Genomic DNA, 72089 nt, shown 5'->3' on the forward strand with positions numbered 1-72089 from the left:
TCTTTGGTTAATGCATGACTAAATTCATCAAGATAATGCAAATCACTACCAATTATAATGATGTCATCTACATATACAAGTAAATATATTGTGCAAAATTTTTCTAACAAAAAAAGAAGGGTCAGCTATGCTATAATTAAAACCAATAGAGAGAAGAAAAAGGCTGAAATGATCAAACTAGGCATGAAGAGCTTGTCTGAGGCCATATAGAGCTTTCTTAAGCTTACAGACATAATTTGTCTTCGTGTAGTCTTGAAATCTAGGAGGTTGTTCAAGGTAGATAAGTTTTGAAAGATAATCATGGAGAAAGGCATTTTTCACATCCAACTACTTGACACTTCAATTACTAGTTAAGGCAATGATGAGTATGATATGAATCGTGGCAAGTTTGACAACTGAGGATAAGGTCTCTGCAAAGTCTAGGCCTTGTTCTTGAGAATATCCTATTAGTAACAAGTAGAGTTTTCAATCTTTTTTAAGAAACCATCTGCCTTGAGCTTAGTTTTGTAAACCCACTTGCAGCCAATAACATTCATGACTGTAGTTCTTGGAACAAGGTTTCAAGTGTCATTCTCATGAAGTGCAGTAAGTTTTTCCTTCATTGCTTGTAACCATCCTTGGTGTTGAAGAGTTGTTTTTAAGGTTTTAGGTTTTGTGAGTATTTGTTTTAAGAGTGCATAAGCTAGGGATGCATATTTAGGATTTGGTTTAACAATACCACTTTTACATCTTATGGCTATTGTGTTGGATTGAGATTGAGGTAGAGATAAAGGTGTAGAGCCTTGTATATGTTGAGTTAGGTGACTTTTTTTGCTTCTTGCAATTATGTGATGATTGTTAACTTAACATGTAGGTGAGGAAAGGGAATCAGTGTTTAGTGTAGTGATTCTTAATAGAGTTGGAGATTTAGGAGCTAGTAAATTAGATTAGATTCCTCTAAAGGTTTTACATAATCGGTAAGAAATATCATTATGTATTGTTGTGAATTTTTAGGAATTGAATCATTCTTAGGTCAAGGGCTTATGATTTCAAGAATGGTAGTAGGTAGAGGATTTAGACTTGGTGAGGGTTTTGATTCAGCAATACTTGAAAGAAGTTTTTGGAACCGTTTGAGACATGCAGTTGACAAAACTTTGGTTACACAAAATGATTGGTCATCAAAGATCACATGACAAGAGATATACATATGCCTTGATAGTGGATGATAGCATTTATATCCTTCATATACTTCACTATAACTAAGAAACACACAAGGTAGAGATCTTGGATCCAACTTTGTTTTGGCATAATGTCGGAGGTATGGAAAACATTTGCAGCCAAAAATTCTAAGATAAGAATAGTCAGGTTACTTTCCAAGCAACATTTGATAAGAACTCTTACATTATAGAACCTACAAAGGTTTTCTATTGATCAGCCACACAACTATTTCAAATGCTTCATTCCAAAACGGATTAGGAATACTGCCATTAAACATCATTGTAAGACTCAATTTAGTAATATTTCTATGCTTTCTTTCTACCATACCATTCGGTTCAGATGTATCTATGCAAGACATTTGATGCTTAATTCCATGATTAAATAAGAAGGCATTGAATTTTGTGGCTTTAAACTCTCCTCTACCATCTAAATGGAAAATTTTGATAGCCTTGTCAAACTAATTCTATATATATTTATGAAACTTAATAAAACATTGCAGAAAGTCAAATGCTTTAATGGAAAATACCAAGTAAATCTTGTGCATTCATTTATAAAAATAACATAATATTGAAAAGCTTGATAAGAAAAAATAGTTGCTTTGCCCCATAAATTAAAATGAATAATAGAAATTGGCTTTTTGTAGAAATCATCATTAATTAGAAAATAAAGTTTACATGATTTTTCCATTTGACAACTATTGCATGTATGTGTACTATTGCAATTATTCATATTAGAAACAAGATTTTGTTTCTTTAAAGTTTTAATTACAGGCATTTGAGGATGCCCTAATCATGCATGCCATGTTATATCTGAAGCAACATGGAATCTATTGAGAAGAAAGTTGTTGGATTTTTGAGTTGCAATATGTACAATCCACCATATCTAGATCCTATTGCTATGACTTGCTTTGTCTCCTTGTCCTTTTATCACAAAATCGTTAAATGAGAATTTAAAATATATGGATAATCAGTAGTTTGTTGGCTAACAAAAAGTAAATTTTTCTTTATCTTTATCACAAACAAAACATTATTTAATTTTACATTAGAAGGACTAGTATTAATAGATACAAAACCAATATGTGAGATATCTAAAGCATGTCCATTTACTACCATTATTTTGTCTGGTCCTCTATATGCAATAACATTATCTAGCTCATTAGGACGGACAATTATGTGGGAGGATGTGCCAATGTTTAGGTGCTAAGCTTCATCTTAAAAATCTAAAATAGTGAATGCTGCCAACGCATGTAAAGCTTGGGAAGACATGTCAGCTTAGTAAAATTGATTAAATCTCGGCCAATAATTCAATACAATGTGTCTTGGGTTGTGACAAATTTGGCAAACTACTTAACTATTTTGATTCTTTTTAAAGAAAAACTTGTTATCAGATGATATAATAGGCTTTGCACCTAAGATGCCATCTTTTATACCACTATGATTTGTCTGAGGAAAACCTCAACCTTGTGATGAAAGGCAAATTGTTTGAACTTGTTATTATAGTTCCTTTGGCCCCCTCTTGCTCGATAATGAAAGTGTTGACTGAAAAAAGCCATGTTTTAGTTCAATGAACTAAAACTTTCGGAATTATTGCTTACTTTCATTGTTTCATGTCCTTGTATTAAAGGTACAAGTTCTCCAAATGATGGAATTAGGACTTTCATCATCGTAGTAACAAAAGATTCATATCTAGAATCAAAACTGTTAGCTTTAAAATTATTATAGTTTTGATTATGATACAATGATCAAATTTGCTTAAACATTATTTGAGTGATCCTTGACAGGTTCTTGAAATAATTTAACAACTATACATTTATTCTTACATAGTTACAAGCTTGACTTTTGAAGTTATTAAACTATATCTATAAGCTTGTATGACTTAGGAGTATGAGTGTTTATGATTCTCATTCATTAAAATCTAATTTAAATATTAAAGGAAAATATATATGCACTAATAAGAGGGAGTTTTAAATATTTTTTTAATGATGATAAAAAAAGGGAGAAGGAAGACTTAGTTAAATAGAGCTTGATAAGTCTTTATGTTTAATTTATGTGTGATGTTTAGTTATGGTTTTGTAGAATATTATGTGCTAATTATTATGGATACTCAATATATCTTGCTTAGCTATTATGGATATTATAAGTATTTTATTGTAAATCTTTAAAGAAAACTAAATGCATTAACTAAGGAGGAGCAATCCTCATTATGCCTAAAGATTTCAAGCATTCACCTTAAACATAGACATTGAACTTTTAATCTAAGATTGTTTGTAATCATTAAAAATAAGAAAGAGAGAATGTTGACTCCATGTGTTTTTTATGATAACAAAACATTCACCTTCATTGGTGTTTAAGTATATTATTTAAGTGTGTTGGAGAAAATTTAAATTCATTAATATATTTGATTTTTAAAAGTAAGTCAAGATACTTGTTGAGTTATAAGATGGGTTAATTGGTTAAATAAGCAAAGAAGAAAAAGTTTTAACGAAAACAAGTTAGTCTTAATCGATTAACACATATCCTGTATCAATTAAATCAATTCTGAGTGCTACATTAGGACAAACAGAAAGGTCTTAACTAGTTAACACAAGGTTTAATCAATTAAGTAGTTGCTGAATGCAAAATAAAAGCCTTTTAATCAGTTAAAGAAAAAGAGTTAACTGGTTAAAAGTCCAAGTTAAAGTGTCAAGAAACTATAAAATTCAAATTCAAAATATTGATGACCGTCTAAGGCGCCAAACCAAGAGATTTAAAGTTGAAAAATTCTTAATTGGTTAGAGTCCATTTTAGTCAATTAAGGATGAATGGAGAGAAGCTTCAATTAGTGAAATAAAGCATTAATCGGTTGAAAGGAGGTTAGCTAAAAATAATGCTTGAAGGTATTTGAAAATAAAAAGTTATTAATCAGTTAAAGTTGCCATTAATAGGTTAACACAAAAAAATAGTGTGTAATTCAGAGAAGTCTTAATTGGTTAAAGCCTGCCTTTAATCGGTTAATAAAGCACTGTTTACATATTTGAATTTAAACACAAAAGGACAAAATAACGATAAAAAATGACTAGTTTCTATCTTCAACGGCCAAAAGTGATTATTCAAGTATTAAAAGCCTCTTCAACAATCAAAACTCATAGAAAAAAGCTATCCAAAGTGATTTTGAGTTTAAAAGACTAAAGACATTCTCTTTACACTTTTATTTCACTCTTATCTTTTGTAAAAGTGTTGAACTTAACTTTGTACATCTTAGATCAACTAGGTGATCAATTGTATTTCATTTTTTCTTCATTTCTTGATTGATTAGAGTGTGCAAGGTACTTTAAAAGGCTTACTAAGCTTAAGAAAGTTTAAGGATTGTTGTAAGAGTTTAAAACTTAAGTTAAAAGCTCACCTTATAAAAACTTGATAAAAGCTGTTAATTTTATTGATTTTAATGAAGTTAGATTGAAAATCTTTAATTAAGAAGATCAAGATAATACATGTAAGTTAAGTGAACCGAACCACTATAATTATTGTATTTTATCCACTTCTCTTAACCTTCCTTTTACTTGGTGTCTTTCAACCTTAACGAGTTTTAAACTTTTCATTTCAAAATTGTTTAATAGTTTTTCAAATTTAAGAGTTCCCTTTAAAATATTTTAGTATTATTCACCTTCCCTCTATCATTTTTTTTGAGACCAACAAAGGCCTCTAAGTAATTGAAAGGTTTTGATTTGCTCACTTACAGGTTTGCCAATGGCAGCAAGGTCATCGGAAATGCTCTTGAATTTCCTAATATATTCAGATATTGATAAGTTATCCTTTTGATGAGTCTGAAGAGTTTGTAAAAGATAAAACTTTCTCTCAAATGTATCATAATATGGAAGCAACATATATATGACATTAAATAAATTTGATCGAATGGAATAGAAAAAAAAACTTGTTACGTGTCATCACAAAATGTAGTGATAATAAAAATGAAAATACAAATTTCATACAGAATATTTTAAAAAAAATAAAAATACTAGTATGTTATAGAAAAGGCCATGTAAAGTGACATAATTTTTTTCATATACACTGTACATTGATTGTTAAGAAAATTGATGAAAGATAACAAGTATTTTTATCTTCCATAGATGATATGCGAGTAGTTTAGGAATGTTAGTCTCTTTCAGCACATGATGACTGATATCTACGTACTTGTTCAGCAAATAAAATTTGAGCATTGGGCATTCAAATTACTTGAGCTCAATGGTGTATAGCCAATCTCTGTTCTGTTTGTCCAAAATCAGTTTTTTGTGTTTTTGCAGTACAAATTCAACGCGCCCAAAAGGCGCGTTACGGCATGCGCATTGTCTTTCTTCTTCTGCTGCCCCCCATTTCCATTCATTTCCCGTGGAAATGCGGACCAAACAGCTCGTAGACCAAAGTATCATGTAGTTAATCTTCATACTCACCCAGACTGAAATTGGATAGCATAAATTTAAATAAGATGTGGATTCCTCCAGAGATTGACCTTTTCAATTTCATTCTATGGTAGGATATATTCTGAATTACGCTTCTAGGGGCGTGGACAAGGTCCTGATGTATGTATATCAAGGTATTGATAAGAATACTGAATCAGATTCTTTAACCACCTCCTCGTTATTATATGAGGATGCTATTGATTTGCAACTCCTTGACAGACCACTCTTTAGGGCATCATATTTTGGCAAGATCATCAAGAATTGATGACAAAAGGACTTGATGGTATCTTAATCTTAGACAATAAGACAGCGACTTTAGATTGCTAATTGACGAGCTTGAATGCTTAAATAATTACCGCCCAACCATTTTACAATGGATTTACAGATTTGGACGGCAGGTGGGGAATTGGAAACAGAGAAATGCCTGACGTTTACAGAGCAAACAGAAAAAAATTGCTCACATCATTGTGGACCTTGTGCATCTTGGAAATATTATGACAACAGATCGACTTATAGGGAGATGAGGGCCTAATTTTTGGAGAGAGGGTTTCCAATTCCATTGCGCTTGGTAGGGAATGAAACAAACAAAACGCTGCCAATGGCTCCAATGCTGGCGGGCAATACCGTTAGCAGCTCTTTGGTCTCCTCTGATGGCGTTGGATAAAAGCACTTGACAACATTTTGATCAAACAGAGCAAGCGATGCAAAAATCATTATGGACACCAAGGCATGGAAAAAATCAATGAACTTGAGCCTATACTTGTCTGCCTCCTCCGCTGAAAGTTTCACAGGACCATCCATCACCCATAACCCTTTGAATGTAGCCACCCCGTACCGAATCTTGCCTCTTTCATCTCTGAAACTATCCGTGAAAGAAAGAAAGAAACAAAAGACGGCGCAAAACGCCACAAGGCCTAGCGTCAAGTATTGGCTCACCTCGGTTTTGCATTGGCCTTGGTTTGTTAAAGCTGGGGACAGTAGCTGGAACGTGAGAGCTGAACCTGTAGGGAGAAGCTTGGACAAGACGGCTGTTCCTTTGAAGGTTTTCCTCATTACTTTTTGTTTTCTGGTTTTTGGTCGCTTCTGGGGTGCTGATGCTGATGTTGCATTTTCCGGAATGGTTGGCTGCTCTTCTTGGACCCTCTCTCCTGCTTCCTCATTTTCCAGAAGGGGTTGCTCGTTTTCTACTTTGATGTCCATTGACATGAAACTTGTAGCTATGGTTTCCACGATGTATTTTGCAGAGATATGTTCCATGAGATTGGCCCGTTACTAGTTGTGGGAAGACATAAGTCCTGAAAAAAAACAAAACAAAACTGAAAGCACCAAATGAAATGGTTATTCCATCTGTTTTGTTGGTGGAAAATAGGTTGCATCGGTTGCTTTTCAAATTCGGAAGCCTTTGGCAGGGAAACCAAAACCGTCTTTGAAAGTAAGTGCTTCGAAGCTGTTAACGACATGAGTAAATTTGGTGGATTTACTGTAATTAAGAGAGCTGGGGGTTACGACGTACAAACCATATTTGATAATTGACGAACCTCTCTTCTTTCTCATAAATGCATGCGGCTCCAAAGCAAGCATCCTATAACGTCTCTCCATCAATAATATTCTGTAACAATACCATTAACCAACTCAACTATAATAGTATAGGGTACGTCTAGAATATGGGACACACACTTCAAAACAAAAAATAATATTTTTTTTGTTACATATATATATATATATATATATATGAAAAGATTAAAATAGTAATTTCATATTTGTTATTATGATACCTAAATTTTAGATTAATTCTCAAACAGAGTTAGTGTCACACTATCCTTGACCAGTAATGCTAAATTTAGTAATTTTTTTTTAAATAATACCGTGTGGGTATGAAAAATTATTGGTAAAAGTAGGAGTTCCATGTGAGAAAATGAAATTTAAAAAACAAAATTAAATTGAAAATCTTATTTATAAACAAAATAAAATTATATTTGTATCTTTTATTATATATTTATTTTGAGATAATGAGATTTTTTGATAATCTTAGTAACTGAGTTGATGTTAGTTAATTAGTGGCATCAAATTCGATAAATAATAATAATTATTATTTTTTTAAATAAAGGTTCTAATTCTACCTTTTTAACACAGAACCATGTATGAACTCAATAATTGACTTCATCAGTACAGATGAGCATCGGAAAAGGGTTGCGTCCAATTTTTGGATGAAAAAGGGGAAAAATGGAAGAAAAAAACATGATTCTATGTTAAAAAAGTAGAATGAGAGTTGGGCTTTGCTGGCCTTGTGAGTTCATGGGTCAAGGAGAGTTTATAGCTCTTCTAAGACCTTTACGAGGGTTTGGACTATCAAGTTGGGGCCTGCGGGTCGAGCATAATAAGCTCCAAAAATAGAAAGAGAGATGTTGGGTAGGCTCATTGGGATGATATAGCCCTGACTCAAACCTGATTTACGGATTTTCCTTTGTGGATCTTGGAAAATAGCAAAAGTATCTCTCATAAGTCTTACTGCTGAAGTACAGAGAGTGGAAATTTGGTGCAAGTATTTGTGTTAGATCAAAGACCGTTAATATTACTGTCAAATGAATCTATTAACTCCCTTGTCTTGACAATGACATATTAATAATGTGGTTTTAAAAATTATTAAGCATAATATATAAAAATAAATTTTAACTTATTTAAAAATTTTAAAATAAATATTTATATTTTTATTTTGAGTTAAAAAAGCCATTGTACTTTTTATTTTAAGTCAAATAAATTCTTATGACTAATGATAGATTTAATTAAAATATCGTTTGACATATAATAATCCTAGTGGAATAGTATTTCTTAACTCTATAGATACTTCAGGTGTTATAAAAGATGCATACAAGTTGTTTGAGTTTCTTGACTCACTTGTAGAGGAAATTGGAGAAGAGAATGTAATTCAAGTGGTGATTAATAGTGCATCAGCTTATGTTTATGTTAGACAATTATTAATGGAGAAGAAAAAAAATTTGTTTTGGTCTCCAGCTCACTGCATTGACTTAATCTTATATGATGTTAGTGATTTGCCCATTTTCAAGGAAATAATACAAAAGGCCAAACAAGTGTGTGTTTTCATTTATATAGACATATTTGGGTTCTTAACATGTTTAGGAAGTATTCCAAAAAGAAAGAACTAAAAGGAGTCGGAGTTACTAGGTTGCTACATCTTTTCTTACTTTGAAGAGTTTTAAGGATAACAAGATTCCATTTCAAGCCATGTTTGCTTCACAAGAATGGGTCAAGAGTCATTTTTCTTCTATGGGGAAGCTAAGAAAGTAAAGGTTGTTTTCTTAAGTGATGATAAATTTTAAAAATCAATTAAATATTGCTTAAAATGTGTAACTCCTCTTGTTAAAATCTTAAGACTTGTGGATGGGGACGCCAAACCTGGCATGGGCTTTATATTTGAAGCAATGGATAGAGCTAAACAATAAATTGCTCAAAATTTCAATCATCGAAAGACGTGATATGATCACACTTGAAAAATCATTAACATAAGATGAGATTTGCAACTTCATAGACCATTCCATGCAGTTGGTTATTTTCTTAATCCTAAGTAAGCAATATTGATTCCTTTCAACTCTTAAGTGAAAATTTTATATAATTCTTTTATATTGAATTATTGATTAATCCCATTAATTCTTTGTAGGTTTCACTATGAAGAAGGCTTTCATTCAGACATTGAAGTTAAAATTGATCTTCATAGGACAATTGAAAGAATGTATCCGGATATTGAATCAAGGATCAAAATTGATCAACAATTAAAGAGGTTCAAGAAAGCTGAAGGAGTGTTCGGCATGAGTATGGCCATTTTGACAAGAGACACAAAGCAACTTGGTATTGTTTTTGATCTTTTTCTAATCTTTCTTTTTTTTTTCCTAAGTTTTTACCTTAAATAATGCATGAATAATGAATTTAAAAGCAATCTATTTTCTTTAATCATAGCTTTGTGATGGGAAAGTTATGGAGAGGATTGCAAAGAGCTTCAAAAACTTGCTATACAAGTTTAAGTCTCACTTGTAGTGCCATGGGCTATGAAAGAAATTGGAGCACCTTTGATCATATGCATTTCAAGGAAAGGAATCGTTTGGAGCAACAAAGACTAAATGCTCTTGTTTTTGTCAAGTATAATATTCAACTTGAACTAAGACAATCCAAGAGAATAAAAAAAGGTGAAGCATATGATCTAATTTATCTTTCCAACATGGAATCGGATGATGAATGCATAACTAAAATGGAAGATCCTTGTTTACCCTAAGAAAATTCATGAATGGATATCCATGAACGCTTTGAGGATGAAGGGATTGACCATAGCAAAAAAAGAAAGCATGTTAGGTATTCTAAAATCCAAATTAATATGTATGCAACTTTAATTTTTATATTACATTTTAGATTGAAAGTGGTTAACTTTGTACTTTTATTCAATTTTAAATGTAGGTCCAAGTAACTTGCCATTTGATGCCAAGAGAAAAATAAAATTATTTTATAAAATGAAGATATTCAACCAATTGTTGAAGAGGAAAACAACTTGTAAGATGAAAAGGAAGATGAGATGGTTGTTCTAAGACAAGATGAAGGCAATCATGATGATAATAACATGGAGCTTGAGGATGAGGATGATGATCTAGATCTTAGTGATGAATGATAATAATTAATAGCATTCATGAGTCAAGTGTTATGGAGCCTTTTGATTACTAATATTTCTAACTTTTGATATTTTTTGAAACTAGAAAATAGAGATTAACTTGATGGTACAATTTTAAGTATATAGTTGTACTTGAAAAAAATCCTCATACACCATGTTTTTGTATATTGTTACAAATACAATACAAGATCTAAAAATGTCAAATTCTCATTGATTTTTTGTTAGTAAATTAACATGGAAAATGTATGTCTCATTTAAAAATATATATTATTGAGGAGTATGTTGAAAGTTTATAATCATATTTTCAATTTATCCCATATAATATTTGATCTTATAAATAAATATAACATTTTTATTTTTTATTTTTTATTTTTTATATGTATACATATTATTTATAATTAATTTTAAAATTACATACCGTATCTTATGATACTATACAATACTTGATACTCGATACTTAAAAATAGAATTTTGATACATATACATATCTTGATTTAACAATTATGCCTCCAATACATTTTTTTATTTAAGGTCCATTTGGTAATTGTAACATAAGTTGCTAAAGGAAAATATTTTCTGTGTAAAATATTTCATAGGAAAATTTTAATGTTTTCTGCTGTTTGGATAAACTATCGAAAATATTTTTCGTTGTTTGGATAATCTTTTAGAATATATTTTCCTCATCACTAAAATTATAAAAATTTTATAAATACCAATTCTCTAATATCTTTAGATGTTTGAAAATATGAATATTTATTAATTGCATATAACATCTAAAACTTAATTTTCAACATTAAAAATATGATATAATAATAAAATAACTAAAAATCTATGCATCAATTAAAATTAATAATCCTACAAAATAGAAAACATTCTACATTAATAATAAAACATATAATTAATTATCCTACATATTTATGCTGCATTTATAACTAAACACATCCCACAAATATCCAACAAACATCTTACAAATATTATCCAAAATAATAAAACTTACTAAAAATATAATTAATCATTCTACATAAACTTACTAGCAATATCATTGTACTAGCAACTATCAAAACTCAAATTAAAATTTTAAAATTCCAAAAAGGATGGCTTATGAAGATAATAGGGAAATGAATCCTAGTAGAACAACAATTGCATTTTTGGCTGCCAAAGTAGTAGACACAGTAGCTTCATTAGACAAGGCAGAACCTCCACCAGCTAAATCAGACAAGGATCTAAATGCAATAAGAGGCATCTTTTGTTGGTGACAGATCAGAGCAATTCCAGTGGTCTCCATGTCGATTTGTAATGGAATTGAACTTGGAGTTCAAGAATTCTCGATAAGCTCTATTGTCCACAAAGGCATTAAAGTTGATCCCTCTTTGACCCTCACCGTCATTGGATTTCTTGGTAAGCAAGTTGCATCAACGCATCCACCAAGCCTCAAACCCTGTTTCGAGAAATTGAAATTAGAATCGACTGAAAGAATGTTATATTTTAACCAAACATGAAGTCAAAGATAAAAATATGATAGATCCTTTGGGATGCATTTACTTTACCTGAACTCTTTCTGCAATGGCAAAGTAATGCTTATTGACTAGAACTTAACGGTGCATCTAGTTTAGTGCAAGTGAAGAAAATTCTTTATAATTTAATTGGGTGTAATTATTTTATAATGTTTAGTTTAGGGAAAGTGGTTGAGAAAGTAATTCTATTGTAATATCATTACAGTGAGAGAAGTTAATGTCATTCCCTCCTCTCATGGAGGAAAAGTAACTTTTCCTTTGCAAAGGGAAAGTTACATATTTTTTTCCCTAAATTGTCTATCTCGATCTTCTTCTATTTGCTCCTCTTTTTCTTCTCCTTCTTCTCCTTCTTCTTCTTGTTGCTAATTGTAGAACCCTAGTTGCTCACCAGCAAGCCCCAATAGTTGAACTCTTTGGGAAGAGAGAGGGACGCCATTTGAATCTAGTGATGGGAGCAAGGAAGAAGGGGAAAAAAAGAAAAGACGAACAATCCATCAACAAAGAGCAAGGAAGAAGTAAGAAGAACAGTCCATTACCATAAAGCAATAAGGAAGGAGAGAAAAATGAAAATAAAAAGAAGAGCCATTTGAAGGACGATGGGTGCAGGAAGCAATAAAAGAAAGAAAGTGATCATTAATTAACTAATATTTTTATAAAATAATTTAAATTAATTAATTTAATTAATTATTATAAATAAATATGTAAGAAATTGAGAAGATTTGAAAGGAAAAGTTATTTGTTGTCGCGGTTATGACTTATGAGAGAAAGAAAGCATAAGTTAAAAATTGAATATCTATCGATAAATGAAAACATCTATCGATAGATTATGTTTAAATTTTTTGACAGTGGTTATTTATCTATTGATAGATAATTTATTAATAGATAGATTGGTTTTTAGATAATGTTTTTACTTTTAATTTTTATAAGTTTAAAGAGAAAATAAATATTTAGTAATTTTATATATTTAAATATTTAAATAATTAATATAAAAATATTATGTTATTTTTTAATGTTATTATTTATTATTTTAATTACTTAAGGTTGAAAAGTAAAATTTTATATTAAAAATTATAAATTTATTCAACTTATATGTTTTTAATACATAAGGGTAATTTTGTCAATTTACATTACATTCTCAATAAAATATTTATAAACCAAACACTACAGTATAATCCTCTCAGTAATCATATTTCTTACGATCATCACTTTTTCTTATTATACCAAATACTGTAAAATTATATTCTCAGCAATCACATATCTACCAATTACATTCTTAATAATCACATTCTCAACAATATACCAAACGTAATCTAAAAGGCATGCTGTCTCTGCTCAGAAATTCCATTTACAGGAAATATTTCTTCGGGCTGTTGCCAAACATTGTTGAGGAGGTTCTCTGAAGATTTTATTCAATTTTGTGCCATTATTGTAATTTGAAAACAAACCAATTTTTCTGGTGAAGTCTCCAGTGGATTCTAACGGTAGCTCATCCTCAGATCCATGTCCATACCTCTTTAAACATTAATTAATTGTAAAAGAAAATTATAAGGAACTGATCAATGTATAATTTTAAGAATAAAAAGGAAAGACAAGATTTCTGGCCTCGTAAGGCACCACAATAAAGAAGGTTTTACATGACTAGTTTCTCTTCTCAAACAAAATATCTTTTTGCTCTTTCTTATTGCAAACAAGTAACATGTCTGGAAGATCCATATACAAAGCATAACAGGATAAATATAATCATAGTGCAGAAATCAGATAAAGGGTTATTGTTGATAGATTTTTTATAAATAGAAGAAGGAACCAAGCACGGTATACCTGGCTATTAAAAGAGGAAAAATGTTGCCGGAGGGAGCTAATCTTGTTGCCGATGGAAGGAATCGAAGGTGAAGAAAAGAATGGTAAAGAAGGGACTTGGAGACTTAGGGCAGGAAGCTTCTTCAGCTGGGAGGAAATTATCTTGCGTCGCTCGACGGCCTTGGACAATTTACGGCGTCGACAAATCTTTTTTCCATTGATCTGTAAAACTTTTTACAAGTAAAACTATTTTTCAAATTACCAAACATCATTGAGCTCTGAAAATGTTTTCAAAAAAACATTTTCAATCAATACAAACGGACCCTTAGTTGCAATATTTTTCTTCTTATTATCAACAATCCATTTGCAGCTAGTAAATATTGTACGTTAGAACTCGGAATATGAGAATTAGCTTCTTATGTTTTCCACAAAGCTAACGTGCAAAGCTGCAGCTTGTAAGCAAAGACACCAATCACTTCAAATTACCGGGGCTAGCAACTAATTCCTTGGTGTGAGAAAAACACAAAAGCTTGACTTGTCAAATTTAACTTTCCTATATGATAGAATTATATTGTTATCATCCAAGTGAAGATTGAAGAAATTGCTCCTAATATAAAATTTCCAACTTGGTTGGCTTGATTAGACACACATTAGACATCCGTTGCTTCTATTTTTATTTTTTTTATAATTAAAAAAAAGAGAATTTAAATCTTATATTTAAAAAAAAAAAATCATACGATAACCAATGATAATGCGCCAACAATACTAACGCGTGTTTTGTAAATTTCCGAAGCTTTCCGCTTGGTACTTATTCTAAAGATGGGACTGGAAGAGTTGTTTGGGTGTGAAACATCAATCCAATCTTTGATTCACAGCTAGCATTTCCCTCTTGACAGCGAGGACATTTGATCAGGACAGCGTTAGATAAAGATTAAAGAATAGCAAACTAGCAGTCTACGATTCCCAGGAAGAGTCAGATATTACACATTTCTTCGCCGGCATGGGGCCATTAAACATCTATTTAGGTAGTGTGATTAAGCGTCCCCCCAAATTGAAATGTTCTGCCAATGAATTGACAGTTTGATGATTCTATTGCATGATGAGTGGCCTGATCTGTTAGTGAGACCAATAAACAACAAACGCAACCTTACCCCAAGAAAGGCCGATCACACTGTTCATCAGATATTTTGTACAGGAGGGCCTAATTGTTAACACCGAAAGTTCCGAGTTTGCACAGGGACTGTGCTGTTTGGAAAGTCTCTCTCTCAGTAGGCAACCAGTCTGGTGACAGAGTGGTCCACCTGAATTTACTACTACTTCATAATTAGATTGACGTCATCGTCCTTGGATGAGATTGCTCTGTTACCTGAGGGAAATGAAACCACGAATATCGCGGTATGGTCCTCTATGTCGTTTTGCCACTGTATGAAGACTTGATCAGGTATTATAAATTAATGAAACGGGGACCTTGGGACAAGGCCAAAATAAACCTAGTTAAGTTTGCTGTTTACATCAACATTCTCTTCTTCGTCTTCTTCTTCTGTCTGAAACAAAAAGGGTGAGGGCATCCATCTATAATTATTATTAATCTGCAATTATTTAACTGCTACTGTTTTGAAAAACTAATGTGAATTAATATGTACAGGTAAAACCCCCGGGATGCCAAAGTCAAACTCACACCACTATTTCTCCTGGAAAACTGAATTGAAAACTACAATATTTGGCCACTTAAATCCGAACCACCAAGACGACACTATTCCTCCGGGGCGGTTGACTGCTTGCGTCAAATGTTTTCAAGGCTTTGCGTAGCAATGATCAAGGGTGCATGGTTTGTATACTTCAAAAAAGTAAAATCTCCTTCTACACTCAACCTAACCAAGAGAAGCTGCCCACCTAGAGGTAGAAGTTAGAGATGACTAGATGAACTGATCCCAGCAAATGCATGCCTGATACTATAACAGTAGTGTAGCATAGTAGTAGGGCCGCTGATCAGAAATGCGGATGTGGTCATGTAAAGAAGACTGCATAATTTCCGCTGCCTTGCCTTTGTCCTTGTACTTGCATTTCTACGTAACATTGTCAACAAATGCAACTGGTTCATCATTGGTGCATTCTGATGTCTCGTCCACAGTGTTTATTTAATATGTAAAATCAGAATTCATTTGACAGGACAATGACTGAAATTGTTGTCTGAATTTCGACTTAGAACTTGATATTATCACCTCTGACATGATGTGATCAGCAAAATAAAACTTTTTGTAAAAAATCTTTTAAGTTTTGAGCTAATGTACCAAGAATTGCTAATTAGTCAGTGGGAGGATGATTGATGATGAATCTTACTCGGAATGCGCTTCGCGGAATCTTTTTCAGTCAAAAAAAGCAGTCGTGTTAGGAAAATGGGTGGTGTGGTATCGATTCCTATTTACCAAACAACCACAACCTTTTGAAATTTGAGAGAATGGTGAGGGGATTTATCAGTCTTAATCACAAACATGAGCATTGTTTTTCAACAAGTAGTTGCCCTTGGGACCCTTGCTTTAAGAGCAATTTGTCAAAACGCACGTGCTTGGAAATTCCTTGCTTGCGTAGCTGTACTTCCATTCCATAATTTATTCTGGTATTGTTCTTCGCTTAGAAGAATAATAAAGACCAATACGTATAAATTACCAGGAGATAATCACTCCCTAAAGATACTTAGGAATCAATTGTTACATCATGTGCAAGTGGGAAGAAATTCTAGAAGGCCAGAACAATGAAAAAAGAGAGGGGAAGAAAAGGAAAGCCCTTCAATCCATGGTTGTTTTTGCTTAATGCTTACTAAGTTGCTTTTTGAAGACAGTAGGTGTAGTAATGTCACCTGCATCAAAAGCAAATTTTCTCATGTATGGTGACAACTGACAGATGCAGAGATCCCACCTCCACATATCATTCAAACTTGCCTTTTTACATTTCAAACTTCAATGTTCAAACTCTCTGGATTCCAGACTCCAGATGCAGACAAAGACCCCTCCCCAGGAGTCTCTTTTCTGAAGGATTATGATCATAAAACAAAATCTATGGCTTTTTAGCCCCATATATCTCTTTCAATCAACCATAGAGTAGACCTTTGACACTGGGTTCTTCCCCTTTGTCATTATGCCTTTTCTTTTCCTGGTAGGATTTTATTGCAATAATGCTTCTGGTTCTATTATTCCTATTCGAGTGTAGCCAGCAACAAACATTTTATTTCCCATTTGTTTTTATATGGCAAGGATGGAAGCAGAAATTTCCTTCTTTCTTATTTGCTTAAAATGATGAGTTCACGAGAAGTGATGACAGAGGAAACCATCACATTTGTAATTACTAGATCTAGTATTTTGTTGTGATTACCAATATTTCACATTACAGAATATATTGGCTTTTAGGAAACCACTTAACCCATTCTAGCATTCTATCTAACTTTCAAAAAAAAGAAAAAGGTATTCTATCTTCCTCAAACATTCTCAAACTTCATCTTACCTGTAATAATCCAAGTCCCCACAATGTGACATTCCATCATTATACATCACGTGAATACTAATCATGTCCATCACAACTCAGGAGCTTTGAAGCCTTATTAATTAACTTTCAACTAATCCTTTTCTCTAATCTCTTCAATAATGTTTGGGCAAACATTATCCAATTTTCCACTTTCTCTTACAGTGAGGAGAATCCAGCTCATTGTCTGTGTTCTCTCTGACACTGATCACTTAACGCACTCTGTAATGTCAACAGTATGAGTAATAGTTATTGTTTCCAAAAGCACTGTCTTTACTGACTCAATTGACTGCAAAATTTCCCATCGTTGAATCATTTGTCAAAGTTTCAGACAACTTTTTAGACTAGAAAATGTGTCCACAATTTTAATTTGCACGATCCTAATCATAATATGTCTCATCCAATCCAAGAAAGGAGTCAAGGACCCACTTCCCCCCCACCCTAACCCCAGTCCCGGGGCTCTTCTCTCTTCAAAAATCCAACACTTGCAGCAACCTCAAACGTTACCCTCTCAAAACCCAGAAAACTACGAACCCAAGTGGACAGAAAGTGAGTTAAGTGAAAGCAAAAGTCTTAACTCCCCCTCTTGGCTCTTACTTGGCCTCAAGAACCCAAAACCCAACACCGTAATAAAAGAACCAAAGCAGAAATGAACCCAGAATTGCAGACAATGTTTCTGGTTTTCTTGCTTCTGTTTCTGAATCCTCTGCTTCATGCTTCTGCTCTAAACCAGGAAGGTCTGTACCTCCAGCGAGTCAAGCAAAGCCTTTCCGACCCAACCAATGCCCTCTCCTCCTGGAACGACCGAGACGACACGCCATGCAATTGGCGCGGCATTTCCTGCGACTCGGTAACGGGACGAGTCAATTCGGTGAACCTTTCTGATTTCCAACTAGCCGGACCTTTCCCAGTTTTCCTTTGCCGCCTTCCTTCTATTAGCTCCATATCTCTCGTCAACAACTTCATCAACTCATCCCTGCCCGCGGATCTCTCCACCTGTCAAAATCTAACGACCCTCAATCTCTCACAGAACCTCATTGTGGGGTCTCTCCCGAACTCCCTCGCGGAAATTCCGACACTGAAAAATCTAATTCTCTTCGGAAATAACTTCTCAGGTGAAATTCCCGCGAGTTTTGGACGATTCCAACGGCTCGAGCTGTTGAGTTTGGCGGGAAATCTCCTCAACGGAACGATTTCTCCTTTCCTGGGAAACATTTCGACTCTCAAAGAACTCGACCTCGCTTATAACCCGTTTTTGCCGAGTCATATACCAAGCGAACTCGGTAACCTAACGAATCTCGAGCAGCTCTTTCTCGCCGGTTGTAACCTCGTGGGTCAGATTCCGCCACGTTTCAGTCGTTTGAGTGGGCTTATAAAACTTGATTTGTCCTTCAACCGGCTCACTGGGTCAATCCCCAGTTCGATTTCCGAGTTGAAGAAAATTGAGCAACTTGAGTTATATAACAACTCTTTATCCGGTGAGTTGCCTTTAACTATGGGGAATTTAACTACATTGAAGCGATTCGATGCGTCCATGAACGAGTTAACAGGGACAATTCCGACCGGGTTATGCGGGTTACAGCTTGAGTCATTGAATCTTTTTGATAACAGGCTTGAAGGGACTTTACCAGAGAGCATAACTCGGTCAAAAGACTTGCGCGAGCTGAAATTGTTCAACAACAAACTCAGTGGGCGTTTGCCGAGTCAACTCGGTGCAAACTCGCCATTGCAAAGTCTGGATTTGTCTTACAATCAATTTTCTGGTGAAATCCCGGAGAATCTGTGTGCAAAGGGGCAATTAGAGGATCTGGTTTTGATTTACAACTCATTTTCGGGTAAAATCCCGGAAAGTCTAGGCAAATGCTGGAGCTTGGGCCGGGTTCGGTTCAAGCACAACCGTTTCTCGGGCCGGGTCCCAGACGGGTTCTGGGGACTACCCAGAGTATTCTTGCTTGAACTTGCTGAAAATTCCTTTAGTGGGCAAATTTCAAAGACGATCTCAAGTGCTCATAACCTCTCAATTCTCTCAATTTCCAACAACCCGTTTTCCGGGTCGTTAGCTGATGAAATCGGGTCATTGGTGACACTGGTAGAAATATCTGCTAGTGGAAACGGGTTCACGGGTCGGATTCCAGGATCTTTTGTGAAATTAAGGCAGTTGGTTAGGCTTGATCTTAGTGACAATGAGCTTGATGGAGGGATCCCGGAAGGAATTAAGGGATGGACGAATTTGAATGAGCTAAATTTGGGTAACAATAGACTATCTGGTAGTATTCCTAGTGATATTGGCAGCTTGCCTGTGCTTAATTATCTTGATCTTTCCAGTAACTCATTTTCTGGGAAAATCCCAATTGAGTTGCAGAATTTAAAGCTCAATGTGCTTAATTTGTCGAATAATCGACTTTCAGGAGAGCTCCCTCCTATTTATGCTAAGGACATGTACAGGAATAGCTTTGTGGGGAATCCCGGACTATGTGGTGATTTGGAGGGTCTTTGTCCAACGATTGGTAAATCTAAGAACCAGGGTTACATGTGGATCCTCAGATGCATCTTTGTACTTGCTGGCTTGGTTTTTGTTGTAGGAGTCGTTTGGTTCTACATGAAGTACCGGAGTTTCAAAAAGAACAAGAAAGGAGCTACCATATCGAAGTGGAGATCGTTTCATAAGCTTGGGTTTAGTGAATTTGAGATTGCTGATTGCCTCAAGGAAGAGAATGTGATAGGAAGTGGAGCTTCTGGCAAAGTTTACAAAGTTGTGCTTAGAAATGGTGAAGCAGTGGCAGTGAAGAAACTCAGTGGAGGTGTTAAGAAAGGGGATTCTTTGAGTGCTGATACAGAGAGAGATGAGTTTGAAAGTGAAGTTGAAACACTGGGAAAGATTAGACACAAGAATATTGTGAGACTGTGGTGTTGTTGCAATGCTGGAGATAGCAAACTTTTAGTTTACGAGTATATGCCGAATGGGAGCTTGGGGGATTTGTTGCACAGTAGCAAGGGGGGCTTGTTAGATTGGCCCACTAGGTATAAGATTGCTTTAGATGCAGCTGAGGGATTGTCCTATTTGCATCATGACTGTGTTCCTCCAATTGTTCATCGGGATGTGAAATCAAACAATATATTGTTAGATGGAGAATTTGGTGCCAGAGTTGCAGATTTTGGAGTTGCTAAGATCGTTAAAAGAGTTGGGAAAGGTGCAGAATCAATGTCTGCGATTGCGGGTTCGTATGGTTACATTGCACCAGGTTTGTTACTTCTTGATACTTGTTCATTAAATTACTTCCAAATTTAATTTCCCCTCTTCATTTTGCATGTTCAGTACTTCTGTTGTTTTATTTGATATCTTGTGATCTGTTCATCAAATCAGTGGTGCCAGCTACTCCTTTAAATCAGTGGCTTCAAGATTCTTTTCTAAATCTTAATTTTGGAGTTTAAATCCACTGCCTATGTGACTGTTGCTTCATCACAACTCTCCGTTTACGTTTAGATAAGTGATTGCATCGGCTTACTAACATGAACTTTGTTAGACATTATAATCCTCCTATAATTAAGAGTCACTAGGAATCCTTCCTGCAAAATCTTTTTTACCGCTTATTCTTCAATTTGTTCATTTTGTCTTCATTTCAATGCAGAATATGCCTATACCCTAAGAGTGAATGAGAAGAGTGATATCTACAGTTTTGGGGTTGTCATCTTAGAGCTGGTTACTGGGAAACCCCCAACTGATCCAGCGTTTGGGGAGAAAGATGTGGTAAAATGGGTCTGTGCTACCTGCGACCAAAAGGGTGTGGATCAAGTAATCGACCCGAGACTGGACTCTAAGTACAACGAAGAAATTTGCAGGGTACTCGATATTGGTCTCCTCTGCACTAACGCTCTTCCCATCAACCGCCCTTCAATGAGGAAGGTGGTGAAATTGTTGCAAGAGGCTGGAGGGGAGAACAAGGCCAAAGCTGGTAAGGATGGAAAGCTCTCCCCATATTTTTACAACGAGGAAGCCTCTGATCAAGGTAGTGTAGTATAATTCTATCAGTTGAAACTGGAGAATCCCTCTGAAATCCAACTTGCTCACGCGTGGTAGGTTTCCTGGGGGAAAGGAAATGGTACAGTAGCACGAGAGGGCAATAAAAATTGACAGTGCCCCACTGCGAGAAGTATACCAAGGAGTTAGAAGACCACAGAGTAAGACATTGGACAGTGTCGAGTGTCTGGAATTCTGATTGGTGTTTCTTCTCTGGTTAGGTAATGGTAACAAGGCAAAAATGAAGAATGCAAAACATTTATTTCCATAAGCAAGTAAGCAACCGCTGTAGCACAATTGTACAAATAGTTTGTCAAAATTTTGAAAAAGATCCCAATCTAGAGTGTGCTCATTCTCCTTTTTATTTATTTATAATTTTTATACCTATGCCATGAATTAAAAAAAAAATCAGAGTAAAGCTCTGGCTGCCACTTGAATGAAGATCGCTAGCTGTATTGCCGCCCTTCATAAGTGAATTGGGCCCTTTGTCTCTTCTTCATGGCAGCAAACATGTGGCTCACAAGAAAATGATAGGATGCCTTGTCAAATTGAATGTAGCTGTTTTTAATGAGCAATGGACCCAAGCTCCATCTTCAGTCTTGACTGCTTGGGGTAGTTTGCTCTGGGGTGGATAGCAACACTGCTTGAACTTCTGGTTTTTGTAGGTAGACTTCCAACTGTTGAAGCAAAATGAAAGAGCCCTGAAAGTCAATAGGACATTGATAAAATTCTATATTGTTGTATGGTTTAACAGCTCCTTACCTAATTCTCACCCTTCACCCACTTGACCTATTTTTTATTTTTCTTTGTTCGCTTTAATCGTTCACACACACAAAAAAAAAAAGCAAATTATATATGAACATCAAATTGATGAATATAAGGTTTTATTGAGTAATTAGTTAATAAAGAGTTGAAAAGTATTAATTTCTGGATGAAGGTTTACATTGGTGTTTTAACACTTATATTACCTACTTTGCACGATTGGTATTTGTATAATCAAAGATACTTATGAACGAGATATATACACATATATAGTAACTTTTCAATTTTCTCTTAATAGAACAACCTCCTCATATATAATTCCAATTCATTGGGATAAACTTTTAAAATAAAAACTATATTCTTTTATCAAATATCATCAACAAATTCAAAATAAAAATGATTTAATTATTTTTTCTAAATTTTATTTACAAATCATTAAGTAATAAAACATGAAAAGATTGGAACGAATATGATGGTTTTTGTTCCTACTAATTTAGCCAAATTTGGTGGTCAATAGAATATCAAAAGTATTTTCAGTATGGAATTAATTTGTTTTCTGTTCTTTTTTTTTTTAAGTTTATTTCTAAATCATTACTTATAGTATAAAAAATACTTGAAATCAATATGATAATATCTTATAGCTTTCTCTTTCCTATCATTTATGCAGACAAAAAGAAATTAATGAGCTATTCACAAAATCTTTTTATTTCAAATCAAATGATCGCATTTCCAAAATTCATCAGCAAAACCCCAAAATTAAACTATATGTTTATAAAGCTCACAATACATCATTTTCAACCTTTATTGTTGGCATTTAAAGTGCAGAAATTAAGCTTAGGAGTTCAACACGTAACACTTTTTTTATTCAAAAAATATAAATACTTAATCTATATTTCAAAATCCTAGCTTTTGTATAATTTCATACAAACTTTGCGTCGAAAATAAGATAAAAAAAAATTGGAGATAAATAACAATTTTATTGATTAGATGTGTTAGAAATTTTTAAAATAAATAAGATAATCCTTTGTTTTTTTCCTTAACATTCACTTTTAAGGGTTTTGATGACTTGACCTTGAATTAAAGTTCTTCCAAATTTCTTCACTTTTTCAGAATTTCTTCAAATTCATAATTTCCAACATTTATTGTTGGCATTTAATGTCTAGAAGTTAAGCTTAGGTGTTCAACATTTAACACTTTTTTATTTAAAAAATATTCATATTGAATTTATTGTTCAAAACCTAGTTTTTGTATAATTATACACCCAAATTTCGTATTGAAAATAAGACAAGAAAGTTTTGCGATAGATAACACTTTAATTGATTAGATGTGCAAGTACAATCTCTGAAAATTCATTAAAATAGAAGAATAATTTGTTGATTCGTTTCTTCAACACATATCCGCTTCACGAGTTTTGATTACTGATTTCTGAATAAGATCAAATGCATTTCTTGAATATAAACTTTTTTCAAGTTTAGTGAAGGGTTTTATATTTGATACAATCACAGTGTATAGCTTCTATACACTGTCAAGCTACAAAATATATCACTCATAATGGAGATAAATCAAATCATTTAAGAACTTAAAACTAATATTAAAAGTTTTTACCATTTATGAGGTACCATGTTTAAATTCTCATCTCCTTGCTAATCTCAAAAATTTTACAGATCTTCCGCTCCTTTCTCAAATCTTGAGGGCTCTTATTTTTCTTCTTTCGGTTTAAGGTGTCTTTTTTTTTTTTTTTTGGGTTTAAGTGTAAAGGAGAAGAGTAATTTCTCGTTAAACACTAATCCACCCTTTCCCTCTAACTTTCTCTTGTCCTTTTAAGATCGAAGATTTATTCAAGTTCAACTTTATTTATATATGTGATTGATTAAGATTTGAATCAATAGTGAAATTTCAATTTAGAGTGTAAGATTTGAGATGAGAGTCTTCATCTATATTCTTGTTATAATTCAATAGCTATTTCAGGATTATAATGGGCATTACTTTTTTATATGTTTTATAAATGAAAGAAATCTCATGGATTGATTTACAACATATTGATTCCTTAAAACATGAGACATGTAAGATTTTCATATTGATTAGTTCCTATTGTAGTGGGCATAGTTAGGCATATTAGAAAGGTGAAACTTTTAATTATTGTTGCTCTTGAAATTGCATAATTTTATCAAAATAATCTTAATGGAAGAAGAAGAGGAGAAGAGAAGTGAGTTGAGAGAGATTAAAAAAAAAACAAGAACAGTTGAGAGGAAGTTGGAGAGAGAGAAAAAAGATTTTTTAAAAAAAATTATTACATTTAGTTTTAAGTCTTGATGAAATTTAATTTTACCTCATTAATTAGGTGTCATATTTTGATGATATGATAATATATCATAGCATTAAATATAAATCTTTAATGAAATTTTGAATCTTCAAAATCTTCTTCCTCTGAATTTTTAATTTTCTTTTAGAACTTGACTTGTTAGGTGTGAAACTTCAGAGATTTTCTTTGGAAACTGTAGGTTAAACTTTGGAAGAGGTTTTTTGTTTTTCAAGTCTTCCTAATTTTCCTTCCTGAGTTATACTTTATTCTTCAGGATGTTCTTCTTTTCCAGTTGTGTCAAATGACCCGAAGGAGTACTGCACTTGTAGTGTCATGAGATAAGAGAATTCAATGAGAATTTAGTCTCTTATCTCTAAATAATTTTGATTTAATTAAAAATAAAGTATGATGACACATAGATGAATTTCAAAAACTTTATAAATATTACTTAAAGAAAATCTTTACAGAAATTTTTAATACGATGACAATTCATTGTATCAATTATTGGACCTAAATGCAACCATAATTAATAATAATAATAAAAACAGGCTAGCCCGTCGTGTAAAGATAATATAATGTAATAATGTTAGTAGGTTTTAGACAAGACATCTCATCAAAAAATAATAATAATTATAAAGATGTTCCTTTGGTATGAAAATAGAGAGAGATGAGCAACGCTCTTATGTTTTCTTCAACTTATGGTTAATCGAATAGCAATACCACCTACAATGTTCACTTTTGATGTCAACACAACCATCATATCTTAACAATGTGTCTTTTTTTTCTTCACTTGAAATGGTTTCCTCTCGTTAAAATAATTTTGATAGTAATACTAATATTAAAAATTTTTTATAGTGGTGCACTTAGTTAACTGTACGTATGCAGTTAATTTATACTTAGATATATATATTTGATCTAATAATAAAGTGTATGTATTTTTTATTTGTAAAATTAAAATTCCGACTTTTTTGGGAAATAATTGTATTTAAGATCCCCACCCCTCTCAAAGGAGAAGAAGAAGAACAAGAAGAGAAGGACTGCAGCTAGCATAAATAAACTATAAGCAAAGAGTTCTTATTAAGTATGCAAGGGTCCTCAAGATATAATTAAAAATATCTAGCTACAGCAGGTGAAGCTCATCTCAGAATGCTTGTGGGACTACAACATGATGTTAATTGAAGAGAAAAAGTCATCCCCACCAGCTTCTTTAAATGTATCAAGGATGGGGTATGTATATGTGGGTTGTCTCGTTCTCAAAGTTCAATTAATTATTAGTTTAATGGACACTCTCCACTCCTTATTTAGCTATACTACTTGATTAGTTGTACAGTATAGTTTGGTCTTACACTTGAATCTGATGTCTCCAGAAATTAAGCTTGGGGGAGTCGGCAATGGCATGCTTCATTAATCACAAAAAGGAGTCCTGCTGCAGGGGTCTGGCTATATATGCCTGGAAAGCTAAGCTATGGGACTGCCTTGCCCTTGTAGGCTGGTGTGGTTGTGAATGAAACGGATCCAAAAAGAAAACAGTATCTTTCTTTTGAATGTAAGATGATCATCTTTTATTAAGAAGGAAAGAAAAAAAAAATTGTGAGGGGAATAATTAAAAACATTGGCCATGGGTCCTACTGATATTCTCTAACTGGTTTCATGTCATGATCCACGTTTTGGTGAAGTGTACGGACTTGGATTAAATCCTGTATTCCTCGTTTGTAATCATCACACTCTTCATATTGCACGTAAGTCTCTTTTCTTTTTGTTTAATTATGGTGAAGACTGACGATGAGTAATTCATTTAATTTCAAGGTGAAAGAGAGTTTTAAAGGTTCGGATATTCCTACTCTGGAGGAAGCAAGCAACCTTTGAGAGCTGAGAGAGATTGGCTGCAATTTAATTTCCTAATCTAAATTAAGGGTGACATCTAATTATTTTTCCATTACCAAATTGAGAAGATTGCATTCCGTAAAAGAAATAAGGTTTCTTTGAATTGTATGCATATCATGATTTCTATCTGGAATTTAAACCTTTATTTCCTTGTGGGTTCAAAGATGGCACACTCTGACATTGCCACGTGGACATTTGGGGGGTGGGAGGAGAGAGAGGTTTCTTGCTTTGCATGAGAAGTCTAACTGAAGAAATAGAGTTGTGGGTGGCTATTGATTTTTGTCCTTTTCTTTCTTTTTTTTTTTTTTTGCATTTTATATAGTATTATATATATAAGTATATATTAGTATGTAAATTTTAGCTTTATGAATACTCCAGGGTGACATTGGACCAGAAATGTTTCTCTTTCTTTCTCTTTCTCTCTTGGGTGGTGAAATAGCTCCCAATAAATCAGATTGCCCCATCTCCACTCAACCCTTAGTACCTTTGAATATTATTCTTTCTCTTAAATTTTAGCCTTCTTTAAATTAACTAGCTATTTTAACAAACCAAAGCAGCCTTTTAAACAGAGGTGAAAAACAAAAGAGACATAAAAACTACATTTATTGGCATACAAGTTTCCATGCCGATCCATAAGCAAAAACCAAACTTAAGATCCAAGCAATCCTTTTTGGGCTTTCAATAGAACTCACTACTATACTTGTCAAAAGAGAATTTTATTAGTCTCTTTAGATTTTTTTTTTAGGTAGCTCTCTTTGCTTTGAGTAAGGACATTTAGGAGAACCAGATTAATGCAAAAGAATTGTACTAAAAAGTGAAGGAGAATTTAATTCCCTCCCCAACCCTCAAGATAAACAGCCTTCAGAGCACCAAAGCTTTAGAGGAGACAACAAGCTAACTTTTCTTCCTTCTTTTTTTTTTCCTTCCCCTTTTTAACTCTCTCTCTCTCTCTCTTTGTGATCTCTTCCTTCTCATAGTTTTGTTTATTTTGGGGAGTAGCAGGGGAGGAAACAAGAAAGGAAAAGATCCCAGTGTGGGATGGGAATAAGAGGAAGCCAAAGAAAATGACTTGGTGCAATGACTGCAGCGATGTGCAAACGATTGAGAGAAGCTCTCCTCCATCTTCTCATAAAACGGTTATTGCTGAAAGGCAGAAAGTTTGCCTAGTTAGAACCTGTCCCTCATGTGGTCATCAGATCAAATGCCGAGAGCAGGTCATTTGTTTATCATGATTGTATTCTCATCTTCTTTTATATGTTATGGTTTTGATAGTGATTGTTCAACGTGGTTTACTTGTATTTGTTACACCTACAAATTAAAAATGTTATGTTATAGGCGGGAATTCATGATTTGCCTGGGTTGCCTGCTGGAGTGAAGTTTGATCCAACAGATCAAGAGCTTCTTGAACATTTGGAAGGGAAGGTGCGGTCTGATGCTCGTAAACTTCATCCTCTAATAGATGAATTTATCCCTACTATTGAAGGAGAGAACGGAATTTGCTATACTCATCCAGAGAAGTTACCAGGTGATAATTTTATTTTATTTTTCTAAGGATTCTACTCCAGGATCTATATATATACACTTGCCAATCAAACATGAACAAACAAAGAAAGAAGGGAAAGTCGACATATGTCATTATAAGGTTTTGCAGTTTTGGCAACTAGTATGTATTATTAAGGAGAGGGTGAGGCAAGCACATGCATAGCAGTTTTGAACAAGAGAGAAAAACAGAAGGTATTAATTAAGCTCAGTCAGTTTCTCATATAGATTTGTGATTATTGATTAATGAATAGTATTATTGTGATGAGTCTGTGCATATGAAGCTAATCCAATGCTTCATATTAGAAATAGTTAAATTAGTTTTTGATATTAAGATGAAGACTTTTCATTTTATTAATTTGGGAAGTGAGTCCAGTCCTAAAGAAACCATATATATATATATATATATATATATATATATATATCAGAATCTGGTGTTTTCATCATGAGGAGCCAAATAGAAAGATAAAAAAGTATACACAATTTTTCGAAGTCTTTAAATTATTAAGAAGAGCTGGATCGGAAACATGCTCATTTCATTTGGTGGAATGGTTAACCAATCTCCTTGCTCGAAGAAACCTGCCAGCTAACCTTAGTGCGTTGCATTTTCCCCGTAAACTAGAAATGAAGAAACCTTCCAACTAACCCTAGTAGCCTTCCCCATGAGAAATGAAGAAAAACACTCCAACTTACATTTGTCAATAATATGACAGCAGCATGGTGCCCTTCACGTTAACAAATAAACTGTTCGAATAAGAAGTGAATGGTTTGTCATTTTTATAATCCATTTTCATCCTGTATAGGAGTTAGCAAAGATGGCCTAGTTCGCCACTTCTTTCACCGACCCTCCAAGGCATACACCACCGGAACTAGAAAAAGAAGAAAGGTTCACACTGACACGGAAGGCGGCGAGACCCGGTGGCACAAGACAGGCAAGACCAGGCCAGTTTTTATTAGTGGAAAAGTTAAGGGTTACAAAAAGATACTGGTGCTTTACACCAACTACGGGAAGCAAAGGAAACCCGAGAAAACTAATTGGGTGATGCACCAGTACCACCTTGGCAACAATGAAGAAGAGAAAGATGGTGAGCTAGTTGTTTCAAAAGTTTTCTACCAAACACAGCCTAGACAATGTGGCTCGGTAAAGGACTCCCTGCCCTCAAAATTAAAGGTGCAGAGTGGACATGAGGGTCCTCATCACCTTAAGAATAATGGGCTTGTTGAGTTGTATAATCCTTCTTATATTTCCTTTGATCAAGGTGGCCAAACCAGAGGCAACCCTAGCCAGCTACTTCCCCATTTTGCAGTCCATGATGGGTCTTTCATTCCTTAAGAAAGTTACAAGGATCCACGGGAAGGAAAGGAGATAGTCTACTTAGTGAAAGGACTGTGGAGGCAACATCAAAAATAAGCACTGGTGAAATAAGCAAGAAATTAATTATTTACTTATGGCTTTTAGCGAAGCCAAAAATGGCGGGGGAGAATAAGGAATGCTTTGTAGCTAGCGGAAGAGCAGAAGAAACATTCTTCAGCATGGTTAATTTTCTTTCCCTTCCTCCTTTGAAGGGATGCTTTGTACAGTGTAAGCAGCAGGGTGTAAATGTGCCACATGGTTCATCCAACTTTAATCTTGTACAAGTTAACTATGGAAACTGTACAAAGGGTGATTCTTACCACAAGTAGCTTCTTTTATTCAACACTTTGTCCTTTCAAATGTAACGACAATCTTCAAATAAGAGTATATATTTTACTGTTAAAATTGTATTTTAATCTAATTAATCACTCCATCCATATGTACATGCTCTATATATGCTGTATATCATTGTTTATCTTATATTTTATCTATCCCTCTTTATACATATACATACATACATATATATAGTAGTCCTATTAATTAAGAGAGGGAAATCATTTAAGTTTAATTTCTCAACCGGTTAAAAGTTGAGGTCTGATTATTGTAGCGCAAAACACTCTCTTCTTGTTAATAAGAGGAAGAAAAAAAATGTCTGGATCAGAGTTCTTTGTATGTTTGTTAGGACCTGTTGGATCTAGTTCAAGCTTCTGTAAAAAATGCTATCATCAAAGTAAAGTTATCCTTAGAGTGCTACAAAACTTAGAAATTAAATATAAAAATGTTGCAAGATGTAGAATACTATTTGATAATATTTAAATTTATTATAAATAAACAAATAAAAGAGACAATTGTAATCCTGAATTATAGAACTTTCATTTTTGTTATTATAATTAGTAAGTAACTATACATAGTGTTTAAACATCTGAAGTAAGCAAGTTACTTGTCTTGAAAGTTAGTTGAGAAAAGAAAAAGGAAAAAGAAGGAAGTTCCTTGTCTTGAAAGTTTAAGTAAGCTACTGGAGTTGAAACTTCAATGTCAGTGTAGGGGTGAGGCTGTAACACCTTTAGCCATTAAGGCAATCTACCAACCAAACAGCTTGAATTTAGGTCACTTAATTTGAGATTATGCATTAATTTGAGCTTGGTCGGAATGTCATTAATCAACTCATGATCCCAATCATTTAATATGATTAGAGTTATTAATTTATTTTGAGCTTAGAGAATAGTATCACTTATAGCAGCTCAAATAAGTTTGTTTTTTATTACATCTGTTAATTCCTCCTAGAATTAAATAGTAGTACTAAATTAATACCATGTTTGCCTCTGCACGAGCTATAAAACTCGGATTCTAAAGCACTTGCAATCATTGAGCTTACTCTAAGCATATTCTTTATGTTCAATAATGTCTGTACCTTCTCTTCGCTCTTTTGGTTCCTGGCTTCTAGTAAAGCAACCTTACCTTACATATTATATCTTCTTTCCTTTCATTTTGACAAGCTAATATTTCTACACGCAATATCCTAACTGGCTGTTGTGCAACTTCACACCTTTTATATACTTCCTGAAACAGTTGTCTCAGAGAGGTACTGCTGCAACAGTTTGGTTCTCACTTGGACCAGTATATGGGCTTCTCTCTTCAACAATTCATGCATTTCACTCAACAATCTCATTTTAAGATTCAAATCTGATGATTTGTTATCACGGCTCTCTGTCTTGGATTCAGCAGCCTGTGTATGGTTAACAGCAACAAGTACCACACGACATGTAGTCCTTAAAATGCAAAATGAAAAATGAAAAAACAGAAAGAAAGGTCACCGTCCAACTCCAAACTCAAATTGGTTAAACATTGCTCAGCAGACGCAAGCTTTGCAACTTTGTTCTTGATTTCTTCCAGTCCTCAGAAACCATGGTGAGTGGTGTACATTAAAAAGTAAACCACAACGATTGACTAAGTATGCATTCAACAGTGCGTTTGCATATTGAATTCCTGCATGTATATGCATGCAAGAGAGGCAGATGCACCACCATTGCTTCCAAACTGCTCGAGAATTCTATTATAAAGGCATTTATGCTTTCACCAACTGTAGCTGCTTTCTGCAGGCCGGCTTTGGCATCCCTATAGCAGCAACATCACTTGTGTCTTCCCATTCATTTGCTTCCATCTGAGCAGATAGAGTTTTTTCCATGAGCAGCAGCAAATTTTTCTTCAGCTGCTTTACTCCTATACCTGACAACAGCAATTTCTTCATTGACATTGTCATTATCTGCATTTCTCTTAGTCAATAGCCCTTCATGTTTTCTTTTCCATTCCAAGGATTCCTGCCTCAGAGACTCCATAGTTTGAAATAAACAAGAACACCTCTCCTCCAACAAGCTACACTTGCTCTTTAAATTAGATATACGGTTCTTATAGGATCAGAAAGCTTCGTCATGTCATCAATAGCATCCTCATAATGCTTTTAATGTTCACTTTTTAACTTCTCACATGCCTCCAAATGCTTGTCAGGCATTTTCGTTTTGTCTTCAATTGAAGGGCAATTCAGCAAAAGGGTTTTCTTCTCTGATAAAACATGATCTATTTGCTTCTTGGTTTGGTTGAGTAGGGCATCCTGCAAACTGGGTTTCAACAGACACAGGCATCAGTTATAAATTATAACAGGCATTTTTAGTGGTTGTTTCATTCAGTAGAATATCTTGGCCTCTATTACTGTATTACAGCCTTCACAAACTATATTAAGTGAGTTTCGTTTATTATACAGCTTGGCCTATAGTTTAGCCTTTAAAAACTTCATAATTTAATATACATAAAAAAAAATATGTAACATTCATACTTTTTAACTTGTTTGACCAAAGACGGTTAATTGATTCTGTCAAGGAGAAAATGATGACGGCTGATGTTTTATGCATTTGCAAGTGCCTAGTATTTTACTAGTCCATGTGACATCTAAATGGCTAAGTAATACATAATAGAGATGGATGATATGGGGTTCAATAACATAGTCAGAGAAAATATGGGTTTAAATGATATATTACCCTAATAAACCATCTTATCCCATCAGGTTTGTCAATCCTGCGTATGGCAGTCCAACTGCCTTAATAGGGTAACAGGCCAGATTTTTACATTTGATCTAAGCTAATAAAGATATGGTAAATTTGAACAAACCTCTTTTTCAAGAAGCAGGATAACATCTGCCGTTTTGTTGGACCATGAATAGATGCTTTATATTCAGATAGCAGACAACCAACAACCTCTGCAGCAAAAATTTTACACAGACACAGAAATAGTGATTGATGATGATAATGCCCATTGAAATATTCATCTAGAGAGAAACAAACTGGCTTATTGATAAAGAATACCTCGATCATCAGATCACATGAAAGTTCTTATCCTACGTATATGAAAAATAATAGTAGGAAAATGTTTTCACAATAGGCTGAACAAGAATGCTGGCTCTATCCAGAGAATATTACATTGATAAGTAGCAGTCAGAAGAAACAAGATCTCTATTCATTTGTCACTATCAACTCCAAAACCATTGAGGTAGTGTTAGGTTGCCATGAGCAAAATGGTATTGAATGGTTATGGAGCTTAACCACAGAGAAAGACAAGTAGCAAGAGCTGGAAATTCATTTTACAGGGGTGAATGGGTGTAAGATTCCAGTATGTAGGACATGAAATGATACCTAGTTGATCACTCCTATACCTCACGACCTATAGACAAAATTACACCAAAATTTTGGTTCACTAATATTACAAAGCCTAAACATGAGCATCATCATCAACTTTTGGTGAAGCAACAATCAGTATAAAAAATTAACAAAATGAAAGAAACCAGGTTTTTAGAAGAATAAAGAACACAGATATTTAAAATATTTTATCCTGATGACAAAATAAAAATGTTTGCAACCTGGCAGGCTGCTCTCAATTTCTTTTCGATGTTTTGTACAGTACTCAAGCATCTTAAATCAGCCTCCATAAATGCATTTCTTCTGTAGTCCCGCATCCATTGCTCAATTTAAGAAATAATATCAAACTAACATATTACATGAAATGCAATAGCAAAGGTAGAAAATTACCATGATGTCCAACATCCAATTAAAGAAAAAATTGCAAAAATGCAAATAACCTCATTTGTACTCTTAGAGATCCTAAAAATTTCTTAAGTTGGTTAACTGATAACCTCAAATGCCTTTGTGAAGATATTATGAAGCCTTTCATATTTCTGTCTTGTCAAACTAGCACCAACCGCACTAACATTAAATGCAACAAATGATTTCCAAACTTCCTCGTCATGTGCTTATCTTAAGGAACCTAAACTTACCAGACTAAATTTAATAATAGGAATGGCAGATGATCATAATATGAATTGGACCCCTTTTTTTCTTTTGGCCATTGAAAATGCACCTTGTTAAACACCCCAAAAGACACCTACCTCTTCAGCAGGCTTTGTGCGGTCAAAAGCAGACACATAAACTTCTTAAGCTGTATCATACACCCTTAGACACAGTAATTCTTTTACACTCTGCAAAGAATGAAAAGTGCAAGTGATTAAAACGAGTTTTCTTGACTAAAATGGTGCAGGCTTGATCACATGAACATTCAGCAGCCAGAAACCCAAAGGAAAAGCAGCTACTAAAAGTTAAGAGTGCAAGAATCACAAGATTAATCATTAACTTTCCAGAAACTAAGAATGATTATATTCGCTTGCACCCAGTTATCACAACTTAAGTTGCATCAATATCACCAACTTTACTTCAAAACCCACTTTTGTTGCCTAGCCATCCATGCATATTTACAATATATTTTCGAGATCAAATATAAAATGTAAACTGTTTGTTTCAGACTTTCAGGAAATGGATGAAACAAAAGAGAACCCAATAGTTTAATGCCTTCTAGTTGGATGCTCCTAAATAATTCCTACTTAATTCTTACTGCTGTATGCTTGAACACAACTTTCCTAAACTAGCCCCTTGCCCCAAAGGCCCAAAACTTGCACACCAGTAATGCTACTTGACCACTGATAAGGATTTGGTACTTTTATGCACTATAATTAGTCAACATCATTTGTCCTGTCTTGTCAAGAGTGGAAACACATGAAGCAGTCTATGATTATTCATGGCTTCCTTCATCATCTCTTAGCAGGATACTAGTCCAAATCACAGGCCTTTTACAGGTTTATGTCTGTTGAGCTGAGAGTTACATCAAAGAGATAAAATCTAATGAAATCTAACCCAAAAATTTCAGTTTATTTTTTTTTCCCGGTAAATAATATTTCACTACAAATGCATTTCAGCATTCTTAAAAATTCCCAGTTGTAGGGAAAGTCAACACTATGTTATCACTAAGAGTACCATAGATGGAAAACAAATAGAGACATGGAAAGTCCAGGCAAGGTTGCCAACCTGCCACAAGGATAATATTGTTGGTACTGCACCATTTGTAAGAGCATCCAAAAAGGATTTTGCTATATCAGCAAGAATGGTCCAGTTGAGGCAAAATAAAATAAAATCATCTTATAATGAGTTTAAGGGTAAGATATACCTGGTTTTTGGCAGTTTCATCTGCTCCTTCTACATAACACTGGCCTCAAGGCTTTCTCTAGATAAACACTAGGTGTTACGGTGTTACATTTGCATTATCCTCTTTCAAGTCCAAGCAGAAGTTCTAAACGTGACAGGTGAAAAAGCTGTAACAAGTAGAAAGGCCACAGATGCTGCTTTATTAGCTATTGGCTCACCTGTACAACAGAACTATAAGAACAGAGCATTAAACCACTCTCAAGAATTGCACACAGTGTAGAATAATGCCAATGACAATTGCCCTCGGTAGTCAGACAAGGATGGGGGAAAATGCCCAAGCTCAGATGTCCTTTCCACGTGCGGCTCTAGTCTGAATCTGCTTCGCCATTTCAGTGACAAGAGACGTGATCAAGTAAAGCTCATCAATACCACCTATCTGTACATTGAGACAGTCAAAATAAACAGAACATCTTCAACTGGGCATAGATGGTATTATGTACATTATGGTTCATGTACTAGATATATAAAAACACCACCCTGCTAGCAGTGGTTTGGGTGAACACATGAATGATGCCCGTGAATAATCTGTAATCACCTGATTGTAGATAAACATGCTCAATAAGGACTGCCAAGGAGAAAATCTGGGTGTTGTATATTTACTATCAGGAAAAAACAATCAGAAAAGTTTGGGAAGCAGAGATAAACAAGGAAAGTTTTGAAAAAAAAATAGATAACAAAGGTTATAATGTGCAAAGTTAATGAAGAAAATATACTGAAGAAACTTATTGTAGTATGTAAAATTGAGTTGTTTCATATCATTGCTAATATCTTATCAATTCTTTTGCAACCATTATCAGAGTAGATATAGCAACATCAGGCCTGCATTTTGAATATATACTAAGTTCATTTGAGGTCATTGATGTGACACATACTCAGAGTGAGCAAAATAGGTAAAACTGCTAGAGTCTTAGGCTACATTTGGCAAGGATGAAAACATTTTTCAGAAAGTTTTTTCTTCATTTTCCCTTGTTTGGTAACCTGAAAATATTTACAGGAGGTAAAATATTTTCAAGTCAAAGGAAAAAACCCCACTAACCCTAGATTCCTTTCCCTGCTGCTTCCCCTCCCTCTAGGATCGATCCCATAAACATTGGGACTGATCTCACAAAGCATCATTGCCCTCCCCTCCCTGTGGGATCTATCCCAAGGTTTATGGGATCAACCCCACAAAGCATCATCATTTTATTCAACTATTTCTCAACAAAGCATTTTTCAACAATTCAACTATTTTCCTTTTTTTCATCTCTTTATTCATTATACTTTTGCCCAAGTAAACATCACTAACTATTTTTTATTCAACTATTTCATAGGGATCATATCACCTATAATTATTTGTACTAAGATACTACAATCTTTAATAAATATAAAACAATTAAGGTCAATTAAAGAAAAAATTTATATAAAATAGGAAATAAAATTTTCACACATGAAAATCTCTCTTTCTTTTTAATTTCCAATTTGTGATTTATTCACTTAACAAAATAACCAGTATAACAATATGATGAGAAATAAATAAATAAAAAGGGTTAAATATTATTTATATATAATATTTTTAATGTTGAAAGGAATGTTTTGAATGTCTTGCGAATGTTGATACTTTTCTGGTGTCATTGTAGAAAATTATTGAAGATGGGTCATGTGGAAAATATTTTCTACACGATGATCCAAACAATAGAAACTATTTTTATTTTCGGCATTTAATCTAAATAACAAAAAATATTAGATTTTCCAATAAAATGTTTTACACAGAAAAGACATCCGTTCAGCAAGTTATTTTCCGGTTACAAAATGGAGCCTTACATTCATAGTTGGGTAAACTTAACTAGTCTAGTATAGTTTCATCAATAATATATTCATTGTCGGCTGTTTGGTCATTTCAGGGACAAGAGAAAAGTGATCAAGTGAAGCTCATAAATACCACCCATTTGCACATGAAGATGGCCAAAATAAACAGAAAATATAGAACTGGGCATAGATGGTATTATGTACATTATGGTCCATGTATTAGATATATAAAATTAGCACCCTGCTAGCAATAGTTTGGTTGAACACATGCATGACACCCCATGTACTCACCTGATTGTACATAAACATGCTCAATAAGGACTGCTAAGGAGAAAATCTGCGTGCTGTATGTTTCCTATCATAAAAAAACAATCAGAAAAGTTTTGGAAGCAGAGATAGAGAAAGGAAAATTTTGAAGAAAAACAAACAGATAACAAAAGTTTTAATGTGCAGAGTCAATGAAGAAAATATAGAGAAGAAACTTGTTGTAACATGTAAACTTGAGTTGTTTCATATCATTGCTGATATCTCATCAGCTCTTTTGCAACCATTTCCAGAGTAGATTAAGCAACATCAGGCCTGCATTTTGAATCTATACTAAGTTCATTTGAGGTCATTGTCATTGATGTGGACACACTCAGAATGAGCAAAATAGGTAAAACTAGTAGAGTCTTACATTCATAGTTGGGTAAACTTAGTGCTGTTTAACTAGTTTAGTACAGTTTCAGCCACCACTTACTTAGGCTGATGAAACCTCTACACTAAATATGACCAGTAGTGGTATCTTCACAACTTGGTTATCCAAGGAATAAACCTGTTGCTTTAGTAAGAGACCTGGAGGTCAGGACTACAAGAAGCACATCTAATGCAAAAGCATGTATTGGAAGTCTATCAAACCTTCACTTGAACTATATATTTAGCAGACGGCGTAAACTATCTGGGTAAATCTTTTAATAATCCCAGGCAATTGAAGCATGAAAGAGTCTTCAAAACTCTTATATCTTTACTACATGCTCTTCCCTAAAATAAGCATGATATTGTCCAAAGAAGAACAAAAGAGAAAGTTGCAGGTCATCATTGACACAACTGTGACAGGACTAAGTTCATTAAGGAAGAAAGAAAGAAGGCCTAACTGCTTGATCATAAGCATCAATCCATTCAGTATCTATTAGCAGAAAACCAGTTTCAGATCCATCGAGTGCTGTTCTCTTCAGTGGGGCACTCCAATTCCAAAGCCTTTGGTACACGTGCGATGAGTTGATGCAACTTGGAATCCATTGCTCTTATCAAGAAGCTACAATGCATTCAAATTTAGATGCAGCCTTGTTAGCCAATATCTTTCTATTAGTATATTATTGTGAAACCTGTATCAAAACTAGTGTAATGCTATTGACATAGCATCATCTCAATTGTTATCATATATTATGTGAATTTCAAGCATTTCTTTTAACTTTGCCATTGCTAATAAACTAGCCACAAAGATTTAAGAATACATAAAAGCCACCAAAATGTGCAACCTTTAATGCCGAAAAGCCCGCATTTACCATTTGATTCGAAGAACGGAAACAAAGGGAGAGGATAAGAGGAAAGGAAACAAAGTTGAATATCGTACCTGGTTCAGAATAAAGCTTTCACCCTTTCGAGCACGGCCATAAACAGAGACGACGCTCATGGGTCCATTGATACGCTTAAGTGCATCGACGGCTTCTGGGTTCATCTTCAACTTACCATTGTCGTCGCATTGGCTTCCCATTGATCATCCAACGACTGCATCCCGGTTCTGATCATCATTAATCGTCAGTTTGGTTGCTGAAAATTGAGTTATTAATTGATTTTTTTTTTTTTTTGGTTTGAAAGAAAGAATTTGAAAATGAAGAGAAAAGTAGAATGAATTTTGCTACACAGACAAAAATTAGTGTTTTTTTTTTTATTATTTAACGTTTGATTACTTTAACAAGAAATGGATTTACTTTAAAGTCAAATAATAAAACTAAAAAAAATAAAAATACTTATTAAATATATTAACATAACAACGTGAGTAATATATATTTTCACTCATATTACTATAGGTGTTCGTATTTTTTATTTTTATTTTCAGTTATTTATTTTAAGATTAAAAAATATAAATTTTGTATATTAAATACTATATTTAATTACTTTAATCTAGTTAAGAACATTAACTGAAAATATTTCAATATTAAACTATAATTTCATCTCCATATAATAGCTACGTTTTCCGTGTTAAAACTTATTTCATTGTAATTATAATTTATATTTATAAATGTACATAAAAATAAAAATTAGAATTTTAATCAAAACCCTTACCCATACATTGATATATTAATTTATTTATTGGATTTATCTTTTGATTTATTTTATTCCATGTGCTAGCTACGTCATTTATGTTAAAAAATTATGTAATTGTAATGGTAGTTTCTATTTAGATAAGTATATAAAAAAATAGAATTTTCATCTTTAATCTCTTAGTTATAGGTTGATTTGTTAGTTTATTTATTTAGAGCTTTTTTATTTATTCTACTTCATATAATAGTTACTCATCCATGTTGAAAACTATTTAATTGTGATTATAAATTCTATTTATACAAATATATCATAACAAAAATTAGAATTTTCATCAAAACTCTTATCCATGTGCTGATTTGTTAGTTTATTTATTTAGGGGAATGTGGTGATTTTGTAGACAATCAATCCAAACCTGCTAGATGTGTGTGAAAACTCTTACTTAACTTTACCCTCATTGTTAAATTTTCCCATACTTTTTTTTTTTCATAATTCATCATTGAAATACACTTTTTGTATCAAAAAAGATATAAGGTTTACTCTTCTTCACCTTCGACTCTCTAATAAAACTTGATTAACTTCATCCCTGACTAATTACGTTTTCAGGGACAGACTTTTTGAGGAACAATTTGGTTGAAAATCGTTTCCAACAGATATTTTTACCATTTCAAGGGAAGGTCAAATTTTTTGAACTGATAATCAAACTCAAATAACTAAAATCAGACGACAATAAGACATTGCAACCCGTCAACTACCATTCATCCACACTAATCCAAGGAAACTTGACGAACGAAGCCAAATTGCAGACTCAAACAAACTATTTTAGTGAAAAAAAAAAAAAAAGATAAGGAAGCTTGACCAGACTAACTCCAAAACAACAAATAATACATAACGTACAGATAAAGCAAGTATTTTAGTAGATCGAAGAACTTTACTGGAAAGAATTCTCCAGGGAAAATCCAGCCGAGTGAGAAGAGCACTGTAAAATGAACTTCTTTACGCATTTCACTTTTTTTTTTATTAAATTTTAAACTCAACATCAATTTACGAATTTCACACACATCAATGGCTGTATGGTGAAGCATAAGCCTGGTGTGATACATTCCCGCCAGAAGCTCGGGAGAGGAAATGAGTTGGCTTGAAACTGTGACAGATTACAAATATTGAAAACAGTATTACAGAAGGGGAAAGCCCAAAAAGATCCCAGCTGACCTGCTGAAGCGTAAGATCAGTCGGTTCAAAGCTGGATAAATCATTGCTCCTTGGCAAAACAGAGAGAGGTTGACCAGTACCACCACGGCTGATGCTAAGGTATTTTGAGTAAAAGTGTGTTATCTAGTCTGATTGGCCATAAAATCACCTGGTTCAATTCCATCCATCAATGATGAACCAGCTAACAGAGTTTCACAACATTTAACACAAAAACTCAGAACTTGCAATGTGCAGTCTAACCCCATAAAGCTTGGAAGCTGTTGTTCAATTACTAGCATTTGATATACAAGACTGAAAGGAGGAAACGCAAAGCATCATTTGACTAACCCCATAAACCAAACAATCGTTTCCTGCAGAAATTGGCATAAGATTGCAAAAGACAATACTTCAATCCAACCCCAAAATTTTGCTGCTAACAATCTGAGAAAATATGCCGACAATCACAACGATTTTAATTCTATTCTTATGTTGCCATTCACTAGGGAAAAAAGACAAAAGGATAACTTCAATTCCCAATTGCCAAACGTACCAAAAAAATCAATCCAAGATTACTCTGCTAGTTTTTATTCTTCTTCTTTCTGAAAACATAAACATCGGTCTCCTCATAAGCGTAATCAGGGTGCAAGTCCTGATGAGGAACCTTCTCGATCACGAAAACCTCCTCACACATCTCCCAAAACGCCTTATCAGCTTCCGCAGATCTCAACTGGTACCCTAACAGAACCACCCCATCATCCGCGACCAACGCCTCCATGGCCCCCACCAAATGGCCCACCGATTCCTCGATGTATACCACGTCAGCCGCGATCACCACATCGAATGGCGGATTAACGGCCCTGATCTGATCCTTGTTGTTCCAGTAGAGAATTGATGTCTTAAGGTTCTTGCCGAGCACGGGCTTGTTGCGTTTGAGGTTGTGTTTGAGTGCGGGCATGACAGGGGATATGTCGGTGAGGATGAGCTCTTGGAGACCGAGCAGGTGGAAGGCCATGCCGGCGGCTCCACAGCCTGTTCCTAGTTCGATGGCGCGGCGGCGGCGGCTGTGGAAATCGAGGAGGTCGGAGTAAGGGTTTTTGTCGTCGTTGGTGGTGGGAGGGGAAGGTGGTGCCCAGCGCTCGGCGAATTTGGCGAGAACTAAGGAACAAGGCCAGACGGAGGTGCCCACGTGGAAGGAGGCATTGTCTTGTTGGATAGAGAGGCGGGAATCGCGCACTGGCAGGTCAATTACTGGTGAGTCCGTGAACTTCATTTTTGCTTCTCCTTTGAGTTCAATGGCTGTATGTTTTGCTGTTATTTTAGTACAGTACTACCTGCTTTTCCGTTCTGACAAACAAGCTTGGGTTGGGTTATGTGATTTGGATTTGAAACCAAGAAAAGGATTGAATAGCGACGCTTTAGGCTCAATCTTGGGCATGGCTTGGACTTTTGTGAGTGGGCTGTTGGGTCTTTACAAAGGAAATCCTCTTCTCTTTTAAAAAAATATCTTATTTAATTATTTTTAATCATATTTAATCATAATTTGATAAAAATAATTTTAAAATTATTTTTAATAAATTAAACTATTCATCTTAATTTTTTTCTTATTTGTGCTTCTGATTTCTCTCTCTCACTATCTCACTTTCTCTAATTTTATTGATTTCTATTTTTAGCATTTGTTTGTTATGCTCTCGATTTCTCTCTCTTACGTTTTCAGATTTATCTTTCCTATACTTTCAAGACACCAAGCCATAGTTTTGATGTACTTGGATAGATAACTATTTAGAAAATAACATTTTTATGTATTTTAGACAAAACTAAAATAATAGAAATAATTATAGATGTTTGAACTAGTTTTTAATTTGATCAATTCGGGATCTAAACACCAATAAACTCAAGAATTTGAAATTTATTAACCTAGATTTTTAGAGAATTTTTTTTAAAAATTTTTAGTCTATATAAGTGTTTTAGCTAAGAAAATTTATAATTTGATTTATGAAAACATGCTAGAAACACTTTAATTGGTGTCAAATTATAAAAAATAAAATAAAATAAATGAAAAGAGTTGGAGAGGATTTGAAGTTTTGGTTTCTAAGTAATAACAACATTTTAGACATGTAATAAAATGCTTTTAAATATGACATATAATAATAATATTTTTTTAACATAGCCTGTAACAATATTTTTTAACCATAACGTGTAACATATTTTTGTATATGACGTGTAACAATAGTAATTTTTTTCAACATAACATGTAACAACCTAACCATGATATGTAACATGTTTTTGTACATGATGTATAATAATAGTATTTTTTTTCAACATGGCATGTAGCAACTTAATTATGGCGTGTAACATGTTTTTGTATATGACGTGTAACAACTTAACTATGACATGTAACATATTTTGTACATAGTGTGTAATAATCTAACCATGATATGTTTTTGTACATGATGTGTAATTTTATTAAGAATAATTTTATCAAATTTAACTAAAAATAGTTAAAATTATAAAAAAAATTATTTTTTAAAATATCTTATCTTTAAAAGTTATTTTTAAATACGTCCCTAAACAAAAATTATATGATTACCGAGAAAGTAAAAGAGGACCCAAGAGATAATGTGACATTGTAAAAAGATGGGGTAGGGGGCATGCTATACAAAGGCGTGATGAGGAAAGGTGGTGTAAATGTTTTGCTTTTGAGCACAACGTTCTTTGTTTCTTGCTTTTAATGGTAATAGTAAGCTTTACTTGAAGAAAAATAAACTGCCATTTTCTCTTTGCAAGAATTTTAGTATGAAAATAGTGTCACATTATACCAAAAATCAGGTACTCCTTTTTCTTTTCTTTGCCTTTTCCTTGAAACTTGTAAAGTAAATATAAAAAAAGGAAGAGAGAAAAGAAATAGTTGTGCTAACATAGAGTTACTTTATCCTAAATCCTACCCCACTTTTTAATAGATGGGATGTTTCATTTCCGCCAGTATACTCTTGCTTTGATTAGGTGAAGATATATGTTAATGCATATCGACTCTAGACTTGTAATTTGGAAATATGTATTTCCATATAGGAAAAAAAAGGGTAAATATCAAGAGCAAAAAGGAAACCGGTATATAACTGCTCTTAGGCTACAATAAAAAGAAGGTCCGAGTTGGCCTTCATCTTGTTGTATCATTTTGGTCGAAACTTCAATTTGGCCTTCATCTTCTCTACTTTATCTTTTGGGGCTAAATTTGTTACTATTTTAATGTATTCATGATCATATACAAATTTGTTTTTTTTCACTTTTAATTTCCTTGTATTTTAAAGACATTTTTTTTTTGGTTATGCTATGAGAAACTGTAGTCAAAATTTTACTATGGACAGAAATTCCTTTTTATTGTTGTGTGTCACTGAAATCACAACTCCCAAACTCACTAATTGCTACATATTTACAATATCCATGCAATATATATGTATGAGAATTCATAATTAAAGTAAGATAAGAGATGTTGCTACTTTAGTTAGACCTTTAACAATTTATGTTACAAGAATATACTCATACCTTTCTTGAAAATTTTTGTTTCTTTCTTCTTCTTTTTTTTTTTTAAAGTATGCTATTCATTGACGTATTAGATTAGCTTCAATAAACCTAATTTAGAGAAGTTGCTTTTTTTTTTTCAAAAAAAAAATCTAATTTAGAAAAGTTAGTTGAGGATTGGGATGCTTTTTGTTATCTTAAATCAGAACTTAGTATTATATTTATTTTTCTCTCTGTGCCTATGGAGGAATCAATGGTGGTCATGACAATGAGGTTTTCAAGAAAAAGAGATACTGTAAAATTAATGACTCAGATTGATTATGAAGGTTCGGCCTTTTTTATTTGTTGGATGCAAAAGTTGTTATTGAGAACAGGAGAAAAAGACTAAAGGTAACAAGCAGCTCATGAAAGTAAGACTTTTATGGAGAGGATCTCTTTCCTTCTCTTTACCTGTTTTTGGGGTTCAAGAGGACGCGGATTGAGTTTAATCACTACTTTCAATCATTAATTTCTAGGAGTATTATTCTAGGACCTGCTTTCTCAAGCAATTTACTAAAACCATGAACAAAGCAAGGGATTTAGGAGCTAGCTAGCTAGTTTCCCATCTGATTCACTATGAGTTGGCAATTTTCATACTTAAATCACACAATTACTCAACTCTTGACACACAAATCAGTATTGAAAAAGGAATAAAGTTGTAGAATTCATTGCTTTAGTTCGCACATGAAGCATCAAATTAGCAACCCTTGGCCATTCCATCTCAAGAATTGCTTAAGTATTTGACTTAGATAAATGTATGTCTATGTTTTAAAAAAATTTACCACAGTTTTAAAAACTGTGTTGTTGAAAATCCAAAATATAAGTAAAACAGGTCAAAATATGGGGCCACAAGGTATAAATATATATTATCAACATTCTGTTGAACCAAATAAGCCACAAAGTAAAACTCTTGTCCATTGTCCACTTGTTTGGCATGTCTTACTCTGACTGACCCCATTGTATTTTTGGCACCGGCCAAAAAGGCACGAGGGATGGTGCACACTTGATGACAATTTTTTTCTTTTCTCTTGACATTTTACCTATATATGATTATGACTCTGTCCCAATTAAAGCTAAGATTTTGGGACTTTGGGTTTTTCCTGGTGTACTCATTTATCCTCCATTTCTGGTGTGTACCTTGAAAGAGTCTTTTATATAACATTGTGTCTCACACCATGCAATTTAATTTACCATTCACAGATCAGTTTAGCAAAAGGGACACATCATCAAGAGACCCCTTTTTTTCCCTTTAGCTTCTCTTCTTTTTCTTTTGCATTCCAGATGTTGGTTTACCCGATATACATACCACAAGATTTCAAGGAATAATGTATTGATTGCCCAAAAGCGTATAATTAAACACCTACTGAAATGAAAATATCATTCTATCCCAATCAATGAGGGGCTTCTACCTTAGATACCTAACAAGTAAATACAAGCACATCAATCGGTTAGTTTTATTTGGGAGACAGAAAATGAAATTGATTGAAAAGCAAGAGGATTTTAATTTATTACTGTAAATTTCTTTGAAACAAGATCAGTCCAACAATCAAAAGACACCAACAGAACCTGGTATTAAAGTCAGTCATCGACAACTCAGACATGCTGCCTGCAGAATTGGTGTGCTTGATAAGAAAAAAGAAATTGGAAGAAGTGGACATGATTAAGAATACAAATAGATAAATATTTGTTTGTATTATTACTGTGAAAGATTGACGCTTTAACGCGCTTCTCTCCATTTCTTGCATGTTATAGTGCTAATCTTTTTGTAATGGTACAGTGTGTGTGTGTATATATTATATATATGCATGGTTTGGCAAGGGAAAACATTAGATTATTTTAAGAAACAGCTCAAGGCCTGTTTGTACTAGAATAATCAAGCTTTTATGCATCTGGAAATACTCTTTTAAATCCAGTATGACAAGACAACAACCACAATAGAGATGAAACAACGCAATAATGGAGCTCAAAAGGGGTTTTTGCTTTGCCCCCACCACTCCATCCCCTTTAATCAAAGTTAAAAGCCACAATTTTTAAAGGGATCAGCTTTCAAAGGTTCAAGAGAATATGCATGGATCTCCTCCTTCATCCGTCAATAGTTCTCCAACCAAACTTTTAGCCTCCATCAAGCACTCAATGCCACTTTTCTTCCCCGCAAAGTCTCCAAATACTAAACTCTGTCACTCCCTTTCCATCTCTCTGACTCCACATCCAACTCCACTTTTATTATCAGCCAAGCTTTCCATCAAGAAAATATGCAAACTCTTGAAATTTCCCATGCCATGTCATATCCATCCATTGATTGAAGATGGGTGACAGATGGCTTGTACACCAACACCCAAAAAATCTCTTGTTTGTCCTCCAACACTATCTTCATTCTGCGTGTGTCGGCGTTTTGCAGGGTACATTTGCAATTGATTCAACGTGGAAGTATCATTTGCTGAACTTTCTAAATCACTTCCTAGAGTAGTTGCTGGTGTGTTTGAACCATACAGACCACTATACTTGTTTCCATCTTCAACTTGACTGTTGCTGCACTTCGCTGCGAAGCTTCCTAGGAATGATGTGTCAGTTGAAGTTGCTCCAATTTGGGCGGCTTTCTGCAATAAAGCTGTGGCGGACATATTTGCGGATGGTGTTTGATGAGGGTGGTGTTGGGTGCTAAATAATGAAGGAACACTCACAAGCTGAGATCCATTTTCCTTGACATTGTTCAACGGAAGTGAAGTGCTAGTTAGCTCTTCAGCGTTACTCGATGAGACCTTATTTCCAAACACCCAATTTAACTGATAATCAGATGCGGGATCATTCGAGGTTGAAACTAGTGGATCACTGTATATTGATCCAGCATTCACAGAACCAAATTGATGAATATCTTGGAGACTTTTACCAATTGCATCATGGCCTTGAGATGCTTGGCCCATCCATAAGGAAAGTCCACGTCTAGTTTGATCTAATGTTTCATCATTGCTTGAAATCGGTTTGAAAATGGATGAAAAATGTTGCGCCATGCCAGGTCCTAGCGGATTCCCCATAAGATGATAATTGATATTGCTAGTGGCCAAGCTGTGCATGTTGGAAGCTGCAGTTACTCTAGCTGTTTCCTCAGCCAAGGCATCACAGAAAGCCCTATGAGTGATGAAGCTATCTCTCCTGCTCACACAAAATTCATAAACAGTGTCTCAGATAAACGGAAAATGGCAAGAAGTAACCCTCTAAGGGTTTATTATTTAGTGAGAGAAGTCAGATTAATTGAGTTAACACGTCAACCTCAAAGAAACCAAGAAAAAAAGATCATCTCTTTATAAACAGATGTAGCAGCGGATAAAAATCAACATTATATATGTTTTCTTAGCCATATATCCTGCTCTTAACTCTTTGTCTTTACTTCCGCTTTTTCTTTTCTCTCCTAGCTAAAGAGAGGGACAGAAGGCGGTGTTTCTATAGCCTGTCGGTCACACAGGCAAAGAGAGTAACAACCACCAAAAAAAAAAAAAAAATCATTGTCAGGGCTTCATTTTTTCTATGTTGATTCTAGTCTTTATGGAATTTTAATTAATACTGTTGCATGAGGAAAGCGATGCTTTATCGTCTATCACACAGACAGAACTACCAGAAGCACAAAAATCACTTTCATGCCCTATTCACCCTTTTGTTTTATTTCCTTGTTAATATATTACTACTACGAGTATTAGCTTTCGTAAAATTCGCTATACTAGAAATTCGTTAGCAATATATCACCTTGAAAATAGAGTACCACAGTCGCATTTGTACTCCCTGGTGCCGCAGGTTTTTGAGTGTGCTTTCCAATCTGACTGCACAGCGTATCGCTTTGAGCACTTCTCACACTTCCACTTCTTCTCTCCATGCTTCCGACAAAAGTGTTTCTTTATACCAGTTAGGTCCCCGAGAGCCCTTGAAGGATGGTGATGCACGCAGGTCTTTTCAGGGCAGACGTAGACGCGCTTTCTAGCTTCTTTTGTGGTCCTTTGCTTGAGCTTCCACGGGAGGTTATGGCCTCGCCGATGAAGTTGAAGGTTTTGATCCCTTTGGAAACCCTTACCGCATATTTCACACAAAAATCTGTTGGTTGCCATCAGAGTCTTCGGGGACAAGGCTATAACTTCGGCTTCAGGATCTGATAAAACCCATATTGTCATGTGGAAAACACACGGTAATTTAGTTATAAACATGAATAACTTTGAATCTACCCATGATGATGATCATTATGAATCTTTCAGAGAAAGATATAGGAAAACGGCACGCTGTAAGAGAACAAAGCTTTGCGGAATAAAAAGGTATATATATACTTGCCTGGTGTTCCTGGTAGGTTTCTCTTCTTCTTTGCAAGTGGAGGATTGGATCCAGCTATAGGATTTTGGACAAAACCATTTGAAATCGATTCTTCTGTCATCTGCTCTAACATCTTGTTAAGCTTTCTCTCTTCTTCTCTTGACTCAAATCTATGAAAGAAACCCAGAAAAGTTAAGATAAGCTAACCAAATGGACTATTAATGTTGTGATTAAGAGAAACTCAGGAGACTGAGTATTTTTCTTATGGGTTCTCAACCCTAACAACATAAGCTGATATATGCAAGGAATGGATCTCTCCTTCCTCTCTCTCACAAAAAAATGTGCAGAGAGTTTAATTATAATTACTTGCCTTTAGGTGGAATAGAATACTATTGTTATTATTATTATTATTTTTAATAAGAGGCGGTGAAAGGTTAAAGTTGAGAGGGTAAGGAAGGAGGTTGAAGAAAGAGAGAGAGAGAGAGAGAAGATGGGTGGGCAAGCGAAAACCCAAAGGTGCATGATGACACATATGATGAGGTCGCAAGAAAGCTAATCTCTATGCTTTTTCCATTTGGAATGATTATCTCATAATTCGTATGCTTTTCGTTTTACCATTTTTCTAATCTCTACTGCCCTTCCAATCCGCCATTTTTAAACGTACTTCCATAATAAATAAAAGAAAATGCATTGTATATCGTTCCAAATATTTGAAAGAGACCAACCGAAGAATCCTAGTCCATAACTGGATCACATTTCACCCTCCAGAAGCCCAGCTATTCCCCTTAAAAGTAAAAGCACTGTTGGTTGGTTCTCAGGCTAAGCAAAGTTTACTTGTGGAAAGGAGCAAGGATTTTTTTTCCTTTCCAGATTTAAAAGAAGGATAGGCCATCAATCATATGAGAAATGCATCTCATCACATGGCAAGAAGCCGTAGGGCAATTCATGTTACTTGGTGCTGCTTTCTTCTTCAAACAGTTAAAACTTCCCTTAAAGTTAAGAAAGCAGTGAAAAAGTTGTATTTATCATCAAAATCTAAAACCAAGGAGAGGTTTGGTAGATGGTCCACTTATCACCGACTTAGTTAAGCATTTTCATAAGACAATGATAGAGGTTGGGCCAAAAAAATGGCGCTGTGTTTGTCAAAAAGATGAATTTAACAATAATGAAAAGTCCCTAAATGAGTGTGACATGTAGGAGATGCCAAACCAGTCATGACACTTTATTTTGGTCCTCATTTTCCACCAAAGTAAAAATCTTTTGGGTCTTCAGCCTAGGATAATAGTCAAAGTGAATTTAAGTTGGAGGCATTTTCCGAAGAAGATTGAGGACACCGATTCATAAACTCAACTCATCACATGGCCATATGTTTGTTTGGCTTGAATCATTCTTTTCTAAATCAGATGGTTGCTATAGGCTTAGCTCTATAATCACTTGGTTCTCTCACAAAATCTGCCATGCACGTGCCCAACTGTCAACAAGGTAAATCCAGGAGAAACGACGAAACAAACACACAAAAGGGAATAATCGTCGGATGACAGATTTGTAACCCACTTGGCTTAATTTTATTACTGCTGGAGTTTATTTCAATTATTGATGAGTGACACTGATGGAAGCAATATAGAGAAATTTAGCTAGGAACAGCAACTTGTTTGGCAAGTCTGATTGGTTGGTTTTAACTTGAATGGTAGATGACCATCATCAACTTTTTTACTTTCACTTTTCCGCAGCTCCGTCTCTTCGCTTTTGATTTGACGGATTTTCGTACAGATTTCTGCTTGAAATCAGGTCTTTAAGATGCATCCGTGGATTGGGTTGGACTGTGAATGTATTGCATGCACTTTATCTAGTGTGAAGAAAGCATTGTACGTATGGTGTATACCATAAAAATTCCAGGGTAGCAATTTGCTCTTTACTGTCCAATCATGAGTTACATTCATGAATGGGCTCGGTCATTAGCATTTCGGCAAAGTAGAAGTAGGAAAAGAAAAAAAGGATAAGCCTAGGGTTAAATTCCTCGATAAAGGCGTTGAAATTTTGGGATGGCCTGATCAATGGGCGCTTTTTCTGATAGTAATAATAATAATAATATATTAGTACTAATTGTATAGTGTGTATGGCAGGGAGCAAGGTTAAAAGACAGCGAGCTGACAAAGGCAGTGAATTTTTGGAAGTGTGAGTAGTCGTCTCCTAGTGGGCTGACTTTGCCTGCTAACCCCTTAATCATAATCTAATCATGTTTTTGCTTTCCGCCTTTGTTTAGTATATAACCTTTGGAGTTTTGCTGTTGAACCGTGGCGGCACCAGAATATTCTCTCCTTCTCCAACACTCCTAAAAGGCTTCAACTTTCAAGGTTTGGGTTTTCAGATTCCTATTCAAACCCCACAACCCTCATCTCTCTCTCTCTCGGTTTGGGGTTTAACACCAAAAATAAAAAAATAAAATAAAAAAAAAACCCCTGACAAATTTACATTAATACATGTCTAAGTTAGAAACCACACTACTTTGAAACGGAAGAGTTTGGGGAAAAGCAAAATGTTGTCACCAAGAGCACATTTGTTTCTCACCTTGTCTTCTGCTTTTAAAAACGAAGGGGATGACTAGTTGTTCAGTTTGTATTCAAACAATCACATCCCAAATTAACTAGTCTCCAAATTCAAAGCATGGATATGTCTCAGCTCCTAATCACAGTTTCATTATTCCTCATCCTTTGGCATGTTTATTTCTTACTCAAGCATTAGGTATTGTGTTCACAAATTAAATGAATAAGTGCTGAGCATTATGTAATATCTTTCTTGTAATTAACCATCCAAAGAAAAAATTGTCTGTCGTTTAGCCTAAAACATCTTGCTACCTTGTCCAAATTAGATACAAGATTGGATAAGTATTATAGTATATAAGAAAAATCAAATGCATATAGCTAGCTTAAGGCACTAGGGCATCAATTTCAAAATTACTTTTGAAATTTAGTGATTGCCTGTAATTAACTATGCTTAATTAATATATAAAGTATCAAAGTTAATTAAGTTCTTGTAATTAGTGTTGGCAGCAAAATAATTGAAGTTTCAAGGGCAATATTGGGAAAGTAAATGTTGAAATTTTAATTTTGAGGAGGAATTAAGTTATTTAGTTTCTTTTTTAATTTCTTTTACTTTTGAAAAATAATTATAGTATATGATATATCCCTAAAGGATGACAGATTTGGATCTAAGAATCCATTACAGAACCCACATGCTTTGGTTTAGAAAAGTTGGAGAATATATGCCTTTTCACAAACCCAGTTTTTCTTCTTTTTAATCTTTATATTTATTTTTCTTCTTTTCTCCTTAATTTTCTAATTATTTTGCAGTACATATGGCACAACCTAGATGGTCTCCCCTTACATTTAATCTAACCTTTTTATAACAGGCATTGAAAAGCCAATATATGAATATTCTTTTGGATTAGAGGTGGCTACTTTATGTTGTGATAATAATGATAATTAGGACTCTCCTTCTCCTCTTGAAACAATAAGATTCACGAAATTATTATTTATATTTGATGTACTTACCATGAATTATATGTATATATGCAGCCTCTTCTTAATTCCTCGGCATTTCAATTATTTGTGCAGTTTATTAATTTTATTTCTAATATATTGTCGTGGTTAAGGAGGAAAAATAGGCACACAAAAATTTAATTTTAAGCATAACAAATTTATTTTTGAAAGCATTAAATTAGGTTTCATTGCTCATAAGCAAGTATACAAAAACTATCGTTTTAAGGTAGTGGAACAGCCATCTAATACAGGACATATATACCCTATCATGGCATGTTCTGTGTGAACAAAATTTAGAACCAAAAACGACCATCCTCCTGCGTGCAGTTGCAGGTTTAGATCAACCTAAGAGCAGACTGTCTTATGGAGTAGAACAGGGTCATCCTACCACAAGCAGGATTCCGCAAAACTTAATTAATGACATGAAACACCAATTAAAGAGATTAAGAAAAAATGAAGCCTGGGTATAAAAATACGAGAGATAAGTATAACATAAAAATGAATCGGAATCTGTTTTTTTTTTAATTATTAATTTTGAAGTTGTATCTTATTTTTTTCTGCTCCAAGTGCAACCTAAAATGGTAACCTTTGGTACATTTGGACAGGTAGAGAAAGGAAAGCAGGGATTAGAATCTTAGACTTGTAGACTCCTTTGAAGTAGAAGTAACTTATCTCAATGCAGCTGGGGTGGACAACTTGTCTAGTGGTGATAAAAGGAAAACCTGATCCTCCTGCTCCATGAATGCAAGTTTCCTATGGAAGACGACAAATAGTGGTCTAATGACTCACCCCTTCTCATCAAACACAGACATCATAGAGATATGATGAAGACTAAAGCACGAATGTGTCACCTAGTGGATGATCATTAATGGATTGCTTTGTTTTACTTAGATTGACCAAGCCATTTCCTTTTCACTGCTCTTTCGTGGACTGCCCCTTTCAAAAAGATTTTGAATAATATTGCATGCTGTTGGGACTTGGGAGAAATACTTAATTAAATTGTTCAGAATTTATATATAAATAATTACTTAATTAATTAATCAAGTAGCTGTCATTTTGTTGAGTGTGTGCAGCCATACTTAAATTATTATTATTATTATTATTATTACAAATGCAGATACAAACACCCAGATAAAAACAAGTACAATAATTTTGGGTGCATGCTAAAGTGCTTTTTCATGATGGTTTTTTATGTAGTAAATTCCCATGTATTATCTTGTTTGCTTCTGATTGGAGCTGCGGCTAGCATATAGCATTCTGCTTACGAAACATGTAGAAAAGACCCAAATTTACAAGCCTGGCTCAATCAAACCAAAATGATAATTATGTACTCATGCAATGCCATATCAGAAGATCAAAGATTCCGTTTTTGGCTTTGGAAAGAAAAGCTAAAGCACACCCCACTCTGGCTCCCCTCTCGTAAAGGGTTCATCAAGCATAGGCAGCTGCCATCCTTTTTTGTTTTTTTAAGAGAATAGGGTAGGGACTAGGGACCAGGGACCAGGGACCAGGGACCATCCATTTTTTTTTTTTTATATAGTAACACCAGGACACCATACACAGAGAGAAAGAGGGGGGAGTAGAGCAAATAATGCCTACACACAAAAGAATTTAATGCCATTTAAGTATTGAGCATATCATGCCTAAACAAGATTAATATTCATTTAAAAAGGCTGGATGAAATAAACAAGCTGTGCGTGGTAGCTTAGAGGAATTAATTAAAACAAGGTCGCCATCAAACTTGTGAGCACTTTAAAGTTCCACTAAGGGGCACTGTGAAATATGGGCAGATATTTTTGTTTGGAGACTGTATAGCCATGAACAATCATTGAGTGATTGGAGTGTTGGGATTTAGAAAGAGGGAAGAAAGAAAAGACAAGATTTCATTCAAAGCCTCCCCTTTGATAAAGGATTTCCAAAATCAGGCCCATATCTGCCACTACGTTTTATATATCACTACCACCTGCATCAAAGCTTTTGACTAATAATTACAAGGTAATTCATTTGGTAGAAAAGTGGTCTAATTTCTTCAAGGTTGTCTTCATCATAAATAAATAAATAAATAAATAAATAATGCAAACTTTTAATCTAATCGATTGGAAAATTTAAAGTTTCAAACCGGTCAAAAGGAATTCAATGGATTGCAATGTTTCAATGCACCCACGAGAGTTGGCAACTTGAAAATGAAAAGGACTTTTAAATTTAGTTTTCAGAAACATTTTTGTTATATCTAAATGCAGTGCTTATGTAATTTATGATTTACTAATAAAGCAGTAATTAAATAATTAATCTCTTCAATAAATGGAAAAAGGGCAAAAAAAAAAAAAGCTGCAAAGATGAACGTGACTCTCCTATGCAACCAATGGCAAAAAGAAAAAACGTCAGTCAAATGTGTTTCCCAATAACTAATGTTCCATAACTTGTTTTCCCCTTCAACTATAAGTCTTAGGTACGACTATGGAGTTTCTTAATTTCTAGGATAATTTTAAGAAAATTTTGAACTTTGCATCAAAATCAGAATTTTAGGGTTTTACAATAATGAGAGAATCTTTTTAATTTTAACACGGAATATTTAAAAAATTCATCGAATTATTTAAAAAAATTTAAAATAAACTCTTATTTTTTTATTACATTTAATTTATTGTTAAATATAACTATGAAAGAGAATATTAAAGAGAAATAGTAAGAATGTAAGAAAATTTTCTATTTTAATTTTGTTTTGGTATCTTTACCACCAATTACAATGCCTCTATTTATAAACACATATAGGTAGAAGGGAAATGAATTTACATAAATAGTGATAATGAACTTAATAGATAGGGATGTACATAGGAGATAAAGATACACCAATATAGATGTGTAAATTGAATATGGATAGATACATTAGGTATTATGAAATACAATGGATATTCACATATTTCATAACACTTCTCCTTAAATGTCTATTGTATTGCCTCATTAAAACCTTTAAGTCAAAAAAACCCAATGGGACAAGAACTGGTTAAAATAAAAAAAAAAGAGTATAGTACATGGTCCATAATTGCTCCCCCTCAATTGAGCCGTATTGTCACTTTTGGGTCAAATTAATCTCTTATCTTGTTAACTTTCTACATTCCAATTCCATATATTAATCTCTCAAATGTTGGTGTCATTAATGATTTGGTAAAAGGATCTACTAAACTATTTGTGGATCAAATTTGTTTAAAGTCAACTTGTCGACTTTCTTAGAGTTTATGAGTAGAGAAAAATTTTGACGAGATATGCTTGGTCCAATCACATTTAATATATCCTCCCTTGACTTGTGCAATGCAAGCAACATTATCTTCATAAATTATAGTGGGAGAACTTGTAATCGGTGTTAAATAACAAGAATTATGAATATGTGTTATAATGGATCCTAACCAAACACACTCTCTTCCTGCTTCATATAAAGCGATAATCTCAGAGTGGTTGAATGAAGTAACTACTAGCGTTTACTTAGTAGCGCCAAGAAATGGCGGTACAGTTATAGTAAATAAATAATCAATTTGAAAGCAAGCCTTGTGTGGATCAAATTTATATCCCGCATCAGTGTATCCAACTTAAACTAAAGTTAGTGGAATCGTTCGATTAATATAATCCCAAATTTGGGTTCTTTGGAGATAATGGAAGATATGTTTTATTCCATTTCAGTGTTTTCGGGTTGGCTTAGAACTAAAATGTGTCAACAAATTTACCGCAAAAGCGATATTCAATCTCGCACTTTGTGCCAAGTACATCAAAGCTCTAATTACATTAAGATATGGTACTTCATGATCAAGTATATCCTCATTAGGTTCTTTAGGATGAAACAAGTTATTTTAGGGATCAAAAAACCTTATCACCATAAGGGTGTTCAATAGATGAGCCTTGTCCATGTTAAAACGTCTAAGCAATCTCTCAATATATGCTGACTGATGGATTAGTATACCATTTGCTTTGTGCTCAAGCTTTAGACCAAGGCAAAGTTTGGTTTTAGCCAAATCTTTAACTTCAAACTTTCTTTTCAAATGTTTAGCAGTTTTAGATAATTCTTATAGAGTTTTAATCAAATTCATATCGTCGACATAAAATGCTATAATAGTAAATCCGGTTTTCAATTTATTAATAATCACACATGGGTAGATAGGATCATTTTTGTACCCTTTTGTGATTATGTACTTGCTTAAATGATGATACCACATGCGATCTACTTGGTTTAGCCCATACAAAGATTTTTGCAATTTTATTGAGAATAAGTTGCGAGGAGTATATGCTTCAAGCATTTTGAATCCATCGAGAATTTTCATATAAATATGGGAGTCTAATGAACCATATAGATATATTGTCACAACATTCATAAGACGTATTTCTAGTATTTTAGAAACTACTTAGCTAATAAGGAAATGGAAGGTAATCATTTCCATTACAAGTGAATATGTCTCATCATAATCAATTCTAGGTTTTTTAGAGAAGTCTTGGACAACGAGTCGAGCTTTATACCTCACGACCTTTTTTTTTTTGTTTTGTTTTCGCACAAAGACCTACTTGTATCCAATAGGCTTTACATTGTTAAGGGTTTGACCTACAGGCCCAAAAACCTCTCATTTAGCGAGGGAAGCTAATTCAGCCTGAATTACTTTTTTCCACTTAGGCCATTCATGCCTTTGACGATATTCAATAATAGATCGCGGTTCATAATCATCGTTTATAATCTTATGAGCAACTAAGAATGCAAAAGCATCATCAATGATTATCTCATTTTGATCCCAAATCTCATTACAAAATATAATGAAAATCTAAGCATTCCCAAGGTTAGTGATCTTGTCATGAAATTGTGCCTCTTCAAGGGCAATAATCTCTTTTGGAGCAAGCTCAACACAAGCTCTTCTAGAGTGGTTTCCTAATTCCTCCCCATTCGTTTTCCAAAAATAGTGTATTTTGATCTTGTTGGTTTTTCACACTTCAAGCGTGAGCCATTTTGATCTATTTCAGCTTGTTCTTTAAGAATAGTAATCCTAGCTAGAACATTCACAGCTGGAATATAATACTTTATAACTTGGGCAGCATCATTAAATGTGTCAGGAAGATTGGCAAGTGTCTGTAAATGGATTATTCATTGCACCTCATTTTCACATTTAGGAGTTATTGGATTTAAATGTGATAGATTTTTCTCATTCCAAGAGAAAATCTCTATTGGTTTATACTTTTCAACTATGGAAGTTAGATATCCTAATCGATAGAAACATTGTTGCATTAAAATGACAATCTGCGAATTTAGCGGTAAAAATATCAACGTTGTTGGTTCTAAGAACCTATAATGGATAGTGAATCAAATCCAATGTAAATGCCCAAATGGCATATGGGATCCATTTTAGTCCTTTTTGAGGATACTACAGGCACTTCACTATGCAACTAAAGGTGTATAAATGTGAAATGTCTAGTTCATAGTGTAGAACTAACTATATAGGAGATTAGCAATGGGAGTAATCTAATAGTGCCGTTGCATGCAAAACAGCATGACCTCTATGTTGAATAGTTGAACTTTGTTATTAATAATAGAGTATGAGCTATAATTTGGTTGCACTTAATCAAGGATTCTACCAATCCATTGTAAGGATGAATGTGTGGAATTGAGTATTCAACCTTGATTCTTAGTGAAGCACAATATGCATCAAAGCTCTTTGATGTAAATTTACTAGCATTATTTATCCTTATACTTTTGATTGGATAATTAGAGAAATGTGCCCGAAGCTTTATAATCTGCATAAATGAATGTGCAAAGATGACACTAAGCGTAGATTATAGGCAAACATGAGACCATTTGCAAGATACATCTGCTAATACCATGAAATATCAGAATAGCTTACTTGCTAGTAATATTAGTCCACAAATATCACCTTGAATTTTTTGTAAGAATAAGAGGGATTCAAGATTTACCTTTTTCATAGAAGGTTTAACAATGAGTGTTGCTTGTAAACAAGTTTCATAGGTATAATTTTTAGACAATAAAATGTTTTTATCCATTAATAGGTGTCCTCTAGTATTTTGGATTATCCTACGCATCATTGTAGCTCTCGGGTGACTTAGATGATCATGCCAAAGTCCAAATTCATCAAGATTTACTAGTCTTCAAGACATGGTAACGTAGGATTCAACAGCTCTAATAGTGACACAAAATAATCCTATAATTGAAGCTTTCAACTTATCATGGATGCTCTTCTAACCCATTTTATAAAAAGTGATGCAGAGACAATCCTTATTTTGCTCATGAATTATCACAAGATGGTACCCATTATGGTGTACATCTTTAAAGCTAAGTAGATTCCTTTTCGATCTACTGCTTAGCAATGCATCCTCAATATGCAATGTGGTGCCATTTGGCAAAACTATTGTCTAATTTTCGAAGCCATCAATAATCCTAATGAGACCTGATATTGTATGAACATTTGCCTTAAGCAATGTCACACTTGAGAAAACATGTTTGCCACAAAGTATGGTATGTGTTGTTACACTATCAAGTAAACAAACATCTTTCTTTTTCTTGGTGATTCCCATTTACACTTGTATTGACAACTTCAAGTGTCAACTACAGGGATTCTCGAAGACTCACCATTGCTTCAAGGCATGGAAGGAGGCTTAAGGTCCATTGTCAGCTTCAGACTAGTTGGATAATATACCAAATTAAAATCTAAGTGATTGAAGAATAAAAAAATTACCTTCTTAGTTAGTTAGACCCTCGTGTTGATAACGTGTTATGAGATATAACTTTGAAAGAGAATATTAGAGAGAAATAGTAATAATGTAAGAAGATCTTCTATTTCATTTCTTGTTTCAGTATCTGTACCATCAACTACAATGACTCCATTTTAAGTGCACATAGGTGGAGAGGGAATAAAATTACTTAAATAGAGAGAATGAACTTAGTAGATAAGGGTGTACATACATTGGATGTAACTAAGAGATAGGGATGTATCAAAATAAAAATGAATATTGTATATGAGGAGATACATTGGGTATTATGAAATATAATGGATATTCACATATTTCATAAAAATTTTTATTTTTTTATTTTGAACTAAATAAATTTTTATGTTTAATAGTTAATTAACTATTATTAATCAAAATATTATTTATTATTTTATATCACGTGACACTAATGTAATATGTTGACAAGTGACATGGCCACGTGCCATTTTTCACCCTCCATATCTATGTCATATAAGTATAAAATGATAAATGACATTTAACTAATAATAGTTAGTTAACTATTAATGCTAAGAGCCTATTTGTTTCAAATAAAAATACGAAAACTTAATTATACGCAACAAAAAAAATAAAAATTTATTCAACATTTGTTAAATAGTTCAGCAATTTATTGAAATATTATACCTAAATTGAGTGGATAAATTTAATCTGTTTCATGCAACAATTATTATTTAGTTTACAACTCAAATAACATGGCTCAATTAATCTTGCATGACTGTTCAGTTGATTAAATTGGTAAAAACTAGTTAAGGAAAAACAACGAGTGTTAACCCAAATGCCTTCAATTCATTTTCTGCGCGTCTGATCATTGGGCAACGAAGGCCCATTCTATTAAAATAGAAAAACCACAACGGGTCAGCGCGGTGTACTTCTCCGGGCCGCTTCTGAGATGCCATACGTTTCTGTCACGGTACGTGGAAACTGGTCAGAGAGGTTGGGAGCCCAAAATCTTTCCTCCCCATTTTCAGTTCCATGGAGTGTAATCAAATCAAATTTGCTTACTTCACGCAAATCGATTAAACGTAAGAACCCTAATCCCTTCATTGCTTTTTTATTATTTTTTTGTAACCTTTTTAATCGGCATTTTCCCACTTCTCAGTTATTATTAACACAATTTTTTGGAGGATAATTACGCGTAATTTGTTTTTCCATTTTAGTTTTATTCGAGTAGGATTTTAGTTTTACAGCTCCAGTAATGATTAATTATTACTCAACCACTCTTTGTGTTTTGATTAATGATAAGCAGTAAAGTTTCTAAAATATATAATATTTAGGTCTTAGAAGTTGTATGGGAGGTTTTTTTTTTTTAAAATTTTTTACTGTTTTGCAGGAAATTCTGGCTTTGGCATTCCTTTTATTCAACTTATCCTTTTGCCAAATTTAGGCTGAATTATAATAGGGCTGAAATCTGGAAGATTTTAGTCATTTATTTATTTGTAGTTGTAAGTTGGAACAGAAGAATTTTATTCTAATGAGTCATCATTCACTTGTTTATTGTGCTAGTTACCCTTGTCCATTGTGAGGGTGCTGAGTTCAATTCATTTCGACAGTGTAAATATTTGTGATGGATGCAAAGGCTTTGGCAAAATCAAAGAGAGCTCATTCACAACACCATAGTAAGAAGCCTCATTCAAGGCAATTGCCAAAACCTCCATTAGTTGGCGGTAATGATGCAGCAAACGCAAAGAAGCAGACAGGCAGGCAAATTAGAGAGAAAACGCATCAGGCTCAGGGTGTATCTGCACTACCATCGAATTGGGATCGCTATGAGGAAGAATTTGATTCAGGTTCTGAAGATCGATCTGGTGATAGCGCAAGTCAAGTTCCCGATGTTGTTTTGCCAAAGAGTAAAGGGGCTGACTTTCGTCACCTGATTGCTGAGGCCCAGTCTCAGTTGGAGTCAAATCCTTACACAGATAGCCTTTGTTCTTTAGATGATATTCTGCCTGGTATTAGTCTCTTTCCTTATGTAGTTTAATATGTGAAATTTTCTGTCTCAATTGTATTAGCGTTGTTCCACCCCTTCAATATGGTGTATTTATACAAAGTAATAAAATAACAGGTTATTTTGTTGGTAGGTTTATTTTTACTCAATGAGTTAAAAAGGGGGGTTATAAGCAGGAGAAGTTGACTAAGCATCTCTTTTGAATTGAATCAAGAAGAGAAAAAATTGGGAAGTTGTAGTTATTTTCTTTTGACAACAACCTTGACATTGTTACCAATCCTTATTATAGTTATGCACCTTTCCTTGACTGATCTCTATGGTCTTTTTTGTGTTCTAAAAGGGAAAAATGCTATACATGTCAGTTTTTATTTTGGAATTCTTGATGGAAATTTATATATTGGTAATCTTCCAGGAGACTTCAATCAGTTTGTGGGCTCTATGCTTTCAGTAAGGGGAGAGGGCATTCTGTCATTATTCAGAATGATAATTTTGTTGTGGAAGACAGAACAACTGCAACTCATGAGGTAATTTCTTTTCTTTTATTTGTTATTTATATATACACGGAGCAAGAAATTCTAATTGTGAAGGAACAGATAGAGACATTAATTCTCAAGTCCATTGACACATTGTTTGATGTCTGCTGGATATGTGTATCTATGTTCTTGTTTTGTCTTTCACTTTATGATATGAGCAAGCATCTCTCTCTCTCTCTCTCTCCTCTCTTCTCTCCTCTCTCTCACACACACACACACACACACACACACGTGCATGCGCACATCTGTATGCATCCCTGTACACTCAGACACATATTTGCACTGCCTTGTCCTAAAGTAATATCAGAATATGCATCTAACAATCTGATGCTAATGAATTGCTATTTATTGTTGTTAACAACACTTCTACTGTCAGAAGCACGTCCAATATGCAGAAGTACCTTGGAACAGTGGGTTATGTGTTAGATTGGATTCACAATGCAATTAGAGAAATTAGTAATGAAAATCTTACAGTTTCTTATTATGTTAATTGTGGGAATTAGATGAAGGCTTTTTGTGTTTGGGATTTAGTTTTCAAAGTTGATGTGGGTATCTTAATTATGATCTTGTCTATGTATCATCACTGAGCATATTTAAATGTGGACAGATTTGTCTTTTCCCAGTTCTGCTGGGACCAAAAGTGTAAGATAACCCAAGTTGATAGATGTGCTTATCCAACACGGGGGATAATTTTGATTCTGATTTTGAAGTTATAAATACTCACTGCCTCTGCTAATTGTTAACTGCACACTGGATGATATTTCAGTAATCAGTATCCATGTTGAAAGTGTCTTGTGACAAACAAAGGAGAGGACTGGTGGAAGAGAAAGATTGCTTTCTAGTTTTGATCATAATTTCATTGGATATTTTAGAAAAAGGTGCTGTATTGTTTAGATCTATTTATTAAAATGGACACAATTCATAGAATTTATCATATGTTAACTGTCTAAGAAAATTAAAATTGAAATGGACTGTTTATGTGCAATCAGTTATAGGAGTATCAAAGTGCGGCTACTAATTTGTCCTGAGGCCATTTACTTGATCTGGTTATTACTGATTGCCACCTGCCTTCAACCTTGCGTCAGTTACCTTACTTTTTTATTATCTTTTCACCTCTTTTTCCCTGTGTTTTCTCATCTAGGCATCATTTCTCTCCTTGAATTTGCACGCTCTTGCTGAACAACTCAAAAAAGTAAATTTATCTGAGAGGCTCTTCATTGAAGAAGATCTACTACCACCAGAGCTGGTAAGTCCAATACCCTACATTGATATTCAAGCTACTGTTGGTTCATAATGATTGTTTAATGCCTTTAAGTGAGGAGCTGCAATTCCTGACACTAACTAAGGGCAAAAAGCATGGGGCTTGAGGTTTACACCATGAGTTTCACTAATAACCCATAGAGATCATCCTTGGGAAACCTTAAGAATTGACTGGAATCGAAGGTTATTGTTAACTAATGGGACATACAGCTTTTTCAGAAATCTTGGCATTTAGTTTACATTTTCCATATGGTTCTAATGCATTCATATGTAGATTTTTTTGTTGGATGGTTCTTTTGGCTCCTTTTTTCTTTTATTAATTTGAAAATAGGCATTATTGGGTTATGGTGGCATATTAGGTTTGCAAGCCAGCTGGTCATAATTGCATAACATCAATTTTTGTGTCTACAAATATGTTTATAATTTACACTTGGGTATCTATTTACACATTACTGGTTTATATCCCAGCATGCAGAGAGTTCAAAGGTAAACAGCAATCAGGAATCTGACCAAATGCAAACAACATCTGAGGGAAAAGCAGCTGCACATATAAGTGAAGAACTAACTCTAAATGTTTCTCCTGATAAGGTCAATATTGCTGCTAAAAACGTTGAGCATATATCATTGAGCTCTGGGTGCAAGTCTGTAGATGCAACATTGTCTAATGAAGGTTTGGATTCAGTGGATGAAGTTTACAGTGATTTTATTTCCAGTCAACGTGACAAATCTGGTAAGAGTAGAGCATTGGAGTCTTCAGCACAGGACAATTCAAATTCTGCCCCTGTCCCTAACAAAAAAGTTTCAACTTTTGAAGCGGCAGCTGCAGAGGCAGAATTGGATATGCTTCTTAATTCTTTCAGTGAGACTAAGCTTCTTGATTCTTCTGGCTTAAAGCCCCAAAAAGGCTCCCATGATTATTATACAGAAGGTTCTCCATCTTTGGCCCAACTTGCAAGAAAAGGCGTTGATTCATCTAAATCTGCAGATGTTAATTCCAGTGTTGATGATTTGCTTGATGATTTATTAAAAGAAACATCCACAATGGTAAACCAAGGTGCTGATTCATCTAAATCTGCAGCTGTTACTTCCACTTTTGATGATTTGTTACAAGAAACATCCACATTAGTGAACCGAAATGGTTTGTCTAGGCATACTGATGTCAAAGCTGCCCCGGACAATGGTCAGTCTTCTTCATCGTCTCACTCTGTCCCAAAGCCAAAAGTATTGAATGATTTCGATTCATGGTTGGATACGATTTGATGGTTTGTTACTAAGAAACCTCACTCTTGTAAATTGAACTGATGTATGAATTGCTCATCAAAGATGGCTTTACACTTCCTTTTCCAGTTTATTATGCTAATTTTTTGTTTCCTGTTTAGGAGCAGAAATAAAATCCATCAATCCAAGTTTTACGTAGATAAAATGTTTGCTAGTTCAGTTGGATTCCTGTTAAAGGTCCTAATGGTGAAAATTTCATGCTATTTTGCTGCCAATGGATACCAGAACTTGGTAATTAAAGCGTATTTTTATGGTATACTCTTCATTGGGATTTTGGTGTTCGCTAGTGTATTTGGTATTGGTCGTGTCAATTTATGGGTCATAGCTTTTTATCCTGTCTCAGATAAATTAGGATTTAGGTGGGGAAACAGAGGCTAAGGCCCCCTAACTTACTTTACTATCAGGAACACGACATGTGCCCATGTGCAAACGCAATGAACGTCCGGTGTCTAGTCATATTAAAACAGGGAGATATAACAAACCTCCCATGTGCTGCAAGCCGGAAGCATCTCACCTTCAACTCAAAGCAAAAGTTTGGCAATTTAAGTTCTTTGAACAAGCCTGGAAACAGATATAGAGTCAAGAAAAGACAAAAAAGTCATCCAAGGAAGAAAGAAGATAGCTCAAAATCATCCAATTCCTTGAGGATCATTCTAATCAAATCAACAAATCTAGGAACAGAGGAAGCAAAGCACAAGATGTACTATCTTAATTTGTATTTCTCTGTAGCAAAGTTACACACCCAATTGGGTTAATTCTAAAACCAAAAAAATAATCTTCCATTTTCTAGCTAGCAAGCTCTTTTAGAGTCAAGAATTATCCAACCAACCCTAAAAAGGAAAAAAAAAAAAGAAGATGAAGTCAGAAAACTGAATCAATCAAAGCCACAAGGCCCCAGCATCTTTCAACACAGGGACCAACTCTCCGCTAATATGAGTAGCCATAACTTTATCCAATCCCCCAAACAATCTCCCGCCAATAAACACAGCTGGAAGATGCACCTTTTTATCCTTTCCATCGCCATTGCAGATCATCTCCAATTCATTCAAAACACCAACCTCATCCTTGTCATCAATCTCATAAACCGCAGGGTTCACTCCCAGCGCCAGTAGCAAACGCCTCACTACATGGCTCATGCAGCAACCCTTCCTGGCGAACACAATCACAGCGTTCTCTAACACAATATTACGCACGTCTTTGCTGCCTCCTCCTCTGCTTGGTACGAGGTTGTTGTGGCCAAGTGTTGATGGGGCACGATGGGAAGCAGTGGTGGCGCATGGCAGAGGCCAGGACTTGTATGGAATCGCTTGTTGCATGGTGAAAATTAAGAAAATGTCCAAAAAAGAAAAACACAAGAAACTAAAAAAAGCAAAGCAATGAGGTAGCTTGGTGGATATGAAAATTGCGAGCGAGTGGCAAATGGGGAGATGAAAGAGGGATATATAAAGGAGCAAGGCAAAGAAGGGAGGGGAGAGGGTCAGGCGTCAACGGTAGTTACGCTTTCTAGTTACGCGGCTGTATAGGTTCGTGGGTGACGTTGGCTTGGTGTCATTGCTTTGTTGTGTAATGCGTGTTGGGTCATGTCCGAGTTGTATCTAACCTAGTTGCTTCGTCTTGCGGAGGGCGACCCTTTCTTTTCTTCCCCACCCCCCACTTTTCCAACTTGTCAAAGGCCCGGGATTTAGTAAGGTAAGAACAAAGCCCGTGAGGTTTACCAGACTTAAAGAAAATAATAAAATACCTTGTACTAGTACTAGTGCTAGTACGCTCCTAACAAAAATCCGATGCTTTGTTTGCGTAAGCTTACGCCATCAATATGGGATAAATATGTTGAATTGCATGCAGCATGTTGTCGTTTACTTTTTATCGCTTTCACAATTGGATTTCAATACAATCAAAACCCATTACCTATTTAGTCTTAATTTCTCTAAACCGACTCTTAAAAATGTAATTACAAGAGCAGTATTTATATAGTGAATTAAATTAAGAGAATTAATTAAGGTTATAAAGCATGAGAATTTTGCATTTACTATATGTCCAGAGATAACATAAATAAATTAATAATAAAGCGTTATCCAATTCCAAATGTTGTAATTATTTCTTAATAATAATAATAATAATAATAATAATAAAAGAATTGGTAAATCTCAGAAATTGTGAATCCAAAGATTATTATTATTATTATTTTTTGTTGGGTGGGTGTTAATGTAACCCACACGTTGGTGTGATCTGTCATTTGTGATTGGGCAAAGGAAAAAGGCCGCTGGCGGATGGTGCGGGAAGCCAACGTCAGCGAGGGGCCAGCCCTAACTTTACCATACATCACCAAACGTGTGCTGTGATGTCACGTCAGGGCCACCACGTGGCAAATAAGAGCAAAGACTTGAATCATTCATCCAAGGATCTAAATATATAATTACAAAATAATAGTGAATCAGAGAGGTAATACATAAGAGGTAATATATAGTTACATTTAGTTAAATATATAAATGACATCATTATTACTATGAATATATATATTTTATATATTTAATATCTTTTAAATTGTATTTAATTTTTCATATAAATAATAATTAAATTATATAATAAAATTCCTTTTAATTATTTAACCCTTGTTTTATGGCTTTTGTCTTTGTCTCTCATCCATCACCCCACACCCTACACCCCGCGTGCTGCTGGCCTTAGCTAAGAATGGATTAAGACAGCTTAGACCTTGGACTGTGTTATGCGACTCTTCATACCATCTTGATGCTCCTAGAACTTAAAAAGTGACCTTCAATCTCTCGGTTAATTTCTCACTCATTTTTTAATAAGTAAATGTTTTATTATCCAAAAGAAGCTACTTCATTTTACATACAAACTATGCATGCTGCAGTCAGAACCAATCAAATGTGTAAACAGAAAATCAATCAAACCACCAAGCATCACATTTGTCGCTGCGCCTAATTGCTTCAACAATTAGAAACAAAGTTAATTTTCCCTAAATGAGTTTTGCTATTTCTTTCCCTTCAAAGATGGTACATGTATCTATGCTAGGCTCCTCTTAAACTATTTCGTATTAATGAAATCAAATCGCTTTGTTTTTTTTTTTTTTTGAAAAATATATATATAATATCCTCAACTACTACTGGCAAACTTGTTTGCTGAAGATATAGATTCGGCTGTCTGCACTGACTCCCCGTTTCATCTCTTTAGTTGTTTCTACCAATGACTTCTTGGTTGGCTTAAAGTTATGATTAGTTCCTTTAGAGGGGTCTTTGTGAGAAAGAGAGAGGAATTGTTACAAATAAGTAAAGGGGTGTGCTTGAGGTGATAGAGAGGAAAATTGAAATAGTTTTAAAGTACTGAGTATTGTGATAAGTGGAAGAAAATATGTAAGTAGTAAATTATTGGTTAAGAAAACGTATAAAATGAGCTAATGATAAAGTAGTTGTATTGCCAAAGTAGTAGAGATAAATTGAGAATAGGTAAAGAATAAATAAACAGTGAAGAATTATTAAGAATAAGGTGGGGAAAAACTAAGTTGAAGAGAGTTAGAGAGAGAATATTTAGAGAGATAAGCTTTAAGTTAAAATATGTTTGTTTTTGCTCTATAACTCTCTTCCTTTTAAATGAATCGTGAAAGTTCTATTTATAGAATTAGATAAAAGAGTTATTCACAAATAAGTTTTAAAGCACATAATGAGTAATATTTATTAAGAAGAGCTTTAATGTACATAATGAATGACTATTACTGAAACTTATTATTTGAATATTAAAATAATTATTTTATTACATAAAATAAGTAATAGTTAGAAAACAATTATGTGACCATTGAATTAGTGAGTTTTGTAACTAATAATAATATAATAAAACTCATTCTTAAATAGAAGGTAAGAGGAAAAAAGTGTACGTAAAAAAGTACAAGGGAATAAAATAAGAGAAAAAAAAAGAGCACATGACAAGGAACAGGATAACATAGTAAAAGTGAAAAGAAAAAACACTTGGATTTTAAGAAAGGGTTAAGAGTAAGATCTTTTAATAACTTTCGTATTTAGGTCACTAAACTAAACTCTCTTAAATATCTCAAAGTGAAAGTAACATATGAGCCATGTCATTTATTTCGAATTACTTTCATTGCTATTCGTGTGAAATAGTTATTTCACATGTATTAATTGTTCAACTTGAAGCAATTTTTTACTTGTTCTAATTGTTCTCATTATTCTCTATATAACATTATGTTACTATAAAACAACTCTTAGATAAATAATAAGTTAATAATAAAAAATTAACTATTTACATTTTGACCCTTGCATAAGAATTCTTTAAGTTGATTTAAGAAAAAGTTATATTTTGTATTGTAGCACATTGCTCTAGAACAACTTGTACCGTAACACTTTATATTGTAACACTTTGCACTATAGCACCTTAGGCATTATCGCCTTAAGTAGTAACACTTTAGGGAAAAACACTTTAGATAGTAACACGTGATTGTTTTGTGTAATGTGTAATGTGTAATGTGAATTGTCAATATTTTACATAATATTTGATTGATTGTGTAATAACATATTTTACTTGCATAAGCTAAAATAAGATTTTTAAGATAAAAGCAAATTAATTGTAAAATGAAAGTTAATCTTTTGCAAAAAAATTTTGATTCTCTATATTTTGTCAATATAAAGTCATTATGAGTATTTTGTTTTTTTATTTAAATTAAAATAGTATTTAGAATAAAGTAGTGGTGTTATTTTTTTATTTGATATATCATAAGAAAATTTAAATTGTTTCCCTTTGAACCAAAATCATTTGTTTTTTTTTTATTTCTCATTTGTTTCCCCCACATGAAATTTTTTTTTATAGAAAGAAAATTTTTTTATGTGTAAGATAAAATTTTCTTATGAAAGTAAATTTTGTTTTAGTGCTCAAAAAGATTTAAAAAAAAAGACAATTTTTTTTATATTTATAAGTGACTTGCATGTAGCGATCACATCTACACAAGATTTGTTTTGAGCGACACATGGCACGCACAACTTTATCTCTTGCCTCGCGGCACGTGCCGCGCACAAATCATTTTACTGCACGCAGCACTTGCCGCCCGCATGTCCGCTTATTTCAATTGATTCTTTGAAATTATAATAAAAATAATAATTGTCATTACAACAAATTTTGATTTTTTTTTGAAAAGCAGCAAATTTTTTATTTTAATTTAAAATTCTTTAGGGTACATTTTTTTATGTAGTAAAAGCTTAAAGATGCAACTACTTAAATTTTTAGAATTTTTTTATTCAATAGCAATAGAAAAAAAACTGTAAACTTTGCTAGTGTATATAAACTTTATAATGTTGCTAAAATTTTATATAGTGCAATCAAAATCTATCAAAAGATTGTAAAAAGTGTTAAAAATCTTTTTAATGGTACATTTTAAAAATGTGTAATGATAAGTCAAATTTGGTACAATGTGTATATAATGATAATAAAATTGTATTTGAGTACTTATCTTATATTTTGACTTAATGCTTGTAAAATTGGTAAACTTCCTCCTCTTCCTCATAGAATAATACATCAATTCTGAGTGTGATCACAACATGAATCTTTTTCTCTTGGTAGCTTTTCTTTTTGTGCTTCATTGTTTCTTCTCAAGGGACTCTATGTACACTTGATTAAACTTAAAAGTCACACTCTTATGGCTCTTGGTTTTCAAACTTTTGCTTGCAAGTAATGCTTCTAGTCCTTGTGTAACATATAGGTAACAAAACAATTCAAAAGCTAACTTGTGATTGCCAATATTCTATGAGTAATTACTTCTCCAAAAGTGCGAACTAATGTTATAGTTCATATATGATGCTAGCAAAGTTGAGATTAAAGCTGAAAGAGATTGCAACAAAAATTGCTTAAATAAGGAATCATGAAAAGGAGTTATGGAGATGATTAGATACTTTCTCCAGTAGTAATTCTTCAAGAATAAATAGATACTTTTTTTCAATATCAAGAGTAACGCCTCCTCTCGATGGAATCCCATAGTTGGTTAGTCCTTTACTTACATTGCCGTTACTTTAGTTTACTCTTTATTAGCTTTGGAGACTTATTTGAGTAATGCTATTCATGTGATATTACACACTGTTCACACTTCATATTGTTATATGTGACCAAAAAGGAATCCTCATCTCTAAAAAAAAGAGATTAACTCACACCCAGGGTTGACTCTTGAGTCAAGCCACCTAAGCAATTGCTTTAGGTGTCCAATTTGGGGAGGCCTCAAATTTTATAATAATTATAATAGAATTAATTGTATTAAAATATATAAAAATTAAAAATAATTAATAAAATTACTTATTTTTGCACTTTCTTAATTATGTACTTAATAAATCTCAAGTTTTTATCGCTTCTTAATTTTTAGAATACTATTAATTCTTAACTATATTTTTTTATTTTCAATTAACTAACGGTCATATGTATTTAATAATCTCTAATAGTTATTTTTTTCTTACTTATTTCTCTTATTTTTAATCAACATATTTAATGATGCTCAATAGTTATTTTTTCCTGTATATAAAACTAATTATTTTTTTCTACTTTTGAATTTTTCTTTTCTTATTTGCTCTTTCTTCCTTTAACTTCAAATTTCCTCTAAATAATACACAAAAAGCCTGTTACGTTATTATATCATAAAGCTGTGAGCTTCATTTGTGATTTGCAATAAGCATTCAACAATTAGGTATTATTGTTCTAATTTTTATAGATGTTTTTATTTTAATTTAGAGTTTATATTATATTGTTATATTATTTTTATTTTATGTGATAGTTGATTTATTTGAATTGAAAATTTTGATTGTTGATTTTATATTAACATTTAAAAAATATAAGACAATTATAATAGCTAAATATTTTTGTACCCCATAATAAATATTTGAATATGTCAAATTGAAAATATGAATCTGGTTATTTAAAACTTAAAAAAAATGAAGAATTGAAAGTTTAATACAATCTCAAAAAGGAGTACTTGATAAATTTTTACCAATAATAAAAATAATGAATCAGGAATTATTAATGAATGTCCCTTAAACGAACAAGTTAATAAATCTTAAAGAGTTAGATGATGATGAAATACTAGAACAAGAAGTTAATGAAGAGATTTAAAATGATCATAGAAATCATGAAGAGATTCAAAATGATCATAGAAATCATGATAAAGAGGATCAACCTATTAATTTAAATGATTGCATTCCTAAAAATATTTATGATCCAAGTCAATAGACAAATATTGATACAAATTTAAGAGATTAATTAGTAGAAAAAAGTCCAATTAAAGTTAATGATTTCGATTTTCCAAAAGATGAATTTTTTGGAATTTTTTTGTTACATACTATGTTTAAAAGTTGGTAAAGAGGGAGACACATGAAAGTAAGTGTTGCTTCACAAGAAAGAAGTTTTTCAAAACTAAAATCAATAAATTCTTATTTAAGATCAATAATGTCTCAAGAAAAATTAAATAGATTGGCTATATTATCAACTGAAAAAAAAATATTAGAAGAACTTGATTATAAAAGTTCAATTAAAAATTTTACATATTAAAAAGCTAGAAAAATAAAATTTTAATAATTTTTTAATTTCAATAAAAAAGGTCTCATTTGAATTTCGTTTTAAGTCTTTGAACTTATTGAACTGCCTTGGTAATGCTCGATGTGAAGGAAACTAGTTTAACCTTTTAAGTAAGTAAGTGTAAAAGTTACGACGAATTTTTGAATAATAAGCTATGACCAAGAAATGAGCAATAATTCTTACAGCTAATAACATAATAATCATTACAATCAAATTATGAGTGATAAAACTTACAGCTAAAATATGAGTGAAGAACTATAATTAAAGAATGAGCGATAAAGCTTGTGATTAAAAGCAAAACAAGCTGTGGCCAACCCTTTAAATAAATAAATGTAAAAGTTGCAACCAATTTGTGAATAATAAGCTATTGCTAAGAAATAAGCAATAAAGCTTGCAATCAATAACATAATATCATTACATTCAAATTATGAGTAATAAAGTTTAGGGCTAAAATATGAGTGATGAACTATGGTCAAAGAATGAATGATAAAACTTACAATCAATAACATAATATTATTGCAGCCAATGTATGAGTAGTGGAACTTGCAGTTGAAGTAAGCATAATGAACTATGGCCAATGAGTAACATAGATGCTAAAGAATAAGTTTTAATGCACATAATGAGTAACATTTATCGACAAAAACTTTAGTGCACATAATAGGTAACCATTATCGAAACCAATTATATGGATATTATAATAGTGGTTTTATTGCATATGATGAGTAACAGTTAGAAAACCATTATGTGACCATTGAAGTAGTAAGTTTTATGGCTATTAATAGCGTAATAAAAGAGAAAAAGTGTACTTGAAAAGATACAAGAGAAAAAGATAAAAGTGAAAGGAAGAAACACTTGTATTTTAACAAAAGTTTAAGAGAAAGATATCTTAACTATCTCTATATCTAAACCACAAAAGCCAAACACTTCATAACATCTCAAAGTGAAAGTAACTTATGAACTTTACCACTTATTTTGAGTTACTTTCATTGCTATTTGTGTCTATTTATTTCAAGTTATTTTCACTACTATTTGTGTGAAGTAGTTGTTTCACGTGAAGTATTATTTCACTTGTTTTAATTGTTTTCGTTATTTTTTTGTAGGGTTTTGCATTGTTTTAAAACAACTCTTAGAAAAATAATAAGTTAGTAGCTAAAATAAACTATTTACAGTTCTAATAAAATCTACTTCGTTTTTGCTCTTTTGGAACCTATTTGTCAAAATGACCAAAGACTTTGCAGTGTAGACATTTTTTTGAAAACCATGGGGTTTTGACAAAGATGGACACTATATATCTATTTTGGAGTTCAAGATTTGTAACTATCTAAGTCTAAGTACTACTGACTTAGTAACTTTTTAAATCAAAACTATGTGATCTTCAAAATTATAAATTCAAGTTACTAATAATAATTGACTTAAACCATTATGAAATGTCACCAAATCAATAAACTAAGAAAACTCCGTATCAATGTCAACCTCTGCACAAAACTTAGCATAGGCCAG

General features: G+C 33.6%; 6 protein-coding genes and 3 pseudogenes across 6 annotated transcripts; 4 read left to right on the plus strand and 5 right to left on the minus strand.

Annotated features, from left to right (window-relative positions):
- Positions 1-5973: 5973 nt before the first annotated feature.
- Positions 5974-7042, minus strand: DMP7 (transmembrane protein, putative (DUF679 domain membrane protein 7)). Its single transcript, XM_021438510.1, has one exon. The coding sequence runs from the start codon at positions 6887-6889 to the stop codon at positions 6161-6163; it is 729 nt and encodes a 242-aa protein (XP_021294185.1). The 5' UTR covers positions 6890-7042; the 3' UTR covers positions 5974-6160.
- A 1379-nt stretch (positions 7043-8421) lies between these two features.
- LOC149527779 (uncharacterized) lies at positions 8422-9917 on the plus strand (annotated as a pseudogene).
- Positions 9918-17588: 7671 nt separating this feature from the next.
- LOC110413681 (uncharacterized) lies at positions 17589-21536 on the plus strand. Its single transcript, XM_021424607.1, has 2 exons — positions 17589-20373; positions 20761-21536. The coding sequence occupies exons 1-2, from the start codon at positions 17781-17783 to the stop codon at positions 21150-21152; spliced, it is 2985 nt and encodes a 994-aa protein (XP_021280282.1). The 5' UTR covers positions 17589-17780; the 3' UTR covers positions 21153-21536.
- Positions 21537-26820: 5284 nt separating this feature from the next.
- NAC073 (NAC domain containing protein 73) lies at positions 26821-29400 on the plus strand. Its single transcript, XM_021427289.2, has 3 exons — positions 26821-27311; positions 27433-27622; positions 28440-29400. Exons 1-3 carry the CDS (start codon positions 27162-27164, stop codon positions 28967-28969), a joined length of 870 nt encoding a protein of 289 aa, XP_021282964.1. The 5' UTR covers positions 26821-27161; the 3' UTR covers positions 28970-29400.
- Positions 29401-30430: 1030 nt separating this feature from the next.
- Positions 30431-38264, minus strand: LOC110428048 (uncharacterized; annotated as a pseudogene).
- Positions 38265-40103: 1839 nt separating this feature from the next.
- LOC110417288 (S-adenosyl-L-methionine-dependent methyltransferases superfamily protein) lies at positions 40104-41275 on the minus strand. Its single transcript, XM_021429553.2, has one exon. The coding sequence runs from the start codon at positions 41114-41116 to the stop codon at positions 40424-40426; it is 693 nt and encodes a 230-aa protein (XP_021285228.1). The 5' UTR covers positions 41117-41275; the 3' UTR covers positions 40104-40423.
- A 3966-nt stretch (positions 41276-45241) lies between these two features.
- Positions 45242-48048, minus strand: NUC (C2H2-like zinc finger protein). The gene is made up of 3 exons (XM_021427015.2): positions 47713-48048; positions 47140-47536; positions 45242-46551 (listed from the first exon to the last, which is right to left on the minus strand). Exons 1-3 carry the CDS (start codon positions 47822-47824, stop codon positions 45684-45686), a joined length of 1377 nt encoding a protein of 458 aa, XP_021282690.1. The 5' UTR covers positions 47825-48048; the 3' UTR covers positions 45242-45683.
- A 10752-nt stretch (positions 48049-58800) lies between these two features.
- On the plus strand, positions 58801-63140 carry LOC110414130 (phosphorelay protein). Its single transcript, XM_089783861.1, is given in 7 exon segments — positions 58801-59017; positions 59326-59437; positions 59546-59944; positions 60353-60409; positions 60412-60464; positions 61615-61719; positions 62202-63140. Coding segments are annotated over 5 exon segments (1392 nt in total). The 5' UTR covers positions 58801-59017; positions 59326-59437; positions 59546-59559; the 3' UTR covers positions 62994-63140.
- A 559-nt stretch (positions 63141-63699) lies between these two features.
- LOC110416213 (glutaredoxin-C9 pseudogene) lies at positions 63700-64685 on the minus strand (annotated as a pseudogene).
- Between the last annotated feature and the right edge of the window lie 7404 nt (positions 64686-72089).

Source organism: Theobroma umbraticum, unplaced genomic scaffold (genome assembly GCF_002168275.2).
Source record: "Theobroma umbraticum cultivar Fairchild unplaced genomic scaffold, ASM216827v3 scaffold_30.0, whole genome shotgun sequence".
Classification (NCBI taxonomy): domain Eukaryota; kingdom Viridiplantae; phylum Streptophyta; class Magnoliopsida; order Malvales; family Malvaceae; genus Theobroma; species Theobroma umbraticum.

Bases quoted from the DNA above. Each gene is read 5' to 3' on its own strand.
- DMP7 (XM_021438510.1), bottom strand. From the start codon at position 6,889: ATGGAACATATCTCTGCAAAATACATCGTGGAAACCATAGCTACAAGT.
- LOC110413681 (XM_021424607.1), top strand. From the start codon at position 17,781: ATGAACCCAGAATTGCAGACAATGTTTCTGGTTTTCTTGCTTCTGTTT. The intron at 20,374-20,760 runs GTTTGTTACTTC...ATTTCAATGCAG, and splicing joins GTATGGTTACATTGCACCAG to AATATGCCTATACCCTAAGA.
- NAC073 (XM_021427289.2), top strand. From the start codon at position 27,162: ATGACTTGGTGCAATGACTGCAGCGATGTGCAAACGATTGAGAGAAGC. The intron at 27,312-27,432 runs GTCATTTGTTTA...GTTATGTTATAG, and splicing joins AGATCAAATGCCGAGAGCAG to GCGGGAATTCATGATTTGCC. The intron at 27,623-28,439 runs GTGATAATTTTA...CATCCTGTATAG, and splicing joins TCATCCAGAGAAGTTACCAG to GAGTTAGCAAAGATGGCCTA.
- LOC110417288 (XM_021429553.2), bottom strand. From the start codon at position 41,116: ATGAAGTTCACGGACTCACCAGTAATTGACCTGCCAGTGCGCGATTCC.
- NUC (XM_021427015.2), bottom strand. From the start codon at position 47,824: ATGTTAGAGCAGATGACAGAAGAATCGATTTCAAATGGTTTTGTCCAA. The intron at 47,537-47,712 runs GCAAGTATATAT...GGGTTTTATCAG, and splicing joins AAACCTACCAGGAACACCAG to ATCCTGAAGCCGAAGTTATA. The intron at 46,552-47,139 runs GTGATATATTGC...TTGTGTGAGCAG, and splicing joins TGTGGTACTCTATTTTCAAG to GAGAGATAGCTTCATCACTC.